Below are 71,244 nucleotides of genomic sequence, written 5' to 3' on the forward strand. Positions count from 1 at the left end.
TTCATTTAATTTCTAGTAATTAAGTTTGAAATTAGTGGGTCTTGACCCTCGATGATATAAATCTTTTGAAACAACCAGCTTGACGTTTTTTTTTAGTTATGTTCCCTTCACTGATTTCCTTCGTTCACTTAAACCCCTCAATTTTTTTTTTTTAATAATACATCTAACCAATTAAATTATATGGAGAAAATAAAAAGTATTCCCTTTGCTTTATCATCATATGATTCTTTTGTGCAACCTCCTCCGCAAGAACAACTTAAGAGAGAAAAGGAGGAAACCAAACTACTTTTTATCAAAATCTGTCAGAACAAACAATATGCTAACTTGGTGAAATTTCTTTTTATTATATTTATTGATGGTTTTAATTGGTGATGGGCTTAAGGCCCGTCCGCCCATGCTGGGCCCAAAAGGCCCGGCCCACGAGAATAGGGCCCGTGGATGGGGGAAGGTATAAAAGGGAGGAGAGAGAGAGAGAGAGATGACATTGGTTGGAAACAGAAAACGAACGTACGTCTTCTCCCAACGCTCTCTCTCCCTCCTAAAAGAACAGTAAGTATAAGGCACGTTCTTCTTCCGTTCAAGGCGTCATCGGATCGAACAGGGCCAGTTTCTCTTCCTCTATTGGCGTCGGTGTCTAATCTGTGGCTAACAAGGTACGCTCGAATCCGTGGTGCGCTTTAGGATCGGTGATACGTGTTATTCCCGGGCTTCGTCTTCCGCATTGATTTAGAGGTTCAATTTAGTGTCGAATCCGTTTTTCGGGGATCCGTTATTCCCAACATTGGTATCAGAGCCTAGTTCACGTTTTTCCCGATCTTTTTGAAGTTTTTTGATTGATTTTTCGCAAAAGCAATTCGGCCGTACGGATCGGGGCGAGAAATCCTGACACCCGAGCGCTGTTCGCCCTTTTTTCCGAGTTTTCGTAAGTCAAATCGAATTCTAATGGCATAGGAAGAAATGTGACGTCGAGACGAGTCTGGCGATATGTCGAGCGCTGCCGGGAGACGCCGCACGCGCCCACACGCGCGGCCGGAAGCTACTGCGCGTGGGCGGGACACGCCCGGAAGCGCTGGCTCGCCCAGTGCACACGCGCCGGTCGGCGAACTGGCACGTGCTCGCCGCCAGCCGGCGAACCGGCACCCGCCGGTCCGCGGACCGACGCGTGCTGACGTTATCGATGACATCAGCATGACGATGTTTTGCCGAGCGGTCACCGGCCGGCGACCCGACCCGACCCGAACTGCGGACGCCCGGCATGCGCGCGGCACGTGACGGCTGACATTTGTGTGACGTCAGCCCGCGCACGCGCGCGACACGTGCCATCGGTTCGCCTGAACCGGACCGACCGGCCCGTCCGGTCCGACCGGTCTGACGTCCGACGACTGGTGACCATTGACCCGTTGACCGTTGACCGAAGACCGTTGACCGTTGACCCGGAAAAAAAAAATTTGTTTATTTTTCAATTATGTCTGTGTGGGTTAGAGGTAATCCATTTTTTATTCTGCATTTGTTGTATGAATCATGGAAAATTATGTATTTTCCATTTTGTTTAATTGTGGATTATAAGTGATCCATTTGAGTTCTGCATTCATTGCAGGAACTATGATGCGTTATGCACGGATACCTGCAATCCCGAGAACGGACGAAGGAAGAGCTAGACTAAAAAGGCTAATGAAAGAGTTAGCTGATTATCGATGGCTTGATGGTGATTTAGTATCACACATGGTCAATGTCAATCAGATGATACAGGAAATCATCTGGAATGGTTATCTTATGCCGGATTTTGAGAAGGTGCCGACTTTGATGAACACTCTTCCACCTGAATGGCAAGCAGTGTTAGATCGGCTATGGGAGGTCAACGTGGTCCCGGATTATAGGAGACTAGTGGAAGCTTTTGTAAGAGAGTACTATAGGATTGAGTTGGCCAAACTTCAACCCTTAGATTGAGCACCACATGGCGCAGAGTGAATGCGCCTTGGTGGCGACATGAGAGCTCTCCAAAAGTTTTTCCATGGTTGGCAAATGTGCCTTCAGTTTTCTCAGATACTTTGACTGATAGATTAGAAGGGACTTTCCTATTTATTTCTTAGATTAGTTTGAGATGCTTTTGAGTGTTAAATATCTCTTTTTATGTTGATATTTTGCTTTGTATATATTACTTAGTGTAATGGATTGTTGTATTATGTGAAAGCATTGTTATTCTATTGGATATTAAATTATTTGTTGCTTTATGTTATTGCTGATTGTTGTGGGTAATTCATAGAAGTTTTTGTAACTTCACGGAATTTATTTTGCATAAGACAATTATATTAATAATAGTTTTAAGTTAGGATTTTTGGAGGATGATTGGAAACGTAGTGACCTTTTGATTCTGAAACCTTACTTGAAATTATTCATTGATATGATGGGTCTGTGGAAAGTGGATGCATAAATGATAGGCATTAATTATTCGTGCATATATGTCTAATGTGTTCAGATTGATGGATTCAACAACTAAGAACGTAATTGCTGATATGAACGGCAACAATTGTGAAATATTGAACATGAAGATTCAATATGTGCAGGAAAAGCAAGAAGCACTAGAAGCTCTTGACCATGTTATGGAAGATCTTGAAGATGTTGTGCGCCACCTTGAGCTGGTAGAGGACTGCTTGACAGCATGTGAGCCGAAAATAGATATTTGCAATGCTGGTTCTAGCTCAGAAAGGGCTTTGAGCTCTAAGCGCAAACGTATTGATTCGTTCAATATGTGAGAATGCAAAGGATCAAGTCCTTATTGCAAGAGATCAAGAGTTAACCAACACAAAAGAGGAAAACGTCCTCAAGTGAAGAAAATGTCAAGGGTGAGGTGTTACAATTGTGACAAGAAGGGTCACTATACTCGCGACTGTTGTGAGCCAAAGAAGGTAAACACCTCTTGTACATTTGAGAACTTTGCTTATGTGTCAAGTTCTGTATTAGTGGCTGAATCCAATCATTTGTGGACTGTAGATTTAGGAGCAACAGACGATGTAGCGAAGGATAGAGAATCCTTCGTGGAATTCCGACAAATACCAACTGGAACTAAGTGGATCTATGTGGGAAACAACTCCAGAGCTGAAGTGAAAGGAATTGGCACCTACCAACTAAACATGTGTGGTGGGCGCACCTTGTTCCTACATGATGTTCTAAATGCTCTGGAGATTCGTCGAAATTTAAGTGTCTGTTTTGATGTTGGAAAAGCTTGGTTTTATGTGTGAACTTCCATAATAGCGATGTAGATTTGTATTTGGATACAAACTACTATAGATGTGGTCACTTTCTTGATGGTTTTATTGTACTGAATGTTGACTGTGGTGATGTCAATATGTTATTCCATTGTTTCACGTCTTTACTTCATGTAATAATGATATGAATGTGTGGCATGCTAGACTTGGTCATATTGGCCAACAATGTATAAATAGACTAGCCAAAATGGGCTTGTTGGGCAACATTGAAAAAGTCGATTTACCCAGATGTTAGCATTGCCTAGTAGGGAAAACGACAAGGAAACCATTTGGAAAAGATAAAGAGCTGAATTTCCTCTGCATTTAATCCATTATGATGTCTGTGGTTCAATGAATGTGAGAAGAAGGCATGGGGCTATTTATTTCATCACTTTTATAGATGATTATACTCGATTCGGATATGTCTATTTGATTTCTCATAAATTTAAAGCATTATGTTGTTTCAAAAGGTTTATGAACTTGGTTGAAAATCAATTAGACAAGAAAATAAAAGTATTAAGATCCGATCGAGGTCGAGAATATTTATCTGATGAGTTCAGAAAATAATGTGATGAAAAGGAAAAGAAATTCAGTTGTCTATTCTATATACTCCTCAACAAAATGGTGTTGTAGAGAGAAGAAATAGAACCTTACTGGAAATGATTAGGTCCATGAAGGCACATGCTAACTTACATATCACTTTTTGGAGTGATGCGTTGTTAACTGCTACCTATATACTTAACCAGGTGCCTTCCAAATCAGTTAGTTCTACTCCATATGAGTTATGGACAGGTAGAAAACCGGACTTAAATTTTCTTAAGCCATGGGGTTGTGCTGCCTATACTCATGAGTCCTCTCACAAGTTTTGGAAATTGGGTCCTAAAGGCAAGAAGAGTATTTTAATGAGATACTCCAAACACTCGAAAGGGTATGTGTTCGTAGGTGAGCAGGAAAGTGAAAGTATAACTGATTTTGAATCACAGGATGTCACATTCTTAGTGAATGAATTTCCTAAGAAGGGCGAAATAGGGGAAGATTACTCCTTATTTAAAACCTTGGATCAAGATAATGATATTAGAGGAGTTCGTCCAAGTGGGAGTAATATGAGAAGTGATGAATTGAATTCAACTCATTCTCAATTACAACCACATAATGAGATGATATCGTCATTATCTAATCCGAGTGGGAGCATAATGGGGAATGATGTGCTAAGTGTACATTCTCCCATATAGCGAACAAGTTGCCAAAGCATTCCCCATCGACGTTTCGACATTGAAGGGGAAATTTTTATGGTTGCTCCACAAGATGAGGATGAACCAAGAAATATTAATGAGGCTCTAAATTGCCCTAATAAGGAAAAATGGATTTATGCAATGAAATGGGAGATGGAGTCAATGAAATCAAACCAGTCTGGGAACTGGTTGATCTTCCAAAAGGATGCAAAGCTATTGGGAACAAGTGGGTTCTCAAAATAAAGCAAAAGGCTGATGGCTCGATATAAAGGCATAAGGCTCGCCTTGTGGCGAATGGGTATGATCAACAGGAAGAAATTGATTATGAAGATACATTTCCTCATGTAATGAGATTTACCTTGATTCGCATAATTCTAACAATAGTGTTTAGTATGGATCTTGAGTTACATCAAATGGATGTAAAGACTGCTTTCCTCAATGGAGAATTAGAGAAAGGACTATATATGGAACAACATGCTGGTTTCATAGTGAAAGGCCAAGAAGAATAGGTATGTCGACTTTGGGGGTCGATATATGGCCTTAAGCAGTCGTCAAGACAATGGTATATCCATTTTCATAATGCCATAATGGCATATGATTTTACAATGATAGATGAGGATCATTGTATATATATCAAAAGATCCAAATGTTTATTTGTGATCATATCATTATATGTTGATGATATACTAATTGCCGGAAGCAATATGGAGCTTGTCAATACTGTCAAAAGTTGGTTATCTTCCAATTTTGAATTGAAGGATATGGGATTTTAAACCCATAGACACTCCTATTGCAAAAGGTGAAGGATTGAGCCATAGACTGTGTCCAAGGACTCCACAAGAGAAGGAACAAACGAAATATGTTCCTTATGCTAGTGCTATTGGGAGCTTGATGTACGCTATGATGTGTACAAGACCTGACATATGTTATGCAGTTGGAATGGTGAGTAGATACCAATCCAATCCAGGTCAAGCACATTGGAAGGCCGTTAAATGAATACTAAGGTATCTAAAGGGGACTGATGATTATACGTTGAGTTATTATGGAAAGGATCTGCAACTCAAAGGTTATTCTGATGCTGATTGGAGATGAGATTTAGATGAAAGAAAATCTACCTCTGGGTTTGTTTTCTTACCGAATAATGGCACAATATGTTGGAGCAGTAAGAAACAAAAGTGTATAGCCTTGTCCACGATGGAAACTAAGTTCGTGGCATTATCAGCAACAATAAAAGAAGATGTTTGGCTTAAGAGATTATTGGATCATTTAGGTGTTATTTGAAGTGCTGCAGATTCATTGTTGGTTAACTGTGATAGCCAAGCAGCAAAAGCGTACACCAAAGATCCAAAATATCATGGCAAGACCAAACATATAGATACCAATATAGATACCAAGTATACTTTTGTCAAGAATATGATTGCACGAAAAGATGTGAACTTACAGTACATGTTACACATAGAATGGTAGCAGATCCTATGAAAAAGCCAATACCTAGATATGTGTTTTGTGGCCATGTAAAATCTCTAGGATTGCGTAGAATTTGATGTACTGGATTGTAATTTCCTTGAAGCGTTCACATTTGATGAATTTGTGTTTTTCATCATTAATGCCTATGAATCTTTGTTTGATCTTTATGCATCTTAATGCTCAGTGCATTATTTTAAGTTGAGGAAGCATGTCGGACAGATATAAGATTAGCCCACTCACGCGGGTAATTGCCTCTATTTACTGTGTGATAAATAGAGATGAGACTGTTTTTAAGCTTATTATCTAGGTAATAATCGAGAGCTCAAGCTTAAAATACGTATGTCGCCTTAACTGGGTGTTAAGATGATCACATAATACTTACTATGTCCGAAAGTAAAATACCCCACATATTTTACTTTATCTGTCTATGATGCCAGATGTGAGTTCTGATGAATTTTGTGAATGAGTAGATACGTGAACTCAAGTTAGACATTGGGTATGTCTGAACTATCATCTGTACGGTATTGAAAGTATAGTCATACGCTTCATGGGAAAGGAGTTATTACCGTAATACGTATTTTAAACTACGTATGCATGAGACGACCAATAAGAGTGGCAAAAGTTTGATCTCAACTTTTATGTCATGTGAGACTCTTGAGGAAAAGAGTTTCTCAATTTTTAGTCCCCTCATGACTCTTACTTATTCTCAAGATTTCTATTTAGTGTTTGTTATCTTAGGATGTTGCCAATGATCATGAGTTTGATTCGATCTAATGGGGCATTTCTAGAAAAGCAAGCTGAACTAAAATTGAGAGTTTTAAGGGAAGAGGAAGATCGAATTTGGAGAATCACATTGTAGTTTTGTATTCACCGATTAACCAATTATGACTGTCTTTGTGATAATCATAATTGTGAATACAATATATATATATATATATATATATATATATATATATATCATTGTTTAAAAGAGATCAAGAGAGATATCAATGTGATCAATCGATCTAAGGTACTGCATACTAAATCTACTCGGAGTGTAATGCCCATTATGAACTGCTATATATTCCTAATAGATGTATGGCAACGAGCTCTCAAAGTATGCTGGTCGCACGGATTATTCACCGGTATGAATGTTGAAGAGAGGTAAAGAGAATCCTGTTCAGCCCACCATGTGCGAGTGGGAGATGATGGTTTTAATTGGTGATGGGCTTAAGGCCCGTCCACCCATGCTGGGCCCAAAAGGCCCAGCCCACGGGAATAGGGCCCGTGGATGGGGGAAGGTATAAAAGGGAGGAGAGAGAGAGAGATGACATTGGTTGGAAACAAAAAACGAACATACGTCTTCTCCCAACGCTCTATCTCCCTCCTAAAAGAACAGTAAGTATAAGGCACGTTCTTCTTCCCTTCAAGGCATCATCGGATCGAACATGGCTAGTTTCTCTTCCTCTATCGGCGTCGGTGTCTAATCTGTAGCTAACAAGGTACGCTCAAATCCGTGGTGTGCTTTAGGATCGGTGATACGTGTTATTCCCGGGCTTCGTCTTCCGCATTGATTTAGAGGTTCGATTTAGTGTCGAATCCGTTTTTCGGGGATCCGTTATTCCCAACATTTATTAAATATATTGCAAACAGATTGAAGATGATAATAATCTTTAAAGTACAAATAAACATAATAATATTATTGTAAATTACGAATAAACTCAATGACAATGATCTAATGAATCAAGAAGGCCCTGTGAATAGGGCTACACATCATTGCGTAATGGAAGAATGCCGGTGCGCTTCGGAAAATCAATGGATGTGACATTTTGATGGTTGTGACACCTCCAATGGCTTCCGGTTAGGCAGCGGAGCATCGCTATACTCGTACTTTACCTGCCCAGACATTGACTACCAGGGCCATCCTTAAATCCGGGTGTTTGTCCCGCACTGAGATTGTCGGGCATTCTTCCATTACGCAATGATGTGTAGCCTATCCGGCATTCCATCACGCTGTCAAGTGGCCAGGAAGCACCAGAAACACCACAATGCAGAGATGCCCCGACTGTGGATAGGCCTCTCCGTGCATCGTGGCGAAGCAAGGCAGTGCCGCTGTGGCCTGTTAGTGTTGCCGCCGTGTCCGCCGTGGCTGTGGTGTTGAGCAGGGAGCAGCTCTCTCTCTCTCTCTACACTTCATGCTCTCTCTCCCTCTCCCTTTCTACTTTTTCTCTCCGCTTGTGTATTATTCACCGCCTTCCCCCGTCCTTCATTTGTAGATAGAGCAAGGGAGGTTATGTCAGCGAAGATCCCCCCGAGAAAGCAGGAAATTCTTACTCAACCGACCAATATCGCCCTTAGGAATCGTTCAATCCGCCGGAGTGGCTTCACTTTCAATCTGAAAATCCGGTTCAACGGGATATTCATCCGCAGTTATCGAATTCAAACAAGACAAATACCTAAACCTCTGATCCTACTTTAGTGCAAAACCCCTTTCTAACCTTTGACTCTGTATCCCCCTTCCAAATGTTTCGACCAAATCTTTTTTCTGAATGCTATTTGCCATGATGGGTAGGTCGAGTATGGCTTTGAATCTCGAGATGATCAGACCATACTTATCATAGCTTGATCAAATATGCAGTTTAAAGAATGTGATGGGGTTGAAAGTATGTAAATACATTGAGAAAATCATAGGTATTAATAGAATTTTTCGAAAGTTTATGGAGAGCAAAAATAAGATGGCTGAATACATGACTTATCTCAACTAGCGAGACCTCTTGTATGGGTGCAATGAGACCGTGCTCAAATCAAACCCACCAATTTTCAAGCCAAAAGAACCCACTAAATATCGAATTTTTAAATTGCTATTTTTTTTACTAAGAACGAATTTAAACTGGATATTATTGTTACATGAATGCAATGTTATAAAATAAATAATGCCTAATGTAAATTGATATTTTTATGTGACCAATAAATAAATGGGATAGTCAAATTTTGTGTCAATAACTTATACTAAATATATGGAGATTTGGGTCAGAGTTGTGACTTGTGGGCCTTTTATAGTGGAAGAACACAAATATTTCCTTGCAAACTAAGTTATGATGATAGGATATTAATCTAACAATATGATATTAGGAAGAAGATGAAATTTCCAAATCATGGCTTAGGAAGAATATGAAACGGGTCCAACTGCCTTGCATTCTCTTAGTTCCCTCTATTTCCTCCCACGTCTAAGAGGTGTATTTCACTGGATGGGAATTTTTTATTTTTTTTCTACATTCTCTTCACTGAATCAATCAAATTGGACAGTTCATTCAATGCATAGCTTTCTCAAATGCTAGTTGAGCGTAGCATAATCCTTTCATAGGTAGATTGCTCAAGTATAGTCCACCATTTACTAAAACCATAGTTAAAAAAAATATGAGTAATTTCTTCTAAGGGAGAGTTTTTTTTTTTTTTTTTTTTTTTGTCAGTCTTACTCTATTCCTACATTACACTCACTCTCAGACTTTTGCCCTGCCTCTTGCAGGGCGTGGGAGTCGAAACCCACTCTTGAAACCTACGCGTCCCCATCCCATCCCCCTTGAGAATGTGGGGATTTGAACCCCTCACCTTCCCCTTCCATGTTGGAAGAGTGGCCACTGGGGCGAATCCCAGTGGTTTCTAAGGGAGAGTTGAAATAAGGTAAAAATCCACATAAATTTTTTTACATATTTTCTTTCAGAAGTAACAAAACAATTGTGGATAAATATCTTTGCATGCAACTGCAAAATGTACCGTGTAATTATCCCCTTACTAATTATAGTTGGGAGAATTACCAAAAAAATCCTAAACCCTTTGCAATTATGCCAATTTAGTCCTAAACTTTTTTTTTGGCCAACTTAGTCCTAAACCTTTTATAATTGTGTCAATTCAGTCCATCCGGCCAAAATTGGCCAACTGGCGCTGACGTGGATGCCGACCGGCCGACGAACGATTTTTTAATAATTTTTTTTTTATTTTTTTCGATTTTTTAATTTTTTTCTTTTTTTTTCTTCCTATCTTCTTCTTCCTCTGGCCGGCAAGGTCAGCCTCTTCTCGCCACCCTCTACGGAGAACTTGAGGTGGTTGAACAAGGGTGGCCAATGGCCACCACTATTGCTTTGCCCCTCGTGCTACTCTCACATTGTCAGAGGAGGCCGTGAATCCTCTTTTGCTTCCTCTTTTAGTTTAGCGAGTTTGGGTTAGCTCTTCAGTCTTGTAGAATTTGGGCTTAGTTGGGTCTAAACAGTTTGAGAGGGCCTGATGCAAGACCACCGATTGCGTCCACGAGCCCAGTTTCGTGAGACCAGTGGCAGCCCTGTCCGAAGACCCAACCCGAGTCCCTATTTCCAGAATATCAAATTATGTATGTATTTTTAAAATTAATTGGTCAAAAAATTCGAAATTTAAAAAAAAAATCAGAAAATGCTTAGAAATAGATCTTTGTTAGATTTCTTAAGCTTTAGCATTAGATGTACCCTAGTTTTATTTAGTTAACGTGACCTTCAGTTAAGGGATTTTGGAGTTTACCTCCAATACGAGTTTAGTTTTGGTAGATTACTCTTTTAGTTAGAAAATTATACTTGGTTTGAATTTAGCTCATGGAGGTTGCTGTCCCGGGTTTAGAATAAAGCCATCGGTTTTTTCCCCCACATTTATCTTTTATGTCATTTTAATTACTTGGGTGTTTAGTTATTGCACTGGTTTTCAATCAACTTAGTGTTATTTTCCTTTTCTAGAATAGGCTAGTTAGTTTAGAATTCTAATGAAAATCACAAAAAAAAAAAAAAAAAAAAAAAGCATTTCCAAGATTATTGAAGTGACTTTGATACCTTTAGGATTATAGTTAGTAATAAAGATTGCATGACTACTTAATAACACACATTCAAGCTATGTATCAAAAGGATGCTAATGGAAACATTAGCTTAATCAAGTCCATGTGCTAAAATTTGCATTAGGAATACAAGACGATATTCCCGTGTCTTGATTGATTTCTAACCGATCCCAATAAGTTAAGGATAACTTTTAGAAATGCATAGGATGTAAAGAATATAAAATAAAATAAAAATGTCCAATGTCACGTAAAGCGATTGAGGACCGGATTGACCCAATGGGTTCGGTCCAACCAATAATTTTTTATTTCAATTTTTGTACTTCTTGAAAGGGTAATCGAGGATCGTACCGACCCAATGGGTTCAATGATGAGCGAGGTTAGCTAAGGAAGGCAAGTGGTGAGGGTCAAGTGGAGTGAGCGTCAAATAGAATAAGCATTGAATGTCAAGTGAGTAGTAGCAAGCCAAGTGAGCATCAAGCGGCAAGCGTCACAAGTGACCCAAAGCGAGCGAGGCGAGTGTCAAGTGGCGATCTTTTGATTTTGGCAAATTGAAGACTAATAGGATAAATAAGACAGAAGAGAACCAATATTAGAGGAGTATGTCATAATGTGCCTTGTTGGACGCTGTGAGGACTCCTCGCAAAAATATTTCCTCCGTAAATTATGACTATTGACATCGTCAAAGATATTAAAAACCTAAGTTATTAAATAACAATATAAAATTACTTGAATTCCTCACAAAAGAGTTGTTTAATGTTGTTGACGCCGTTAATTTTAAGATTTTTTCTATATAACAAATATTATAAATAATATTATATTTATAGAGTTATGGTTGGTTCGAGTTAGACCGACCTGGAACTTTCAAGACCGAGGACCGACCCGCACAGTGCTGGTCCAGGAATTCTAGGACCAAGGCCTGACCCAATCTTCCTAGGAATCGGACCAGGATCGGCAGGGTTGGGTTGGTCTAGGGTCGGTCCAGGGTTGACCCTAGACCAATGCTCACCCCTAACCCATACTCTCAAAAAGAAAATTTTCAAAGGGAAAGCATTTACATCAGGACCTGCGCCCCTATACGTCAAGCTACTACATGACAAATGATGTCATCCTAATTTGTGTAATTTGGCAAAAACCTACTCCGTTACTTGAGGAGATGGGCCCGTCATTAAAACTTTCGAACCAAATATTCAGTCTGTATAAAATACACCAACCGACTTTAAAGAAAGAAAAGGGGAGGAACTAGAGGAGCTTTATCTTGATTGTCGCAAGGAGTTGGAAGGCGATATTCCTGATGAGATAGGACATCTTTCCTCTCTAAGAGTCCTAGATTTATGTTCTACCAAATTTTGTCGAGTTCGGAGAAACAATTAACATGCTTTCTTGCCTCTTAACACTTGACTTAACGAGGTGTGATGAGATTACAGAGTGGCCTGAGCTTCCAACGAGTTTAGTCTATTTACATCGGCACGCTGCATTTGTTCGATTTTCAAAAAAAGAAGAAGAAGATATATATATACATATATCATACCTATCAAAGCCCATTGCAAAGGGTTTTTATTCCGGGGAACTATTTCTTTTCAAAAATTATTTTTTTCTATTTCTACTTTGGATCAATTTCTGAGTAAAATAAGGTGTTTGGTAATTATGCAAAATTTATATTCTAGGAATAGAAAAAGAATAGAAATACGTTTGGTAAAAATTTATAATTTTTTTATTTATTTGTTTTTTCTTCTTGCTCACGGACCGCCACCTGTCACCGCACGATCGCCACACGACCATCACACAAATGCTGCACGATCGTCGCACGACCGTCGCACAATCATAGATTGTCAACGCAAGATTGCCACCCACAGCCCACTGGCCGCTGGTGGGGGCGGTGGCCGATGAGCTGTGGGCGGAATGGTTTTGTTCAATTTAAAAAAAAAAAAAACAGAAGGAGATATATATACATATATTATACCCATCAAAGCCCATTGCGAAAGTTTTTTTTTACCAAACGCACATTCAACTCAAAATTTATTTGCAAAAAAAATTTACCAAACATAATCGCATTTCCCCAAGTAGCTTTGGGCTTTCAGCATTTGCATTTGGCTGAAAACCCCTTGCAATTGCTGAACCAAATGCAACTGTAGTACCAAATCTCTCAAAGTTTACCAATGTAGTAGATTTGGCCCTATCTGATTTCTCTGCAAATCAAAATTCGTCAAATGTAAAGCACAAATGTGACCTGGGGTGGATTGGAAGGCTATCCAAACTAAAAGTTTGAGACGACTAGACCTAAAACCCCTCAAGCAGCTACCGCCTTCCTTACTTTCTTTAAATCTACACAATTTCAGCTCCACGGGATCACCACCATTTAACTCGAAAGTTCTGTTAGATTTGACGCTTAATTCCTCCGGATTGCAAGAAATTCAACTCGGGGTACTTTCACAATTGCAGCACTTATCTTTGCTCAGTTGTGAACTTCGGAGCTTATCCATACCATATAGCTTATGGACACTGTATGTATGCTATTGCCCTAATATGATTGAGATTCAGTCTATTGGGATGTCGGCATCATTGGAGATATTAAATATCTATGAGTGCCGGTCAATTGGAAGGATAGTATTATGCAGTGAGGTAGGATCTCGCGGGGACCTCGATCCGTTAGAGTCTTCTTCGATTGAGACTACTGATTGTTCACCGGGAGCACTTCATCTTCCCATGCCTTCAAGAAACTCAAATGCCTTAGATTGTCCACATGTGAAAACCTACTTGAGATTCAAATCGTTAGTACATTGTTATCCTTGCAAACGATTGAAATTTATAGTTGCAATGCTATGGAAAATTTCAGCGGTATGTTGAACTTGAAGAACCTTCATCGTTTGTTCATCAGTGGGTGCTCTAAGCTGCAGGTTGTCGAGGGCCTTGAGAAACTAAAGGTAAAGTTCTTTCAACAAGTCTATAGAATTCATTTTTTCACTTGCAAATGTCTAGGATTCTCAAATTTGCCCTACCTTAACAAACCAAAAGTCGCCATATGAGAGGAGTTATCTGATACAGGCATTGGCATTGCGCTTTACTTTCCATTTTCTTTGGTCCCCTCTCTTTGGTCATATTCCTCAATCCATTGAGGTCATCTACAATTTATGTTCATAGAGTCATAAAGTGGAACTTCCAACTAGATGTCTTGTTTCATATAGTGCGTATTTATTTAAGTTTCCTGATTATTTTCTTCATCCAAGAATCCCTCATACTCTTCAATTTCACAATCCCCGGCTTCAATTGAACGAAAACGGCCCTATTTATCCAGTCGAAATTAGAACCCGAAAATCTAGATGTCACAGCTTTGGGCTTTTAGCATTTGCATTGGGCTCAAAAACCCTTGCAAATGCTAAACCAAATGTAGCTGTAGTCCCAAATCTCTCAAAGTTTACCAATCTGGTAGATTTGGCCCTATCTGATTTCTCTACAAATCAAAATTCGTCAAATGTAAAGCACAAATGTGACCTGGGGTGGATTCGAAGGCTATCCAAACTAAAAAGAGTTGAGCTTGTATTTTCTCAAGTTCACTGCACCGGTTCCGGAGTTGGGTCTCCTTTCTCTTCTAGAACATCTTCGTTTGAGAGGACTAGACTTGCAACCCCTCAAGCAGCTACCGCCTTCCTTACTTTCTTTAAATCTTCACAATTTTAGCTCCACTGGATTGCCACTATTTAACTTGAAAGTTCCGTTACATTTGACGCTTAATTGCTCGGGATTGCAAGAAATTCAACTAGGGGGACTTTCACAATTGTAGCACTTATCTTTGCTCAGTTGTGAACTACGGAGTTTATCCATACCATATAGCTTATGGACACTGTATGTACGTTGTTGCCCTAATATGATTGAGATTCAGTCTGTTTGGATGCCGGCATCACTGAAGATATTGAATATCTATGAGTGCCGGTCAATTGGAAGGATAGTATCATGCAGTGAGGTAGGATCTCGCGGGGTCCTCGATCAATCAGAGTGTTCTTCGATTGAGACTATTGATTGTTCACAGGGAGTACTTTGTCTTCCTAATGCCTTCAAGAAACTAAAATGCCTTAGATTGTCGACGTGTGAAAACCTACTTGAGATTCAATTCGTCAGTTCTTTGTTATCCTTGCAAACATTGAAATTTATAGTTGCAATGTTATGGAAAATTTTAGCGGTATGTCGAACTTGAAGAACCTTCACCGTTCGTTCATCAGTGGGTGCTCTAAGCTGCGGATTGTCGAGGGCCTTGACGAACTAGAGGTATAGTTCTTTCAACAAGTCTATAGAATTCATTTTTTTCACTTGCAAATGTCTAGGATTCTCAAATTTAATCTACCTTAACAAACCAAAAGTCGCCATATGAGAGGAGTTATCTGATACAGGCATTGGCATTGCGCTTTACTTTTCATTTTCTTTGGTCCCCTCTCTTTGTTCATATTCATCAATCCATTGACTTCATCTACAATTTATGTTCATACAGACATAAAGTGGAACTTCCAACTAGATGTCTTGTTTCATATAGTGCGTATTTATTTAAGTTTCCTGTAGTGATACTATCTTTTCATTTTGCTTATTTCATTAATACATTGAATTTTGATCACCTGAATGTAAGAAATTCAAGGTTAGAGATTTGCACTTATGGACAGTCTGAGGGATATGGAAGGTCATAATGTGTTTCATCCAGGAACTTAATTAGGAAAGTAAAACCGACTTTGAAGAAAGAAAAGGGGAGAAACTAGAGGAGCTTTATCTTGGTTGTGGCAAGGAGTTGGAAGGTGATATTGCTAATGAGATAGGACATCTTTCCTCTCTAAGAGTCCTAGATTTATGTTCTACCAAAATCTGTCGAGTTCCAAGAACAATTAACATGCTTTCTTGCCTCTTAAATCTTGACTTAACGAGGTGTGATGAGTTTACAGAGTTGTCTGAGCTTTCAACAAGTTTAGTCCGTTTACATGTTCAATCTAGAGCGTTGCATTTATTCAATTTTCAAAAAAAGAAGAAGATATATATATATATATATATATACACACACATTTATTATACCCATCAAAGCCCATTGCAAAGGGTTTCTATTTCGGGGAACTATTTTTTTTCAAAAATTGTTTTTTTCTATTTCTACTTCGGGATCAATTTATGAGTAAAATAAGGTGTTTGGTAATTATACAAAATTTATATTCTAGGAATAGAAAAATAATAGAAATGCGTTTGGTAGAAATTTATAATTTTTTTTATTTATTTATTTTCTTTCTGCTCATGGATAGCCGCTCGTCGCCGCACAACCACCACACGACCATCGCACAACCATCGCACGAATGCTGCACGACCAACCCGCGACCGCCGCACGAATGCCGCACGACTGTTGCACGATCATTGCACGATCATAGATTGTCGCCGTAGGATTGTCACCCATAGCCCACCGGCCGTGGGTTGGGGTGATGGCCAGTGAGCTGTGGGCGGTGGTCCTGTGGTGCTAGATCTGGCTCGCCAGCAGCCGTAGCCCTTCGCCGGTCCGGCAAAGGGTTTTGTTCAATTTTCAAAAAAAAAAAAGAAGGATATATATATACATATATTATACCCATCAAAGCCCATTGCAAAAGGTTTTTATTACCAAACGCACATTCAACTCAAAGTCAATTTACAAAAAAATTTACCAAACATAATCGTATTTCCCCAAGTAGCTTTGGGCTTTCAACATTTGCATTTGGCTGAAAGCCCCTTGTAAATGCTGAACCAAATGCAAGTGTAGTCCCAAATCTCTCAAAGTTTACCAATGTAGTAGATTTGGCCGTATCCGATTTCTCTGCAAATCAAAATTCGTCAAATGTAAAGCACAAATGTGACCTGGGGTGGATTCGAAGGCTATCCAAACTACAAGAGTTGAGCTTGTATTTTCTCAAGTTCACTGCACCGGTTCCGAAGTTGGGTCTCCTTTTTCTTCTAGAACATCTTTGTTTGAGACAACTAGACCTACAACCCCTCAAGCAGCTACCGATTTCCTTACTTTCTATAAATCTTCACAATTTCAGCTCCACGGGATCACCACTATCTAACTCGAAAGTTCTGTTAGATTTGATGCTTAATTGCTCCGGATTGCAAGAAATTCAACTCGGGGGGACTTTCACAATTGTAGCACTTATCTTTGCTCAGTTGTGAACTTCGGAGCTTATCCATACCATATAGCTTATGGACACTATATGTACGTTGTTGCCCTAATATGATTGAGATTCAGTCTATTGGGATGTCGGCATCACTGGAGATATTAAATATCTATGAGTGCCGGTCAATTGGAAGGATAGTATTATGCAGTGAGGTAGGATCTCACGGGGTCCTCAATCAATCCAAGTCTTCTTTGATTGAGACTACTGATTGTTCACCGGGGGTACTTCGTCTTCCCATTGCCTTCAAGAAACTAAAATGCCTTAGATTGTCCACGTGTGAATACCTACATGAGATTCAAGTCGTCAGTACATTGTTATCCTTGCAAACGTTGAAATTTATAGTTGCAATGCTATGGAAAATTTCAGCGGTATGTGGAACTTGAAGAACCTTCACCGTTCGTTCATCAGTGGGTGCTCTAAGCTGCAGGTTGTCGAGGGCCTTGAGAAACTAAAGGTAAAGTTCTTTCAACAAGTCTATAGAATTCATTTTTTCACTTGCAAATGTTTAGGATTCTCAAATTTGCCCTACCTTAACAAACCAAAAGTCGCCATATGATAGGAGTTATTTGATACAGGCATTGGCATTGCACTTTACTTTCCATTTTCTTTGGTCCCCTCTCTTTGGTCATATTCCTCAATCCATTGAGTTCATTTACAATTTCTATTCATACAGACATAAAGTGGAACTTCCAACTAGATGTCTTGTTTCATATAATGCGTATTTATTTAAGTTTCCTATAGTAATACTATCTATTCATTTTGCTTATTTCATTAATAAATTGAAGTTTGATCACCAAAATGTAAGAAATTCAAGGTTAGAGATTTGCACTTCTAGACAGTCTGAGGGATATGGAAGGTCATAATGTGTTTCATCTAGGAACTTAATTTGGAAAGTAAAACCGACTTTGAAGAAAGAAAAGGGGAGAAACTAGAGGAGCTTTATCTTGGTTGTGGCAAGGAGTTGGAAGGCAATATTGCTTATGAGATAGGACATCTTTCCTCTCTAAGAGTCCTAGATTTATGTTCTACCAAAATCTATCAAGTTCCGAGAACAATCAACATGCTTTCTTGCCTCTTAACACTTTTCTTAACGAGGTGTGATGAGATTACAGAGTTGCTTGAGCCTCCAACAAGTTTAGTCTGTTTACATGTTCAATCTGCCGCGTTGCATTTGTTCAATTTTCAAAAAAAGAAGAAGGAGATAAATATACATATCTATTCCGGGGAACTATTTCTTTTCAAAAATTGTCTTTTTCTATTTCTACTTCAGATCAATTTCTAAGTAAAATAAGGTGTTTGGTAATTATACAAAATTTCTATTCTAGGAAAAGAAAAAAAATAAAAATGCGTTTGGTAAAAATTTATAATTTTTTTTTCTTCTTGCTCACAGACCGCCGCCCATTGCCGCATGACCGCCCCATGACCGTCGCACGAATGCCGCACGACCGTCGCACGAATGTCGCATGACCGTCGCACGACCGTTGCACAATTGTAGATCATCGCCGCAGGATTGCTGCCCATAGCCCACCGGCCGCAGGTGGGGGCAGTGGCTGGTGAGGTATGGGCGATGGTCCTGTGGTGCTAAATCTGGCTCGCCAGCGGCCGTAGCCCTTCGCCGGTCCAGCGAAGGGTTTTGTTCAATTTTCAAATATATATACACATATATTATACCCATCAAAGCTCATTGCGAAATTTTTTTTTTACCAAACGCACATTCCACTCAAAGTCCATTTGCAAAAAAAAATTACCAAACATAATCGCTTTTCCCCAAGTAGGTTTGGGCTTTTAGCATTTGCATTGGGCTCAAAGCCTCTTGCAAATGCTGAACCAAACGCAGCCATAGTCCCAAATGTCTCAAAGTTTACCAATCTGGTAGATTTGGCCCTATCCTATTTCTCTGCAAATCAAAATTCGTCAAATGTAAAACACAAATGTGACCTGGGGTGGATTGGAAGGCTATCCAAACTAAAAAGAGTTGAGCTTGTATTTTCTCAAGTTCACTGCACCGATTCCGAAGTTGGGTCTCATTTCTCTTTTAGAACATCTTCGTTTGAGAGGACTAGACTTGCAACCCCTCAAGCAGCTACCGCCTTCCTTACTTTCTTTAAATCTTTACAATTTCAGCTCCAAAGGATCGCCACTGTTTAACTCGAAAGTTTTGTCAGATTTGACGCTTAATTGCTCGGGATTGCAAGAAATTCAACTCGGGGGACTTTCACAATTGCAGCACTTATCTTTGCTCAGTTGTGAACTTCGGAGCTTATCCATACCATATAACTTATGGACACTGTATGTACGCTATTGCCCTAATATGATTGAGATTCAGTCTATTGGGATGTCGGCATCACTGGAGATATTAAATATCTATGAGTGCCGGTCAATTGGAAGTATAGTATTTTGCAATGAGGTAGGATCTCACGGGGTCCTTGATCAATCAGAGTCTTCTTCGATTGAGACTACTGATTGTTCACCGGGAGTACTTCGTCTTCCCATTTCCTTCAAGAAACTAAATGCCTTAGATTGTCGACGTGTGAAAACCTACTTGAGATTCAAGTCGTCAGTATATTGTTATCCTTGCAAATGATTGAAATTTATAGTTGCAATGCTATGGAAAATTTCAGCGGTATGTGGAACTTGAAGAACCTTCACCATTTGTTCATCAATGGGTGCTCTAAGCTGCAGGTTGTCGAGGGCCTTGAGAAACTAAAGGTAAATTTCTTTCAACAAGTCTATAGAATTCATTTTTTCACTTGCAAATGTCTAGGATTCTCAAATTTGCCCTACCTTAACAAACCAAAAGTCGCCATATGAGAGGAGTTATTTGATACAAGCATTGGCATTGCGCTTTACTTCCAGTTTCTTTGATCCCCTCTCTTTGGTCATATTCCTCAATCCATTGAGTTCTTCTACAATTTCTGTTCATACAAACATAAAGTGGAACTTCCAACTAGATGTCTTGTTTCATATAGTGCGTATTTATTTAAGTTTCCTGTAGTGATACATTGAAGTTTGATCACCTGAACGTAAGAAATTCAAGGTTAGAGATTTGCACTTCTGGACAGTTTGAGGGATATGGAAGGTCATAATGTGTTTCATCCAGGAACTTAATTTGGAAAATAAAACCGACTTTGAAGAAGGAAAAGGGAAGACTTTACACTGCATGGACTGCTGAATCATCATCTTTCAGCAGCATATAGACTTCTGATGTCTTGCAGATAGGAGCCATGAGTCTGCTGTACCTGTTTGTGAAAAAGGCAAAGCCGGAAAATATTTATTTGATGACAGCTGCATTTTCTCGTCCTAGTATGCTGGCTAAAGAAAATCTTATTATGCCATAGAGCCCGATACCGAGCTAGAGCTCGATACCAAGCTTCAGTCTCCGTTCTATTCATCCGCAAGTTCTTGGGATCATGAAATTAGTGAGGAGCCTCCCTTTGACAATGTCAGAGAAGGGTCTCTGCCCGAAAGGCAAAATCAGACGGAGGAAGACTCGAACCGTATTTCCACCACTATTGTCTATGTTTCAATCTAATATTATCATGTTACATATACTGAAGAAGTATATGATGAACTTAACCACAACATGTTTTTGCAGGTCTTGATGAACTTGCTCCACCAAGAACTTTTTGTGATAGGTTCAGGATATGCTTAGCGAGCATATTGGAATGTGTCTGCAACCGCGACTTTCCTAGCATTAAAGTTGAAGGGGGTTAAATGATGAATAGTCTTTCTGCAGTGCATGTTGATGATACCATGGATCCGCGAGGTGAGGAACGCCAATTCTTCAATTCTAGCGTGTAGGATTGCAGTTAGAGACCAAAATTTAATTGGCATAATGCTCAAATGGGCATGAAATTGGAAATGGAGGCTCCCATTTCTTAATCACGACTTGAATTTCATGCATCCCAGTCAGGCTGTATGCATTTTTTTATTTGTTTCATTACTGAATGTATTGGTCTCTTGTTTGTACACAATATTGCCCTGGCGGTAGATTGGGCATCATTTTTAGGACTAGATATTGAAGTCATTAATAAAATTGGAGAAGAAAGACTAATGCAATTATCGTTTTCTTTTGGCCAGACCTGAAACTAATAGTACTTACCTCATTGGAAATATCATGGCTTATCCTATGTAGCTATCTGCATTATGATTAAAATTTTCATCAATCCCGTAGGTGCAACCAGAATGAGCTTTGCAACAACAGAAGCAATACCAAGTGATGTTGATAAGAAAGATGAGGGTCTTGTATTTGTTGCTGGTGCCACTGGAAAAGTTGGATCACGGACTGTGAGGTTGCTTTCCAGAACTTACACTTCCAATGCAAACTGTTTCATACCTTACTTTCGTTTGATCAAGAGGATGGATTCTTCTTTAGGGAGCTTTTGAAATTAGGATATCGAGTAAGAGCCGGTGTGTGTTGGAAATGGTGATCCATTTTCTAGAATTTCCTAGAGTTGGTAAACTTCTAGAATTCTCTAGAATTCCCTAGATGAATTTTCTAAAAGAACGAAGAAAACATTTTCTAGAAGAAAGAGGAAAATGTCCAACATGTAAGAGAAGTCTCTAGAATTGTCTACAACCTCATGTGTCTAGAAGTTTCATCTTATGTTAGAGAAGTCTAGAGACTTCCTTCACCAACTTTGGCAGCTATATAAAGGAGCAAGTGTCCATGTTTTGGGTAAGGGAGCTAACCATAAAAACCACACATCATGCTCCCTCACCAACACCTCAACTATTGTAAAATTATTTTCAATAAACTAATGAAACTATCTTTGTCCCATAAACTTTCTCAAAATATCCTATCATTGTCCCTTGTCCTTCCTCTATCAAATATAAACTATACCATGCTTCCACGCATATTTAAATTCTAACAGCGAAGTGCTAAAAGAGCAGTAACTCTTGTGCAGGTAGAAGGTTTGGTTGATCTGAACTTGCTCTCCATAGCTTGCCAGTTTCCTGCTATAATGACTCAGTTAATGACAAACTTCTTGCAGAGTGTCAAACAGATGAAGTTTGAGGGGGATGACACGAAGGAGGGGTTTAAACGTAAGAAAATAAAATATGGAAAGCTGGGATTTATGTTCTGTTTCTTTCTTTCTAAATAATTCAAAAAGGAAATTTTCAGACGAAAGAAGAGTAGTACAAATCCATTATTGTTTATAAGATACTCTGTGATAACAAATAACGGCTATTTTCTGGTTTTTAGCCCAGCTGTAGAGAAGCTTGAAGTTGTGGAATGTGACTTGGAGAAGCCAGATCAGATAAGGCCAGCCTTAGCCAATGCTTCTGTGGTTATATGCTGCATTGGGGCAAGCGAAAAGGAAGTTTTTGATGTGACGGACCCATACAGAATTGACTATATGGCTACGAAGAACCTCATTGATGCAGGTAGATAAAGTCCATACACCATATAATTGCTCATTAGTTTCAAAATCAAGGGGGGTCACTTGAGTCCTGGCCACCGAAGATCATTTTCTTTAGTGCCTCAGAATTCTTATGCAACAATTAGATCGTTAGGTTTCTGCGTAAAGTAAGATCATTCAACTACAAGAGTAAAAAATGAAGACTTGGCCAGGAGAATTGAGGAAGCAATTTGCAAAATCTTTATTGGATCTTTTACATTCATTAAAATAACCTGGTGAAACTGATTTTAACTAAAATTTATGAAAGAAACTGTAGTTTTTATATGTGCCTTCTCTTGAAGTTGGCTCCATCAAATTGTGTTATCTCTGCTTGGACAGCAACTTCGGCCAAAGTTAACCACTTCATCACGGTTTCATCTTTGGGAACAAACAAGGTCGGATTTCCTGCAGCTATACTGAAGTAAGTGGGCTTTTTTTTTTTCTTTTGTGAGACTATTCTCTATTCATAAAGATATTTAAACATGATCTATTTACAGCTTTCTTGCCCCTTAAGTTTGTTCTGGGGAGTGTTAATCTGGAAAAGAAAAGCTGAAGAAGCACTTAAGTGGTACTCCTTACACTGAGTATTTCTTGAATCAACTTTTCAGTTGAACACAGTTTTTGAATAATCTTACTAATCCACAAGTGTTAATTCAGATAGTGAGGCCAGGGGGAATGGAGCGGCCTACTGATGCTTATAAAGAAACTCATAATATTATTCTGTCAGAGGAAGATACTTTATTTGGAGGCCAAGTTTCAAACCTTCAGGTAAAGTGGTCAAGTTTATTTGCATATACATAAGTCAGCAAGCAATTTTAGATTTTCTAGCTATCAAGAAACTGAAGACATTTCTTTTTTACTGAACGGAAAAAACCAAACGGTATATAACTTTAAAGAAAGTAAAGATGTTATTTTCTGAATATACAGAAAACTTTGCTGGAAGATCTATTTTGTTTGCTTTTGGTATGGGTGAGTGAAGCAGATGGGCCAAGCAACATTCTGAATAAAATTTTTGCATCTTTGCATGAGATCTAAGATTCATATAGTTGATCCCATTTAGTGGGATGAGGCTTCATTTATTGTTATTGTTTTTGCACGAGATTTAGGCTTATTGGCAGTGGCAGGACAAAGTTCCACACATTGTATGTTCTGTTTTTAATCTATTTCATATCACCTTTTAGGTGTATCAGGTTTGTTCTGTCATTTCAACTCATGCTCCTTACTGCTTTGCAGATCTGTCTGAATTAATAGTATATGTATGAGGTCTTGCACTTGTTAAAATTTCACCTCAAAAATGATGAATTGAGGAGTCACTTTTACTGTTTTTGCTAGCGTTTCAGTTTGCATTCTGAATAAATACTGCAAATATTTATTCTCTGTTTTGAATGAAAAGATTTCCACCCTTGCAGCACTTGTGGGGAAAATGTTCTCAGGGATAGTGTCACACATTTTCAACATTGCCAATGGTAGGAAAGGCATTTCTGATTTACTATTTCAGGTGGCAGAACTCATGGCAGTCATGGCCAAAAACTGTGGCCTTTCATACTGTAAAGTGGTGGAAGTGATTGCTGAAACAACTGCTCCACTGACTCCCATGGAAGAGCTTCTTGCTAAGATACCATCACAACGCCAAGGACCACAGGTATGACTCTTTCCATGTATAACCTGCTAAACTTGAAGTTTCTATCAATATTATTCTAATGCCTTTTACAATTATTCACAAGAGGAAATCCAGAATTTCATTACTTCTTTTAGAGTGTTTTTGCTTGTCTTAGCATGTTATGGCACTGAAAGGTAGTTAAAAGTCAAATCTAACATGCTCGTAGTAATGAGAGTGAGGTATTTTTTTGCAATTCAGGTTTTTCCTATGAAAAAAGGGTATTAATGATTCTAGTTACAAAGCATAGGCTTAAATTTGTCATGGTTAAGCAACTTCGGTCTATAAATTGTCGTTTCCATGCTAATGGTGATTTCTTAATCTTCACACTTTGTAAAACTCTGACGCTGATTTTTTTTTTTTTTTTTGGGTCTGTAACTCTGATGCTGATGTTATAAGCAATAATTTTTGCAAAAACTGTTCTTGGCTAAGCATGCTTTTTGACACGGTCAAATCCTCCTAGTTAGAAATTAGTCATTGTTGATCAACTGTTGCTCCCAAAAGTTTGAGGTATGGGGAAACATATTAGCATTGTATATCAGGGTTGTATATGTCTTAGTACTCCCTTTGGTGTTTAAGCTATCTTATATAATGACATAGAATGTAGCAACAACCACATCAAATAATTGCCAGAGGGCAAACAATTGTGACAGACTTAATGACAACAGGAGGGAGTACAAAGATTCAAACCTTTCACCCGAAGCTACAATACCATGTTGAACAACTATTTTCTGAAAAGTATAAGCTAACAAAATGTGCTCAAAATTTCTATCAAGCATATATCTAGATAGTCATGTAGTGACTTGTCCTTCTCGTCTTCATGCTTAGTGGATTAGATTTGGTTTTTCTCCATACGGAAGATTTCACTAATTTAAATCTTCTATGAAGACACATTTTTGTATTGTAATTTTTAATTAATGTCCTTGTGCAGTAACAATGTAGCTGAAATAGAAATTTGGAAAAGAAGGATGAGTAATTCATATCTTTTGAAAATGTAGCGAACTCTTCAGGAACTAAAGTTCACATTTTAACATCTAGTTCTGCATATAAAGTTCAAATGATTTAACTCACTGCACTTTTAAAAGTGTGAAATGAGGTTTCCAACCCTCAAATAAAATCATGAATCAAGATTCCATTTGTTTTGCTAAAAATAAATAAATTTTTTTTTAAAGATCATTTATATTACTTGAAATAATTAATGAATGAAAAAAATTTCATTATCAATTAAAATATATATTTAAATTTTTCTTTAGACAATGAATATATTTTTTCGTCCATTCTTTTTTATAAGCAATACGAACTATCATTTTTAAATGATTCATTTTTCGCGAAACAAATGCATCCTAATAATCCATCAACATTAGCAGTCTAGAAAGCTCCATGTTTCACATATGCTACAGTATATTCAACAAATGTACTGAAAATCTACGAATTGGAAGCTTTCATAAAGGGAATAAGATACCAAAAGTCTCAAACTATAGCCACTATAACGCATTTGCTTTAAACTTTTTCTTGTAACATAAAATATTCAAAATTTGTAGCTATGTGACACATGTACCATCCATTTAAGTTCCATCCCATAATTTTTTAGTTAAAATAACACCATTTTTATTTCACTTACTATGTCAATACCGTTTGCTTTTAGGTGTCCATATAAGTAGATTTTTAATGATGTTCATTTATGGAAACTTGATGGAGGTAAGTATATCCTACATATACAAGTTTATAGTTTGTTAACATAAAATTTGGGGTAAATAAGTTATAGGGGATAAAATTTGAGATTTTTTTGTGGCTTTTGCTATTTATAAAATCAGGGCGAGTCTGATCTTGCCGGGTGTCCAAAGGATAACTTACGGTTACCGAGCATCTCGGTTTTTCATGTCTCTCTCCACTGTCCACGTAACGTCCCACGATGCTCTGATTTCCAAACGACCGAGAAGGTCGGAGATTGCGGTTGTGCTTTTGACCAGGTTTCGGTCTGCTACTAGAGCAGAGCATTCTCTTCTTCTCCTCTCATTTGTCCGCGCTTGAAATCTCATAGGTCATCGTCATTACTGGATTGGATCAGGGGCATAAGGCCATTCTAAGCAACTGGACAGCCATGGCGTTCTTTCAAAGCATGATATGGAATATTGATCTGCAGTTAGTTTTCTGATTAAAGGTCTGCTAGTTTCTTTGCTTCTGCGTGCCGTGCACCATCCGCATGTACTTCGATCTCAAACTTTCGGGACATTTTAGAAAGGAACTTGCGATCACTGAATTATTTTGATTTTCGAGACCTTCATGCTCACGTGAGATTTTTCTGCAAAGGAGTGATCCGTTTCCGGGAATTTTTTTTTTTTTTTTTTTTTAATAGGAGAATCACGATCCATGGAGAGAGCCCACCAAGCGAATTGAAGTTGTTTGTGATTCGTGTAATGCTATTAGTTTTCTCGCAACTCCATTAGTCTCTGCGGTTCCTTTTATGCTGTAGTTGTTCTTTCCAGGAAGTCCTGCTATTCTTGGTGACCAAGAAGAAGATGCCGATTGATGTTTTTGGGAGAGATTTTGATTACTGAGAAAATCAAAATCCAAACCGGAAGACCGAAGAACACATCTCGGGTCGGCACACGTGGTATGGAGAGAAGGAGGATGCAAGTGCCCCAAATTTGATATGGAGGTTTCTGACGACCGTATTCCTCGACTTACAAGTGGCCAAAAGGTACATTATTTGACCTTAGGGGGTGCTGGTTTTCACGTTGCCGTTGTTGAGAGTTGAACATGTCTTTGCATCGTTTACAATGCTTCAGGTTTCTGGGGAGTTATCTGCTGCTTCACCTGAACGCCTCTCTGTGGCATCTCCTGATGTTGGTGCTGGGAAGCGCATCCATGCTCTACCTTCTGCAGCTGATGCTAATCAATTGCGTACTTCGCTCTTGTTATTCACAGACATCCTTGTCTCTACATGGTTGTAAACCCTAGGTATGGCGCATATTGGTTATGTGGTACTGGCAATGCAGCTAACAATAGGGTGACCCATTGAGGGAATTTGATTCATCAGGACTGAACAATGTTGCCTGGAAGGAAAGGGTTGATGGCTGGAAAATGAAGCAAGAGAAGAATATAGCTCCAATGAGCACTGCCCAGGCTACTTCTGAAAGAGGAGGTGGTGATGTCAATGCCAAGCACCGATGCGCTTGTGGATGACTCTTTACTGTGAGTCTCTACGATATTAAGCTTAGTCTTTTTTTTCTTTTTTTTTTGCTTAGTATTTCCTACAGTCAAATTTGGCACGTGTCGGGCTAAAAGTGACGCTGACCATTTTCACTAACTTTTCCTTTGTTGATGTTTCTTAATTATGTGGTTGTCTCTGTTTTCAACCAAAAAAGCTGTCAACATATATCGAATTGCTAGAAATTCTCAAAAATTTTCCTGACGCATGCTTTCCATTAGTATCTATAAGTACCGGTGTAATAATGTAACCGTCACTACCTTTTAATAAATCGTTCAATCTGTTAGTCGTGTTCAGTCCTTGGCTGCATTTCGCATAAATATTTTTCTTATTCTGTGGGAATGACAAAGCCAGGCTACCGAACAACAAATCCTGTGACCAATGCCTATGCTCTGTGGTTAATATCTGTGATATGTGAGGTTTGGTTTGCAATTTCTTTGATATTGGATCAGTTCCCAAAGTGGTTTCTGGTAAACCATTAAACGTATCTCGACAGACTAGCAATTAGTAGTATCACTACTTCATGAATCTGGTAACTTAGGTTTTTCTTATCACCAACTTGTTTTGTCAGATCAGAATTTTTTGTGAAACTTTACATGGATATAGGCACGACGGAGAAGGAGAACCATCACAGTTAGCTGCTGTTGTCGGTACTGTCGACCCACTAAAGAACATCCTCTAGTGACAGCAAATACAGCATTCTTCGTTCTTGCAGTTGACTACCCAGTTGACAAGGTCTCATGCTATGTATCCAACGATGGAGCTGCTATGTTAACTTTCGAGGTCCCTTCTGGAACATCAGAGTTCGCAAGGAAATGGGTTCCTTTTGTAAGAAGCATAGCGTAAAGCCTTAAGCCTTGAGCCCCCGAATGGTGCTTCGCTCCGAAAATCGACTACTTGAAGGACAAAGGTCATCCGTCATTTGTCAAAGATCACAAAGCTATGAAGGCATGACTTTAGATCAGAATCTTGGTAGTGTTTTGCAATCCCTTTGTACATTGCATCGCTGTGGCATGTTTGCATTTTCATGTATAGCAGAGAGAGTATGAGAATTTAAAAAGTCCTCATAAGTGGACTTGTTGCCAAGGCACAGAAGGTTCCCGAGGAAGGATGGATAATGCAAGATGGGACTCCATGGCCTGGAAAAAATACGAGGGACTGCCCCAGAATGATTCAGGTCAATTTATAATTTTTGGAATGTATCTATATTGTGATTGAGCTCATAAAATCGTACCCACCCTGGATTGATTCAGGTTAATTTGTAGTTAAACTATGAGGTAGCACACAGCAATCTCTCTCTCTCTCTCTCTCTCTCTCTCTCTCTCTCTCTCTCTCTCTCTCTCAGAGTTCAATGGTGCTGCCACTGAGCCTCATATGCCACCAACCATAACATAAATCTTCGTCGGAAATCTTCTCCTCCACCCAAATTACTTCAGCAACAAAAAGTGAAAGCTTTAAAACTTTTATTGTATGGGAAGTTATTTCTTGATAGGCCCTGATTCTTTTTTCCTTTTCTGTTTCAAGTTGTTGCATTCTCTTCACAATCAATTTGAAATATATTATCTGATTTACTGATACTTATCAGAAAGTTACAATAATGATGATTACATATCGACTGACTTAAAGTTTGTGATTATATCCAGTCCATGAATTTGCCTTCCTAATGTAACACAATGGATTAGTTTCTTCACTTTTTTCTCTTCGATAATGCAAGTATACATCAGGAAATCACAAGAGCCCAAATGCTACTTGGAATACTTTATGTTTTTTGGATAATGCTTTTTTTTTTTTTTTTTTTGGGTACAATGCGACATTGGTGATGTTGTCAATTGGATAATAGTATCATTTAACTTCTATTACTAAATTTGATGGAGTGGAGCTCTCGTGATAAATAAGTATGAAACTTATAAAAAATTCCAGGTTATTATATAAAGTTTGCATATCTTAAGATCTTATGGTCCGATTTTATAAAGTTCTCTTCTCATGAATATCATTGTCTGTGGCAGATTTCTCTTGTTTCCTATCGTGCTGCGTTTTAAAGGCCATGACTCCACATCCAAGTTCTCGACTCAGTTATGATACGGGTAAAACTGTGGTTCCTGGATCCTGGAAGCAGCAATTTTTTTTCTTACTAAAACATTTGCATTACTCGCCTGCTGTCATGTTTTCTTAGGGCAAAGTGGAGGTCTTGATGCTAAGGGTAATGAGTTGCCACGTTTGATCTATGTTTCTTGTGAAAAACGTCTGGGCTTCCAACATCACAAGAAAGCTGGTGCCATGAATGCTCTTGTGAGTAGATATGTCTGTTAATTATGGATGTCGATGCTTTCATGCTTTCCTTACCTTTTGTCTTATTTTATATTCAGGTGAGAGTCTCTGCTGTCCTCACTAATGGACCTTTCTTGTTGAATCTTGATTGTGATCCCTACATAAACAACAGTAAGGCATTGAGAGAAGCCATGTATCTCTTGATGGATCGTAACCTTGGGAAACATGTGAGTCATGTTCAATTTCCAAAGAGATATGACGGTGTTGACAGAAATGACAGATACACCAATTGCGATATTGTGTTCTTTGGTTTAGGCTCTTTGTCTCTTCATTAAAATACATTTTCTTATGTTATGTCCAATTGCTACTTGCACTGACATCAGAATGACGTCCTCTGCCGAAGCGAGTTCTTTTGTTGTGGACTAAGATTAAAACACTCTTCAGCTTCCTTGCATAACTCATTAGGCGGACATTCTGTCTTATGATCTGGACAAGCTTAAGAGGTTTGGATGGCATCCAAGGTCTTGTTTATGTTGGAACTGGCCGTATGTTCAATGGAACAGCCTTATATGGTTATGAAGCTCCTCACAAGCCAAAGCATAGAAAGTGAGGATTCCTGTCTTCTCTCTGTGGTGGATCACGAAAGAAGGCAAGATGAAGTAAAAAGGTTTTTGACAATAAGTGGCAAACATGTAGTTCCAACTGTGCCTATCTTCAGCCTGCAAGATATATAAGAGGTTGTGGAAGGTACAGATCTAGCTATTTCTTGGATCATTCAAATTTGGCTGGAAACTTCCTTGCAACCTCCATAACAATTGACTGGTCAACAGCAGAGAGTGGTACACAAGTTAGTGAGGCCTTGAGATCTGGAATGTAACCTCATTTAATAGTGGCCCTTGAGGTTTTGACACTTTTGCCTGAGGACGACTTTTGTCCCTGATGACTTGGCATTCTTACGACGAAGCAATTTCTACATTCTTTCAGTAATGTAGTTTCTTAGGTTTTTCTTAATGTTTTCTTTTCTTGGATTTTACCTAGCTTCATCAATCACTTATTTCATTGAGACCTTGCCAATGTGCTTTAATAGTTCATGTTGGCAATCCTGCCCACTATCCATTTTAATGCTGCTCCTGTGTGTAAGAGCTATTAAATATCGAACAGTTCATTTTAGGTGATAGTGTTGATCTTCTGCTCGAGACTTATAATGCTGTAAGGAGCTTTAACATTTATATTAGAACCTCTCTGGCTTACATTTTATTTTCATATTCATAGGTGCTGGATTTGATGATGAAAAGTCATTGCTTGTGTCGCAAATGAGCCTGGAGAAGAGGTTTGGTCAGTCTACTGTCTTTGTGGCCTGTACATTTATGGAGAATGGTGGCGTTCCTCAATCTACAACTCCAGAAACCCTTCTTAAAGAGGCTATTCAAGTCATCAGTTGGGGTTATGAGGATAAAACGGACTGGGAAGTGAGGTATGTGAGCTTATTATAATATTTATTCCATTAGAGTGTTTGTTGTTTAAGAGAAACAAAGATACATAAGTCATGGGCTAGCAGATCCTTGACCACATGATAAACCATGCGGTGTCTAGCAAGTCAAGAAGACATCGAGCTAGCCTTCATTCTATAGTTGTTCTTAAGAATAGTATGATGAATAGCATCCTTGTATTATGCCACACTACGAACAGCTTAGCTTGAGCATTCAAACCCTTGAGCAAGATGCACGAAACATTTTAGGCATGACAACTGGTTTTGGCCTGCAATGGCCTCATAAGGAGAGTAGCATAAGCTTTTGACCAATTTGTGCATGGGAGGCTAACCCCGCCTTCGGAGTTTCTAGAGTTATAATTGTTCAATCTTAGTACTCTTAGCACAAACGTCCCAATGCCACTTCCATGAACCAATTGTATCATCCCTTCTACATCATTTGCTCTTCACCTTGACGCCACAAAAGTTCCACTCTCAAGGGTATATGAGTATGGGAGAATTCGGTCCGTGACATTCTCCCCTATTTAGTTCCACAACACCTTTGTTGCAGGTTGTTTAGTCGCTTCAGTACCATAAATGTTGCTCGATCGGGTCTTACATGAATGGTGGACGCTCACCCAACAAACAAGCCACTACACTCCATTAGTGTCTTCCGCTGATCAAACCTACTCGGGTATCTTTGGTCACTTGTGCTCTCCCTGATAAGTGTGGCATTTTGAGCCAACTGCACTTTTCGTAGCACCATCTTTCTCCTACTAAGCTTCTCTTGATCTTAGTAGACCAATGAAGGTTTCTCCCCCTGTTCAAAATGTGGTAGCAAACCCATCTTGAGATTTGCCAATTGATCCGAGAACCTTTTTTTTCTATTCAATGAGCAATTCGGTTTCTTCCTGTACTCCCATTGTCTTTCAAGAAGTAAGCCAAGACTTGTACCTTGTCTGAGCCCCTTTTTCTTTGGCAATTCACTCTCCGCCATCATAGGATCAGGTTGACCACAAGAATTCCTTGAATTACCATATCTATTCGAGGGATTATGCCCCGATACCATTTTTCATGGGTTGATAAAATCCTTGATTGTGAAAAAGACAACTCGGCACTTGGCGAGTCGAGAAGACATCATTTTATAGTTGTTCATAAGATCAGTATGACGAATAGTATCCTCATTTTTGGTCAAAGCAAGTAATTTTCCAACTTGGTAGGTCACTTTGTAAGATGAAATTTGACTTGTATTCTAGTATTTCTACTGATGCCTTTTTTTTTCCTCCAGTATTTTGTTTGATTGCTTGAACACGATCTATCTTTTGCTTGTAGTGTAATCATAAACCCCATGGAAGATGTCCTTCCCTGAGAAAGTGCCAAGGTCTATTCCTAGTTCCCATTATGCAAAATCACATCAAATAAAGCAAAATGATACTTTCAAATGCTCATGAACATTATCCAAGCAAGGGATTCACGACTCAAAAATACTTACGAATACTATAAATTAACATTCTATTTTCAATTGGTAAATTGATTCCAAATTGTAAGGTGCTTAACTTGCTTCTTCAAAGTTCTCCATAACAAAAATTAGGCAAGATGGTTAATTGAGGTTGAAATTCTTATCATAAGATGAAAATGGAAGGATTCTTTGGGAAAAAATTTAAAAAGCGAGCAATCATACCTTGAAATAGCATCTATAGTTCAAAAATTTATATATTTAGAATGACCCATATTCCAATAAAATCGTCACTCTTAGAAAGAAGGAGTAATGAAGTAATGCTAATAATGAAGACCAAAACCTGGATACATAAACTTGTTAGCGAAGAGTCAACATATTTGGAAGTCACAAGAACTAGATTAAAATAAGTATTGGTAGTAGAGATTTATGAGTTTGCCATGCATGGAAAATGCTAAGTAGGCGAACATGCCAAATAGGCAAAAATCCGATGCTCTAACATCGATGCCACCAAAGACAAGCCAATGAATTGAGGGGTTGTGTAGTTGCAACAAACTGTTATGCACATAAAGAGCATCTCCTCTCTAAATTGCCCCATTGTTTTCAACAAATTGTTTCCAAACAAACTCTCTCCGCTGGGAGGCCAGTTCAGGATGCGCTTAAATAGTCATCTTGAATGCGCTAGGAATTAAGAGTTTGTTCAAAAACAGTTTGTCGGAAACAATGGGGCAATTCAGAGAGCATATACTCTTTATGTGCATGATAGTTTGCTGCAACTACACAACCTATCAATTACTTGGCTTGTCTTTGATGGCGTCAATATTGGAACATCAACTTGCCTATTTTGCAAGCCCGTAAATCTCTACTATCAAGACCTTTTTTATTCAATTCTTATGACTTTCAAATATGCTGACTCTTCTCTAATAGGCTTTTGTATCCAGGTTTTGGTCTCCATTATTAACATAACTTCGTTATTTCTTTTCTCTAAGAGTGACGGTTTTATTGGAATATAGGTTACTCTAACTATATATAAGTATTCGAATTATAGTTGGTATTTTAAGGTATGATTGCTTGCTTTTTGAAATTTTACGAACCCTTACATTTTCATCTCATGATAAGAATTTCCATCTCAATTGACCATTTTGCCTTATATTTGTTATGGAAACTTTGGTGAAGCACTAAGTTAAGCACTTTATGCTATTTGAAATCAAATTATCAATTGAAAATAGAATGTTAATTTCCAGAGTATTCATGAGTATTTTGGAGTAGTGAATCCCCCGCTTGGATAATGTTCATGTGCACGTGAAAGTACCCTTTTGCTTTATTTGATGTGGTTTTGCATAATGGGAAGTAGGACTAGACCTTAGCGCTTTCTTAGAGAATGACATTTTCCATGGGGTTTATGATTATACTGCAAGCAAAACGGTAGCTGCAACTAGCAAGTAGTAGCTGTGGCCCTACATGGGTGAAAAGCACCTGCTAGTGATATGGACATATGTGTCCACTATCCACAGTCCACTATGCTTGAAGAGGAGCAAATTTTCAAGAAAAAAATTGGATGAGATTTTTGACGTTGGCTTATAGTTGGAACCATTAAATAGGGTGACATTCACACTACAATTCACATGTGTACATTTTTGGATCCAAGTGTGTGTATATGTGTGTATGGCCACATGCAAAAGAAGGCGGGGTGACATTCACATGACAATTCACGTGTACATTTTTGGATCCAAGTGTGTGTATATGTGTGTATGGCTAAATGCAAAAGAAGGTGTGCATCACATGTGAGTTCTTGTCCTTGCATGTGATGTCTTTTGCGTGAGTCTAGTTAAATGAATAGTAAAACATGTTTTCCCCAAATTATAGTGCTGGTTTATCTCAAAAAAATCTTGGAGTACTGCACTGCTATGTCTCATGTCTCATTTGGTATATTTAGAGACATGCAACAAAAGAAGATTAAATGGGTATGATGCTTATTTTTACTATGTTGAATATTTGTGCTTGTTTTTTGTATTCATGCTTGAATACTACCTATCATTTAGTTTAAGTAATTCTAGATTTTCCTTTTTTCTTTTCTCTTTGCTCTCAGAAACCTCCAATTAACAAGATTTGATGGTTCAAAAAGTCATTATCATTCCTCAAAATAATTATTTTTAATACCCTTAGATGTAGCTGCAGTTGGTTTGCACCTACTAGGATTGCCTATTTGTAGAGAAGGCATATCTTGGTCAATGATCACTATTGACATTGCGGGACATTACACATTGTAAGATTAAGAAGAACTTCTATAATGATTGATACATAGCTTATGACAAATGTTATAAGATAAAGGATGATGGTATAATTAGAGGCTATAGCAGAGTTTTTAAAGTGAAAGAAAACCTTTTAAATGAATACTTCATTTAGTTATTTACAATCAAACATTAGGAAAATCATGGTTAAAAAGTTCTTATTTGAGTGTCCTATTATTTATGATTGAAATAGTTTCTTTTATATTATGACATTTATCAAAGATATCAAGAATTTTAAATGACAACTTGCTAATGCAATGGATTGTACTTTTCTTTTGCATTTTGCTGATTGCCAGGTGATTTAAAGTAGCCAATGCCAAATCCTTCGAATATGTAATATAGCACTGAAAATAACTCCAATTCACAAGTTCAATCTAGGATTGGTACCTCTGAAAATATACATCATCAAATAGCTAGATTCCTAGCTGCATTATGTCTTTTGTTTGAGATCTTTCTAATAAGCTTAAGTGGATAATAACCATTTTAAAGCAAGTTTGGAACTAGATGTCAAACCAGAAAGTATAGAAGGAGAAAACCAAAAGAATTCTAGTATGTGTAACTACATATTTTTAAGAAAGTGAACCACACTTAGAGAAATCTCATTATAGTTGTTCAATAAGCTAATTGTCTCATGTCCATTGCTTTGCTTTACTTAAAGATTCAGTGAAGGTGTCACACATTGAGGAAATGCTCCTTGTTTCTAAAAAGTATTCAAGGAAGTAGTTTTACCCGTTTAGTAACAACCAAACCATCAGCAATAAGTGATGATGTCATTCAAACCTGTAAGCATATCAAAAATGCAGCCAAAGGTTTTGAACCTAGTCGTGTAGCTAGCAAGACAGCAAGGGTAGAATAGGATGTCAGACTTATCACTCTTGCCAACATAAAAAGTCTCATGAACAAATGCAAGTATTCATTTAGAATTAATAATATTCTTAAATTTTAGAAAAGAGTTTTTTGCAATACAAAGAGGAAAGAGTTTTTTGTAACACAGAGGAACACATGGCCATAAAACTATGAGCAAAAAAATGAATACTAATAATTTATCTGCTCATTGTTTAATACAAAAAAGCTGCCACAAGAACAAATTTGATTATCTTTCGTGTTTTGCAAATTATTCTTTTTTGAAATTTGAGAATATGAATGCTTATATTTATTCACAAGACTTCTTATGTTAGCAATGGTGATGACTTTCACATCCTATTCTACCCTTGTTGCCTTATTGGCTATATGATTAGGTTTAACACCTTTGGCTGCGTTTCAGATATGTTTACAGGTTTGGACAACGTCATCACCTATTGTTGGTGGTTTGGTTGAAACAATGAGCACTTCCTTCGTAGGTGACACATTCACTAGATTTTTAAGTGAAGCAAAGCAATGTAAATGAGATAATTAGCTTCCTGAACAAACAAACAAAAAATGAGATTTCTCATAAGTGTTGTTCACTTTTTTGAAAAATGTTGTTTCACATGTAAGAGTTCTTTTTTGTTTTCCCTCTTCAGTATTTTTTAGTTTAATATCTAGTTCCGAACTTACTTTGCTATGGTCATTATCCACTTGAGCATATTCAAAAGATCTCAAATAGATGACAAAGTGTAGCATGATATCTAAGACTAAAGGAGACAGGGAATATTTTAGAGGTACCAATCCTAGGTTGAACATCTGTGTTGAAGTTATTTTTAGTGCTAGTATAGCATATATAACAAATTTGTCGTCGACTTCTTTTAACCACTAAACTATTAGCAAAACACAATAGAAAAAGTATGATCCATTGCATTAGCAAGTAGTTGCCATTTGAGATTCTTTTATTTTTTTTAGGAAAAGGTCTTAACACAGAGGAAATTACTTCCATCATAAATATTAAAACACTTGACTGGGAACTTCTTGGCCATGATTTTCATAATGTTTGATTTTAGTAATTTAAGGAAGTATGATCCTTTGAAAGTTTTCTTATTCGCTGCAAAGATTGTGCTATAGCATCCTTGTATGTGCCAGTGAATCATCATTTATCTTATAATATCCGTCGTTAGCTATGTTGATCATTATAGTTGTTATAATGTGCAATGTCCTGCAATGTCAATAGTGATTTTTGACTAAGATATCACTTCTCTACATATAAGCAATCCTAGCAGATGCAAGTGCATTTGGGAGTAAGATTATGACAAAGCAACTATAGTTGGGTCTAGTGTGTTAGAGGTAGTTATTATGACGAATAATAATAACTTTTTGAATCATCTTGATCTTTTGAATTAGAGATTCTTGAAAGAAAGAGAGAGAAGGAAACATCTAAAATTGCTTAGACTGAATGATAAGTAGTATTCGAGATGAAAAAAAAAAAAAACATGCGCAAAAATTCAACATAGTAGAAAGAAGCCTCATACCTAATTAATCTTCTTTTGTTACATTATCTCAAAGTATACCACATGAGACAAAGCAGTGCAGTACTCCAAAATTCTTTCTGAGATAAGACTAGCACCATATTTTGAGAGAAATATGTTTCATCAAGATATTCATGACTCACGTGAAGGGTATCACCACATGCAAGGACACATACTCACATGTGGTATACACTGGCTTTTTCATATGGCCATGCACAAACTTGGATCCGAAAATGTACAAGTGTGAACTATAGTATGCCTGCCACCCCTATTAATATGGTTCTAGATATTAGCCAATGTCAAATATCTCATCCTATTTTTCTCTTAAAAATTTGCTCCCCTTCAAGCATAATGGAGAATGGACACATGTCCAGATCACTAGCAAGGCGATGTGTTTTTCCACACATGAAGTGACGTAGCTAACACTAACTGGTTGCTAGCTAGCATTCTAATTTCAAAAACATTAAATCATGTAGACAGGATTTGTTCTAAGCTCAAGCCTCATTGTGATTGTTGGTGTTGGCCCAAGATTTGAATTCTCAAATGATGTTGATGTTTAACATCTCATTTTGTGGACATTCTAGTATGTTCTCTCAAGTAGTTAATATCTTACAATATAAGTTTTTTTTTTTTTTACCTAGATTGAGTAAATCATATTTATGTGTGTAGTAGTTTGTTATAGCTACATAGCCTATCGGTTTCATATGACGTCAACTTTGGAGTATCGAATTTTACCTACTTCACATTTTCTATGGCAAGCCCTTAAAACCCTACTATCAAAATCTACTTTTATCCGGTTATTGTGACTTTCTAATATGTTGACTTCTCTAATAAGTTTGTGTATGTAATTTTTAGTCTCTTTTATTAGCATTACTTCGTTATTCCTTTTCTTTAAGAGTGACAATTTTATAGGAATATAGGTCATTTTGACCATGGGTCTTTGAACTATATTCATTAGGAGTATTTTGGAGTTGTGAATCCCGCACTTGAATAATGTTCATGAGCATGTGAAAATACAATTTTACTTTGTTAGATGTGGTTTTGTAGAATGGAAACTAAGACTAAATCTTAGTGCTTCTTCCACAGCGTTTATGATTATGCTACAAGCAAAAAATAGATCTTGTTCAAGCAATCAAACCAATTACTTAAGGAAAAAGATGTTTACACTTATTTTAGCCGGTGCTTTGACCAAAAAGTCAACTTCGAGTTAGGGGCGAGTCTCCACGATTGCCCTGCGGAGCTCCGAACCTCAGAGTAAGGGGACCGATTTATCGTCCCTGTACTAAAAACGAACACCCACAAAGCAAGGGCCACACAAAGAAACTAACAAAACAGCGTGAAAATTCATAAAGCCATGTCTAATGACCAAAATACGCTAAGGACAGAACGAGAATCAAAGAGGACAATGTGAATATAGTTCAGGCATTTCATCAAACAGGTGGGGTGCATCGACTAAAGCATGAATGCCAACAAATTCGGGACTCGGATTTGCATTCGAGTTCACAACAATCATCAAGCCAAGACTAAAAAGGACCGGGCACAATCCGGCGGGACCAGAACTCACGTGCGCCGAACCACGATGAATCCCAGTCTTGCGAGTCCGAAACGGGCCAAAACAGGTCAGAGAAAAAAGGGGTCGGCGGTGCTCCCTACCCGGCTCGGGTTGGCGAATGAGGGCGAGCTCAATAGAATGGACTACGTCCAGTCACCTCGCACACCTCTGAGCCAGGATCCTCGGGAAATCGACATGGCCCAAAAGAAATAAAAGAAAATAAAGCTGAGACCTACCGTGGGGAAGCGGGAGTCGGGGTCAAAGGGGAAGGCGAAGCCGTTCACCCTGCCTTCGAGCTCGCACTGGACCTTCAACTTCTGCTGAACTGATCCGGCACCGTCGTCGTCGCCGTCCGTGTCACAGTCGCCGTCGTTGTCGCCGTTGAGAAGAGGGAGAGGAGACGGCCAGACGAAGAGAATTAGAAATAGGGCCGGTTTGGTTAATGGTTTTATTTTTGGTTCAATTGGACTCGATTTTCCATTCAGTCATGGACCAAATCCTTTGACGGCTACGTGTATATATAAATAGGATATTAAGCTTGACAGACAAGTTGAGAAAAGTCAATACGGAACCAGATCAAGCTCGACCACAAAAATTAAGGTCTTCTTTTCAATCCACGATGCCAATTACATCAAGCTTGGCAGAAGAACAGTTTAAGGCCCTGTTTGGTAACCATCCAAAGAGGGCCAAATTATGATTCTTTGTTCCCGGAATCGCCTTCGGCCTAGAATCGCGTTTAGTAAAATTTTTGTTCTCGGGAATAGATTGGGAATAGAATCGAGATTCAAAAAAGTTGATTCTTGTTCTAACGAATTTGAGAATCAAAATCAATAAATTTTCTTCTTCCCTTCGGCCATCTCGCGACCGCCGTCCACCCCCGCCCGCCACCATCCGCCGTCCGCCACCGCCATCCACCGCCGCGCCCGGCCGCCGCCGTCCCGCCGCCGGTCCGGCGAGCTCGCCGAAGGCTCGCTGCACCCGTGGCGAGGTCCGGCGAGCTCGCCGGTGGCCGGCGCACCTCGCCGGGCCGGGCGAGGCCTCGGCGGGCCGGGCGAGGCCCGCCTCGCCGGATTGGGCAAGGGCCGGGCGAGCCTCGCGACGCCCGCCCCCCCACCGGTGGCCGGCGAGGCTCGCCCGGCCACCGGCAAGCTTGCCCGGCCCGCCGGTGGCCTGCGGCCTCGCCCAACCTCGACAAGGTCGGCCTCACCCGGCCGCCGGCGAGGCTCACCTGGCGACGCTCCTAAGTGAGGTCGCCAAATTAAGAAGAAGAAGAAGATGAGAAAAGAAAAGAAAAAAAAAAAGAAAAAGAAAAGAAAAAAAGAAAAGAAAACAAAGGAAAAAGTAAAAAATTATTTAAAAATTAAAAGAAATTGATTTGGAACAGAATTAATGAACACGGTATCAAACGCAATTCTATTCCGTAATTAGAAATTTTGGACGCACCAAACGGCTTAAAATGCTTAGAATCGCCCGACTGAATCGCTCCCCGGAACAGAATCGTTACCAAACGCGCCCTAAGTGTCAAAACTTGGCACGGAGAAAGGTACATTTAAGTGCCAGTTTCGGAGTAAAGTGAAACACTTAAGTGCCACTCCAGTCAAAATCCTGCCAAATTGCTCACATGGCAATTTTCCAGCAAGTTGGATGCAAAACGGCGTTGTTTTGCTCGTTGACATGGCGAGAAAATATAAAAACGATGTCGTTTTGTATCGATGTGTAAATAATTAATATAAAAATTAATTAAATTAAATTTAAACTTTATTTTATTTAAAATATTCTAAAAAATAAAAACTTAAAATTAAAAAACCTAAAAAATTTAAAACTTAAAATTAAACAACCTAAAAATAAAAAACCTAAGAAAAAAAAAAAGTGGGGGGCCGAAGGGGGCAACGAGGACCGAGCCCTCGCGCCGCCACCTCCCGCCGCCACCGGAAGCGCCGCTATGGAGGGAGGAGGGTCGGCCGGTGTCACCGGCCCCTAGCCAAGGCCCGCGACCCCGGCCGATGCTCCCCACTATCACCCGCCCTTCCCGGTGACGGCGGGAGGCGACGAGGCCCACGAGCCCTCGCCCAAATTTGGGGCGAGGGCTCATGGCCCTCGCCACCCACCACCGGCCGGAGGCCGGCAACCCCAACCCTCCCCCTCCGTCATTGGCCCTTCTCGGCGGCGGCGGCGAGGGCTCAACCCTCGGCCCCCTTTTTTATTTTTTTTTTTTAGGTTTTTTATTTTTTTTTATTTTTTAGATTATTTTAAATAAAATTAAGTTTTAATTTTATATTAATTATTTACACATCGACACCAAACGACATCGTTTTTACATTTTCTCACCACGTCAGCGAGCAAAACGACGCCGTTTTGCACCCAACTCGCCGGCAAATTGCCATGTCAACAATTTGGCCAGATTTAGACCGGAGTGGCACTTTATTAGTTCCACTTTACTCCAAAACTGGCACTTAAGTGTATATTTCCAAAATTTTGGCACTTAGTATCCCTATGTGTCAAGTTTTTTCACTCTAGTGTCCCAAACTCCATTAAGCTGCTTGAAGGTCGTTGTGGTCCCATGGAAAAAGAATAAAAGCTTATAAGTACAGGACATCCTGCATGCACAAGACTCCAAAATTTTACGTATGTAAACATTCATGTAGATCATGATTTGAAACTGTCTCAAGCGTTTCCTCAGTGAAGAAGATTATAGAATCCCAAGTGACATGCACTCTTTGAGCAAAGTGAAAGAGATAACAAGATTCTTGTTAGTATGATTCAAAGCATGATCGACACTCGTTGTATATTTTATGCATCTTTACCTTCCGGAGTGTAGACTTTTGGGGGAATTTTTTTTTTTTTTTGGTCGGTTGGGGAAAAAGTTCACAGGGCCAGACTCATCGCTGGGCGAGGCTCGCCTTCGCCAGTGGCCGGCGAGGGCGAGCCTCACCCAACGACGGCAAGGCTGCCGTCGCCCAGCCAAGGCGAGGCTTTGCCTCGCCCAACCATGGCGAGGTCAAGCCTCGCCAGATCTAGCGACGACAGCCTTGCCAGCCACTGGCAAGGTCGACCCTCGCCTTGGCTAGGCAAGGGTTGACCTCGCTAGTGGCCGGCGAGGCCGCCGTCACTGGGCGAGGCTCGCCCTCGCCGGCCACTAGCGAAGGCGAGCCTCGCCCAGCGATGGGGAGGCCACCGTCGCCGAGATCCGGCGAGGCTCAACCTCACCATGGCTAGGCAAGGCCGAGCCTCGCCTTGGCTCGGCGACGGCGGCCTCGCCGTCACCGGGCGAGGCTTGCCTTCGCCGGTGGCTGGCGGGGGCGAGCCTCGCCAATGGTCGGCAAGGTTGACCTCGCCGGCCCTCGCCTCTAGCCGACAAGAGGAAGAAGAAGATAAGGAAAAAAAATTTAAAAAAAATTCAAAAAAAAAATTAAAAAATTAAAAAATCATTTGCCGACCAGCCGATGTCCACGTCAGCGCCGGCCGGCCAATTTTGACCGGATGGACTAAATTGGCACAATTGTAAAACGTTTATGACTAAATTGGCCAAAAAAAAAGTTTATGATTGAATTGGCACAATTGCAACAGGTTTAAGACTTTTTGGTAATTCTCCCAATTATAGTTAGACCTGACAGAGAAATCAAGTACAACGACGGTCCTAAATCAATAAGCATCTCCTCATTAGTGGTTTGCAATTTTGCATCCTTCCCTTAAAAGAAGGGAAAAGCTCAGCTCCTCTCCACCCTAGGCTTGGGAATTAGCATGTTCATGTTGAGATTACTTACAGTATCACTGAGAAGATGCCCTTGGATTTCTGGTCGGTACATTGTGATCCTCGAACAAGGTACAATCACTAGATCCTTCATCAATATTGTACTGAAAAGATTATAGGTGAAATCAAATTCGGCCCCAGCTCGAAACTCCGGCCCGTAACCAAAAGTGCACGAACCAAAGCCTGAAATGAGAGATGTCATTGTGAATATAGGGCACAATGATTTAGATTTCTATGGAGCTTTAAGCGGGAAGACATTGGAATGAGTCGAGTCATTGGCTATAAACCATCAAAATATGCAAAGCAACCATTTACACATTCTCTGAAATGAAATAATACCATGTCCATCTCACTTTTAACCTTAAGGCCACTTTTCGATCCTTACCTCTAGGCCGGAGGGATTCCAGAAGCAATTTTCTAGATTACCAATCATTGCCTCTTTTTAAATCAGATTAAAGGGCACGTATTTATTATCTTTTTAATGTCAAATAATATATGCAAATATAAATTTATGATATAATCGGGATCCTTCGTAATTTTATATGTTAGAGGACGAATACAAGCTAACCTTTTACTTGTGGCCATAATTGGAACGAGAAAAGACGAAAAATGGCAAGTGCTTTCCATCAATTTCAATTGATGTGCACAATTCACAAGCCCTAATAAATAAATGAGCAAAATTGCAGCTCACGTAACGACCATCACAAAGTGGTTTGCCCCTCTCGAGGAAAGAACAGTATATTAGAGCAACAAGTAGCTCCCAAAATCACAACTAAGCACTTCAACGATGAATCGTGGCAGATTCTTATCTACTAGTTTTTCGTGCTAAATTCGTAGGAAGATTTTGAGCTTTTAAGGCCGCAAATGGGGCAAACCACAACATTTAAACAAAACATCAAATAGAAGATTGGACATTAAGGGCAATGGTTCCATAAAATTGAAACCATCGGACAATGGTCTAGTTTCCAATTCTAGTTGTGGCTCGCCCACCTAGATCTTCTGGACCAAACCGATTTTTTATTTTTTAATTTATCATCAAAGTGCTTAAAAATCAAATTTCTCCAAGGAAAATCTGAACGAATTTGTACATCAAAACTCGAAGTGAAATTCGCTAATTAATTTGCACAAGAATTTGTTTTCTTCAAGGACAGGAGAAAGCCTCTTGTCAAACACTTGGGTATTTCTTAAGCACAAAAAATCATGGAATACATTAAATTTTTGAAAAAAAAAAAACACAACAAAATGTGTGCAAAACATTGAAGCCATTCAAAATTTCTTCATAATTCTTAAATCCCTAATTATTTTTTAATCATTTGGAAAATATTTAGATAAAATCATTTATTTAGAGTAAAATTATTTATTATTAATTAATTAATTTAAGTATATTAATAATTAATAAAATAATTTAAAACATTTATTTTCCAGCAAGACAAAATTCTATCATCCCCATTAGATGAGGTGGAGCTATTTTCACTCCCTAAATAATTATATCAACTCCCATTTATACTGAAAGGACAAAACTGCCATCAATCTTTTTTTTTATTTTATATTTTTCCATATATTTTTATATCAACTACCATTTTCACCCCTAAATAATTATATCGACTCCCATTAAGAGTAAAAATTTTCCTTAAAATGATGGTCCCACTCCTTTTTTTTCATATTTTTCCTTTTCTATTTGGAATAGTTACCATAATTAGGTATTTCACATATTTTTTGCATATTAAAAAAAGCACATTGTCAAATATTCCTATAATGTTTTACATGCTCCATGTAAAATTATCTCGATAATAGTAATGAAAAAAATATTTATGATATGGTATAAAGTTGAGAAGTCTGTTCTTCGCCATTGATCTCGTAGCCACTTATTTATTTTTCTTGTTCCTCTTATCTTAATGCTCACTTTCTTGGCGAAACATTTATTAACTTCACCAGTCTAAAATATATACATACATTTATATCAAGTCTCTTTATTTACTAAATCAAAGAATTTATTTTTTTCCTTATTATGTTGACAATATACTTTTAAACATGTAAGATGTCACGGGAATATTTAGGAATATAGTAAAAACATTGTGCACAATAACGTATCTAAATAATAGTAATTTCCGTCAATCCAAAATAATGATATTTCACTCAAACTTTCAAAAAAGAAACCTTACTTTATGCAATTTTTTGATTTATTTAAAGTATACATGCTTAAAATTCTATCTATATAATTAATTGACAACATAGGAAAGAACTAGATTTCTTGAAAATTTATCTTTTTGAAAAAACAAATTCTTATGGAAATAAGTTTTTTTTTTTTTTAAAAAGCATAGTGTCTTTAATATACATGGAAAATTTACAATAAACAAAAACTAAACATATGAAGTTATTAATTATGGTAAGTAAATCATATATTGATATAGAAATAAAAAAAAAAGTATATAAATTTGGGACCATCAATATAAATTGCAATTAAATAAGAGAGGGTAATTTTGTATTTTTGGTGAAAATTGTGCGTGGATTTAATCATATAGGGGTGGGAACAACACCACCCAATATTTATTATTGCATCAAAATAGTGCCACCCAATATTTAAATAACTTATCGGTGAAGGCCGAATATATCTCTCTTGGACCGTTCTCACCATCCAGATGTCATGAGAAAATATTCAGTAGTATGTGCGCGCCACATCATCCGCTGACGTTGTGCGCACATACCACTCAGCTTTTGACACCTGTCGTGTGGGATCCGCTGAAAAATTAAAAGACTCGCTCGGCTCGGCTCAACTCAGCTTGTTGGCAGATGAAAAGACACACTCCTGCTCGGCAGAAGAAAAGACACTCGCTGGCAGAAGAAAAGACACGCTCCCGCCCAAAACACCATTCTCTCTCCTCAATCGATTTTGTTTGCAATTTTTTCTCTCTCTCACTTTCTCTCTCCTTCCCTCGCGGGAGAACAAACGTAGAACGAGACCTGTGTTTCCTTCTCCGCTTCCACAAAGACCTGCGTTTCCTTCTCCGCTTCCACTTCCGCCTCAAAAGCCTCCTCAAAAGCCTCACCAGTCTTCTAGCACATCGGAGCCTCATCAGTTGCAGTCAGGTCCCGACTCCCTCCAGTTCCGACTGTTCCCTCAGAGATCGAGCTGAAGGTTTGTGTCCAGCTCCGACTCCCTCCCCCAAAAGCCTCATCTGCCTCTGGCATCCTCCGTCTCCAGCATCTGCTCGTCCTCCCCGTCCCGCCGGCCTCCGCCGCGAAGCCATTGGCCTTCGGTAAGAGGGAGGCGGCCTCGGTCTTGTTCTCGAGCGGCAGTAAGCTCTCCACCGTTGAACGGGTGCTGTCCCTAACATTGGCCCGCTCGGTCGCGAGAAGGAGAGGCGCGGGCTGGAGAAGGATTCCTGCCGGCCTCCACCAGGAGGGAGTGTGGCATCCCAAAATTCATAATGACCTATAGTTACATTAAAGTCTATGAATAGGTGATGGAAGTACCATCAAGTTATTTTATGGCCATTTAATCCATAATTTGTAATAAGATTTATGGCCAAGCTTTTAAGGGATAATTATGTGATAGGAAAGAAAATCCTATCATTGGCCATGTGTTTTATAAATTGGGATTTATGGAATTATGATTTCAAGATTTTGGCCATGTGGAATTTAGTAATTAAATTCTTAAAAGAAAGAATTAAAGATGAATAATTGAAAGGTGAAATTAGGATTTAAATTAGGTTTGGGCCTTAAGCCCAAAAGGTGGATCTTAATGGGCCAAGTTGGCCGGCCCATTGAAGCCCACAAGTGGGCTGCCGTCGACCAAGAAAGGGGAGGAGTGGCCGGCCCAAGCCCATCTTGCATGTGTTGTGACAAGTGGCAAGAAGTCTTCATGCATTGGCTTAGAGAGGGATGTCATGCATTGGTCAATTGGGGTGGCAAACAATGATGAGAAAATGGGGGGATAAAAGGGAAGAAGAGGAGAGAGAATGGCTGGTTAGCCATTCGGCCAAGTGAGGGAGAGAGAGAGAGAATCGTGCGAGAGAGAGAGGAAGCCGAGAGGGAGAGAAAGGAGCCCGTTCGCCGCCGTGTGCCGTCCGCTCGTGCTGTTCGTGAGGTCTAGAGGCAAGTTGGGAATCCACTTTCTACTCTTGCACCAATGTTTTCGCATGAACTGTTGGGAGTCAGAAACTTGTTTGAGCTTGCATGTGTGTTTAGAGTCAGATTTTGGCTTCGATTTCTTCATGAAAGTTGTAGCTAACATCTTGAAATATAACATACTGAAATTTCGTGGAAAATGATGGAGATTTGAGGGGTAAAACCCTCATCCTACGGAGATGCTAGATCTGGAATATTTTCGTATGAACTGTTTGAGTCAGAATGTTGTGAGAGCTTGCATGCATGTTTAGAGTTCGATTTTGGCTGTGATATCTCATGAAAGTTGTAGATAACATCTTTTAATATAACATACTGAAATTTCGTGGAAAATGATGGATATTTGAGGGGTTTAAGTCTTGTTATACGGAGACCTCAGATCTGTGAAGTTTTCACTGACCTCTTGTTGGATTCTTGATTGCATGTTGATTTTTGTTGAAGATCTGACTTCGATGTCTTCATGAAAGTTGTAGGTAACACCTTAAACTACAATATACTCAAATTTTAAGAGAAATTAACAAGTATAGCCTAGTAAATCGGCTAGATCTTGGGGACGATGATTCTGGTGATGTGTTCCGAGACACCCGAGACTTCATGGACTTAAATGGTGACCATACTTTGGTTATTTGACCTAGATCTCTTCATGAAACTTGTAAAGGACACCTTGATACATAACATATCCAAATTATAGATAAAAATAAAGAGGATAGGTAGGTTAAATCTCAGTATTTCGGAGATGTTTATTCTGGACGATGCGGTAAGGGTTCCAGAAGCTTCGTGAGGTTGAATAAAAAAATATATAAGGAATATGACTTGGAGTTCTTCATGAAAGTTGTACAAAAATGTCTTGGCTATAACTCAGTAAAATTTCATAATTTTTGGAGGCCATATGGATATTTTAATTTAATTTATTCGGAAACCGTGCATTCTGGTTTAATCCGAGAATCATAGGATGTTTTGGGAAAATTGTGAGATTTAGTAAAAATTCAATTTGGCCATGAATTTTGCAAGTAATTATCATCCTATGGGTTTTTTAATAATTTCTTGGATTTTGATAATTTTGGGAATTTATTGATATTAAATAATTAATAAATAAATAAAATAATAAAATAAAATAAAATAAAATAGATTTTTATTTGGCCATGGATTCAATTTTATTTGTGTGGCATATATGTGATAAAGTCTTTGTACATGTATTGAATTGAGATGCATGTGTGATAAAGTTTTGGTATGTGTATGACATTTGAATTGAGATGCAAGTGTGAATTCCATGTCAAGTGTGATTTGTTTGATGCCATGCCAATTGCTATGTTAAATTGAGATAAAGAAATGGTAAATGTGAATGATGGTAAATGAGGAAATGGTTGTGGTGGAGGATGATGGCCGGAATGTATAGAGATACATTGCCGGATTTCCCCGGGAGTGTCGGGATGCCCGGTGGTATACGGTACGTAATTCCAGGGGAGGCCCGGTGGTATGTCGGTACATAATTCCTGAAGCCCTGTCGGAGGTTTTTGCCCGAAGGGAATGCCTTACGATGCCAGGATTTGGGTGCGAGATGCCTGGCTAGAAGGGTAAAGGCCAGATGTTCGGTTGTATCTTGGATACATGCCTGGAGGTTCCTCGTGATGCTAGTTGGGATGCGATATGCCCGGAATGTGGGGGGCCGGATGCCCGGTTGTATCTTGGATACATGCCCGGAGGTTTTTCTCGCATGGGATGCGAGTGTAAAATATGGGATGAAATTGATGAATCGAGGAAGGATGATGTGGTGATCAAATTTAAAGATAATGATGAAAATTAACTCATGGCATGATATGGTATGATATGCATGATGATATGCATGATGATGGTGATGATATGTGATATGATATGATGATCATCCATGGTATGATATGCATGATGATATGCATGATGATGGTGATGATATGTGATGTGATATGATGATCACCCATGGTATGATATGCATGATGATGGTGATGATATGTGATGTGATATGATGATCACCCATGGTATGATATGCATGATGATATGCATGATGATATGTGATGTGATATGATGATCACCCATGGCATGATATGCATGATGATATGTGATGTGATATGATGATCACCCATGGTATGATATGCATGATGATGATGATAATATGTGATGTGATGATGTCATGATAAGGATGACATGTATGATATAATGATGCCATGATGATGATTATGATGATGACATATGATGATATGATATGCATGATGATAAGGCATGATGATGCATGATAGTATTACGCATGGCTGCAAGGTAAGTTACGGCTGCAATGCATGTATGATTTGTATGATGCATCGAGTTGTTATTGGATTCCTTTACCTGCTGAGTGGTTGTACTCACCCATTTTGGGAAATAACATTTCAGATTAGTAGATGGTTTAAGCGGTTGGATATGACCGCGAGGAGAAGGATAGCAAAAGGAGGGAACCTTTGGACGCCGACACTGGTTGATGGACCTTAAGCATACGATTGTGGGAGGAGATGTCGGTCATCTTTTGAAGTGTAGCCTAGTATAGAAAACTATGGCATTTTGATGTACGGACTAAAGATGTCCATTAGCTCTATGTAAATAAACGTGTTCGGCTTTTTACTTATAAATGTTTAGTAGGTGTGCATCGTTTTCTGAATGTAGGGAAGGGAGTTTGTTAGATGTGCTTCCGTATGTGAATTGCGCAAGGGACCTATAAAAAAAAAAGTGTAAACCCCCTATGTTGTATGGACCCGCTACAATTAAAATGGTATCAGAGTGACATGTTATTAGGAAAGTAAATGGTAAGCAAATTGTGACGACGCAAATCGGATCGGGGGCCGTCGAGGGGTGTCACAGGGAGGCAGCCTTAGTCTCATTCCCGAGCAGCACCAGGCTCCCTGCCACTGACCGGGCGTTGTCCCTGACGCTGGGCTGCTTGGTCACGAGGGAGATCTTGGCGGACCTGGGTGGGGTCGACGGTGCGGAGAAGAAGGAGAGGCGTGAGGTGGAGAAGGATTCCCGCTTGCTGTGGACCTAGGTGGGGTCCGTGCGTTTCTCTCTCGACCGGTGAGTTTCCTTCTTCCTCCCCTCTCGTGGGCTGGTTTCGAATGCACGGTCGAAATCCCGAATGGGTTGTTTCGCATCTTCTTGGGTTGTTCTGCCGGTGAATGCGCGAGTAGCTAGGGAGAACGAAGATGGGTTGCTCTGGGGTTGTTCTGTTGCCAGTGAATGCGCAAGTAGCTAGGGAGAACGAAGATGGGTTGTTCTGGGGTTGTTCTGTTGTCGGCAAATGTGCGAGTAGCTAGGGAGAACGAAGATGGGTTGTTATGGGGTTGTTCTGTTTCTGTTTCCAGTGAATGCGCGAGTAGCTAGGGAGAACGAAGATGGGTTGTTATGGGGTTGTTCTGTTGCCAGTGAATGCGTGAGTAGCTAGGGAGAACGAAGATGGGTTGTTATGGGGTTGTTCTGTTTCGGTTTCCAGTGAATTCGCGAGTAGCTAGGGAGAACGAAGATGGGTTGTTCTGGGGTTGTTTTGTTGCCAGTGAATGCGCTGTTCTGTTGCCAGTGAATGCGCGAGTAGCTAGGGAGAACGAAGATGGGTTGTTCTGGGGTTGTTCTGTTTCTGTTTCCAGTGAATACGTGAGTAGCTAGGGAGAACGAAGATGGGTTGTTATGGGGTTGTTTTGTTTCTGTTTCCAGTGATTGCGCGAGTAGCTAGGGAGAACGAAGATGGGTTGTTATGGGGTTGTTCTGTTTTTGTTTCCAGTGAATGCGAGAGTAGCTAGGGAGAACGAAAGTGGATTCATTTGATCATCATTGCCGCCACGCCTCGTGTTTCTTTTCATTTATTTTTTTTGGTTTAATGGAACCTTGCAACGAGAGTTGTTTAATGCCACAGGAGATGTTGAGGTTCTCGAGTTTTCTCATTCCTCATTAATAGTTGAGTTGAGAACTACCACTCTTTTTTATTGGTACTAATTCGACAATAGTTATGGATTGCATATTGATTTTATTATATTCTAATATATTTTCTTTTCTTTGCTTCTATTTGCACTAAACAAATCATAACCTTGTTTGCCGCGAATGTTTCTTAGGTTGTCCCTCACATGGTGGTGCACTTACGGATGGACATCGCAAGTGAAGAAGACTAAGCTTCACAGTCTCAATTACTCAAAGAGTTTACTGACATTTGCAATATCGACAAGGCATGGATATTTAAGTCTGAAAATGGTATCGTTGCTTATCTCATCTATTATCCTTATGCTTCTCTTCCATAGATATACACTATGATAAAAGTGGTTATTGTTCGGTTATAGGTAAAGGCTCAAAGTTTGTTGAAACAAGAAAGGGAAGAGATTCTAAGATGTTTTGCTATTGCTTTTTCTTGAATCTCTTGGGCCTACCAAAAACCTGCAATGAAAGGCTGCATTTCCATTCCGCCAAAAACATACTAATGGGACTGGATTTGTATCCGAGGACATAGCTTTGAAGTGTCCTGAAAATTTTTTCAAGGGACGAGGTGTGATTGCTTCTGCTTTTAAGGTTTGTGACCTGTGGATATGAGTATCATCTTAGTGGTATCTTCCTCTTGGTATGCAAAAAAACCTGATCTCCAAAAACTAGTTATGACAAAAAAAAAAAAAAAAAAAAGGAAAACTGATAGTATGTAATAATGTCATTTATGGTTAATTGTGCATTATGTCTTTAGATAGTATAGTGATGACACTGTAATGGCAATACTATATTTGGCAATAGGATGATGCTGCCTGGGCTAGTAAAGATTTTGCAGTGTTATACTGTTTTATGTATCTGAATATTAGAGTGTTGTCATGTCTTTTCATGTACTTCTGCTTTTAATTTATTAAATATTTTAAAGATTAGAACTTTCTCTTACAAAGTGCTGTTTGATAAAAAAAAAAAACAATGCGGTATAATTGCTGGAAGTGAAATTGATATTTTTATTCTTTGTTTATGATTTTATACATTTGTTAGTTGGTCCTCCAATTTAATTAGCAAAATAAGAGTAATATGTTTGTATAAGATTTACTAGGTTTTCATGCTATTTAATTATACTCCAGACTGGTTTCACTAGCCCAAATGAAAGTTAGTTTGATGGTTGACATTAAAGAAATTCTCTAACTTCATTTATGTTGCCTTTAGTGATAATGTATCAGTATGAGAGTGCAATAGAAGTCCCTCACATGGTTTCAGTATGCTATTTATTCTAATGTATTTTCTTTTCTTTTCTTTGCTTCCATTTGCAGTAAGAAATTCATAACATTGTTTGCTGTGGATGTTTCTCAGGATGTCCCTCACATGGTGGTGCACTTAGGGATGGACATCGCAACTGAAGAAGACTAAGCTTCCCAACCTCAATTACTTAAGGAGTTCTCTGACATTTGCAACATCGACAAGGCATGGATACTTAAGTCCAAAAATGGTATCAGTGCTTATCTCATCTGCTATCCTTATGCTTACTCTTCCATAGATATACATTATGATAAAAGTGGTTATTGTTCGGTTTTAGGTAAAAGATTCAAGTCTGTTGAAACAAGAAAGGGAAGAGATTCTTGTAAAGGTTGCATCTCCTCTTGATCGTGAAGATTAATGTGCACTTGACTTTGCACATGTCATAGAAGAGGCCAATGCCTTGTTTTACTCAATTATGTTGTTTATAAGTGCTTGTGCTTTAGTTTAGGCAACGATTACCTTACAAGATGTTCTTCGAACAATTATTGAATGATGTTCAGCACTTTTGGAATATGAATATGATAGTTTGCCCCTCTTGGTTTGTCATGGTTGATTTGCAATTGATGTTATTTTGTCCATGTAATACATTCCCTACTTATTATTGGTCTTCCAAGCATTGTAAGGTACAATTTTGAATCAAACATGCCAAATACCTTATATTTTTTTCTAGTTGATATTGGCTATTATAATGCATTTTGAATCAATGGATCTCATTTTATTTTGGTTGCCTTTACATGAGCTTTCATGTAATCAAACAACTTTTATCTACAAATGGCTCTATGCAATTTCTTGTAGTTACTTTGGAGAGACAAGATTGAGAATACTGTATTGGTATCGGGAATTTTCGTCATGCTCATTGCTTTAGTATTCTGTTTTAGGGTAAAGGCAAAAGCCTCGATTATTTATGATTGCAGTTGTTATTGTTGTTGATGCATAAGTTTCAAACAAGAAAACCTCGGGCTTTTGCGTTTACCTTTGTTCTTAGAGTGCACCCAACCTTTTCGACAATCTAGTTCCTATGTTGCCCTATTCTTGGTAAGGTTGAATAATGTTCTTGCTATTAGTAATCTGGACTAATAATTGTTGCTTTTATTTTTATTTCACTTTCAATTTTAGTTATTATTTGCTAATGGATAATTTTTGTTTATGTTACCAGAATATGTTGACTAAAAGGTTTTTGCAAGTGATTATGAGGTTGCAATTATGAAGAACCCAATGTCGGTGGGCACCAAAACTCATGTTTGACATTCACTTCCAGTAAAAGTCAAACTATTCTCGAGCGAAATGGGTATGACTTCATCTTTTTAGAATTAATTTGTATTTACTTCATTTTTCTTCTTTAAATAATTAGATATTTTCCTCAAATTGTAGAGGCTTCAAGCGATAATATCATTGCACACAATGTTAATGAAGAATTTGAATTCAGAATTGGTATGGTGTTTGCTAATGAGAATGAAACCTATAATACATACAATGCATATGCAATTTGCAAAGGATTTGGAGTGCGAAAAAGGACAAAAAGCGAACAATAGTAAAGGAGTATTGCAAAGATGCACATTTGTAAGCAATTGTGAAGGACACTCTCCACCAATCCCACCTCATGAACAAATAAATATTTATAGGACAGTGAAGAGAACAGGATGTCAGGCTTGCATTAAATTTAAAATTGAAAATGGAGTCTGGGAAGTTACCAAATTTGAAGATGTTCATAATCATCATTTCATTGAAGATAAGCAAAAACACCTTATACGCTCGTATCGACACATTACAGACACTAGCAAAGGTATTTTGACTTCTATGACTAGGGCCGGTATAAGGGTTACAAAAGCATATTCTTATCTTTGTGATGAAGCGGGTGGGGCAAATAACATCGGCTTTACATTGCGTGATTGTCAAAATTTCTTACAATCGAAAAGAAGAAATCAGATTGATGCAGGTGATTGTCAAAAGCTTATCAATCATTTTCATTGCTTACAATCAAAATGGAAGCAATTTTTCTTACACATTTCAATTGGATGAGGATCAGAGCCTGACCAATGTTTTTTGGTCTGATGGTTTATCCAAGTTGGACTATGATAGCTTTGGAGATGTAGTAGTGTTTGATACTACTTATCGTATAAATAAGTATAATATGATATGTGCGCCTTTTGTTGGTGTGAATCATCATTGGAAAAATGTTTTGTTTGGTTATGCATTTCTGATGGATGAGACTATTGCTTCTTTTGTTTGGGCATTTCAATCCTTTTTGGAGGCAATGGGTAATAAAGCACCCAAAACCATTTTCACTGATCAAGATCATGCTATGGCAAATGCTATTAGAACTGTTTTCCCGAATTTTGATCATCGTTTATGTATATGGCATATTGGGAAAAATGCTACGCATCATATTGCACATCTTCTTGGAAAGCCAGGTTTTTGTGATAAATATTGGCACAAGCTTCTATATCGTTGTGAATCTGAAATTGAAATGGAGACCACTTGGAAAGCTATGTGTCAGGAGTGGAATTTAAGTGAGAACAAGTGGTTGGATAATCTATATCGCCTGTGTCATAAATGGTGTCCTGCATTTGGTCGTGATTTTTTTTCTGCAGGAATTAGATCTACGCAAAGAAGTGAGAGCACAAATAACGTATTTCAAGATATGGCGTGTAAGACGATGACTTTATCTGAATTTGTTGGTTATTATGAGAAGCAAGCTGAAAAAATGCGCAACACTGAAATTGTTGATGATTTTGAGTGTGTTCGAGGAAAGCCACATATTATGGTTGAAAATAGTGGAATTTTGCAACATGCTGCACAAGTATATACTCATGTTATTTACAAAAATTTTCAGGCTGAGTTCTTGCATGTTTTATCTGAACATGTTCTTCGATCAGAAACTGATGCGCCTTTACATACTTATATCGTGGGAACCGGAAGTAGTGAACGAAAGCATATTGTGCATTTTAGTCCAAGTGATTCTACCATTTTTTGTAGCTGCAAATTATTTGAAATGCAAGGATAGTTATGTAAGCATGCTCTTTACATCTTGACAAATGTTGCAAATATTACAAGCATTCCATCGCAATATATTTTGAAGAGGTGGACAAAAGTTGCAAAACAGGAGATTTATTGTGAAAATGTTGCACAAAGCTCTCATAGTGCGGTTAATTCAAAGACACTGCGTTTGAAGAGGTTGATGCAGTTAGCTTTCAGTGTCATGAATGATAGTGCCAATCATGATGTAACAGAGGAGCTTGCAACTACAGCCTTGTTGCGTATTCGTTCTCAAATTACAACTAAAATGCAATCTATAATAGGTAAAGATCATGTTGATTTCTTGGGGGAAGGTGATGAATCTGAATATGTAGAAAATCATGGAATTCGAGTATTTGATCCCCTTGAGAGAAGGCCAAAAGGTGTACCAAATACTCGGATTAAGGGCGTTGCGGAAAAGAGAAAAAGATAAGCATCTTCATGCGTAGGCGGCACCTTGCATGAGGTATGACACTTGTTTAATGTGATCAAATGATTTTATCAATTATCTTATCTTGTTTTTGCATGAAGTAATTCTAATACTTTTATTATGTTTGTTTGCAGAATTAACTTTAATGATGAAACATGGGCAAAATGAAGCATCGCTTTTTGACTTCGAAATGATGAAACAAATTCTCTTGAAAGTGTAGATAGTTAACTAATGTCAAGCAATGCAGCTTTTGGATTTCTTTTTGGCTATGAGCATGCACTTCTACATAGGATATGATCAATGTGCAGCTCCTGTCTTTTTGCTATGAGCATGCACTTATAGATAGGATAGGATCAACGTGCAGCTCTTGGATTTTTTTGTATGAGCATGCACTTTTACATAGAGTTGGATCAATTTGTAAACATTTTTTGGGACTTGTATAGTTTACTGCTCCTGCTACAATAAAAGATGCCATATTGTGATGTTGAATTATTAATCAACGCAACAATCTGCTTTTGGCTGTAAGCATCTGAAAAAATCTTCTCAATGATCAAGAATCCCTTGCCTCCTCCAATGCCTGCTCAGGTTTGGTTTGTACATTCTTCATGGAGTTTCGTTCCTAGTAATTTGGCTATTTGCAAATGCAATAGTGTGAAGAGCCTGTTTCAAGTACATTGTTCATTTAATATACTTGGCTTTTATTATAGGAGTTTGTGGTAATTGTTGGGGTCATAATCTTTTATCCTTTGTTTTTTGCAATAATAAAGGGAAAAGATTGGATGGAAGCCTACTGTATTTGAGAGAGTTCGTGATGCTGAAGTGGGCCTCAAGATAAGTTAATTGGCTCTAAAGAAGCAAGAAGAGGAGGGGGCTTCTGGTCCTAAAGCGATAGCTCTTCGTGCCAATAGTATTCCCAGCACACACAATGCAGAAAATCAGAGTGTCGCGATTGGAGAATCACAAGAAGGCAGGATTGTCATGACATATACTGAAAGATTGTTTCAGGCCTTGAGGTTGATGAAGGTAGCGTGATTACTAGGGTGTTTGTATGCTAATCATTGTCACGTTAATGTAGATGCTTCGCTTCTTTCAACATTTCAAATTTGCTCTTAATTTCCAATCGCTGCACTTTTGGTTGGTAAGCAGTTCTTTTATTGATAATTTGATGTAGTGGTCATATCTCGAATTCTTTGTATTTAATTGAAGTGTACTTGACAGTTCTTTGCAATTATAGGAACTGATGAGAGATTTAATGTCTAAGGCTAAGGTGCCTCCAAATGTTTGTGGTGAAACCCCAGCCACTGGTAGTCTAGATTCTACCTCTGGACAGGTTGATAAGGAGAAGAAAAGGCTCTTGGATTATGTAAATGATGATACATGCAGTGCCATTCTAGAGACATCTTTCCTAAGGTGCTCAAGAAAGAAATAATGGCGTCATCTTCTTCATTTGAGAGGACTTTGGCAAGGCAGCTTAGATTGGTTGGCAATGGCCTCCTTAATGCCCCTTCTTCTGTTGACAAGCTTCTCATTCTTCTCAATGAATGGTGCCCAATATGCCCATTCATGCATTTGCAAATGATGATCTGGTGTGCTGTGTTTCTTTGCCTTACTTACAGTATGCTGTGCTGCTTGGGATAAAAAAAAAAGCTTGATGGTGTTTGATAGTTGTTTGGTGCTATGCAGTATTTGTGCAGAATTACTCATCAGCATTCTTTTCCTTTGGAACTGATTTTCATTTCTGTCTTGAATTTTTTTCCATCATACCTCTTTATCAGATGTACCGTTTCTTCGTATGGTTTTATAGATTGTCCTTTTCCTCCAAGATTTCTGCTTTAAGCTCATTTAATCACCTTTCTGGCTACATACGATATCTCTTGTCAGCTAACATTGTTGCTTTCCTTAAATAAATAAAAACCAACAGTTTGCTTTCATGTACATGTTCCACTGCATTTCAGGAGGTGGAGGATTTGTTGGCTAACATGGAGCAAGGAGCATCAGAACCTCTACTAGATTCCTTTCTTCCAGTCATGAAGGCACTAATTTCTTATTCTCTTTTGAAACATTCTGTTGAGGGTATAAGAGTTTCTGTAACATGTTACCTCATTGAGCTTTTGAGGCTAAGTGCACCTAAAGTAATGTTCAATGATGACCAATGAAGGTGCAACATATGTTATCCTAATTTATAATTGCTATTTTGATGTGGCCAACACTATTCATTCCAGTAAAGATCAGGCTGTTGGTATTGAATGGTTTTCTCATCAATTCATTTCGTTGACGTTCAGGTGATTTTGGAGTTTATTGCGGAGGCATTTTTGAAGTTATCTCAGGCATCCAGGCAATATTACTTTTAGGCCCTGTCCATACTTGAGATTGTTGCACGGGTCAAAGCATGCCTTCTAATGCTTGACCTTAAATGTGATGCACTAGTTCTCCAGATGTTTCAAACTTTCTGGGAAATCATTACGTAAAAGGCTTACCAGTTGCATTTATTTTCTAACTTACATTCTTCTTTCAAAATAATATGTGGAATTGTTTTGAAAGACTGAAAGCTCTTCTATTGATGAGACTCTTATTTGATAGGACTTGTGCATTAAGTAGTGATCCTATTCATCTCGGAGAAAGACGTTACTTTCTAGTGTCAATATCAACATTATTTGATAGGAGACTCTATTGTTGCTCCCATTTGATGGTTTCTTTGATAAAATTGTAGCTCTTGACGTTGTTCTATCTTTTCTCCTATTTCTTGTTTTTTGATGATCTCCTCTTGGTCAAGGTTGAATCCCTCAGATGACATTGTGGGCTGTGGAGCAAATCATCACAGACATCCTCGGTGAAAGTGAGGATATCTCCTTGAGGCTTCTCAGTCCTCTCCTTGCTAGTGTTTTAAAAGAAAATAAGGTAATTGTGTTGTTCCTTTTGCCATTTCAGAGTGGTTTCTGTTTGCTTTAGTTTCTAATAAGGTGTATAATGTGATTTAGAAAGTTGTACCTTTGTGTTGGAAGCTTGGAGACAGGGTCATTACCAGCTGTGTAGCTAAGCTTGGACCTCTTCTTTGGGGAGCAGTACAATCCAATGCCTCTACTGTGGATGATTACTCTCCAGTTGTGGCTTCTGTATGTGAAAATGAGCCAACTATGGAGAATAATCATGCTAATGGTTCTTCACATCCAGTGGTGCATCTTTTGATTTTTATAGGACCCTATGCTTTCTTTTTGTTTGCTGAAGACAATGGTATTGCTTCTGATTTGCCATCTTCCATGGAATAATCTTCTAGATGAAATGGACTTCGATGCCATCCTTTTATTGTCATTTCTAATAAAGATTCTTCCATTGCCCATGATAAGCTGCTGAAATCTTCAAATTTTTTACTCTGGCTACTTCATCCCATTGTTGTTCTCTTACATGGTGGATATACAATGCTTCCATACATAAGCTGATTTTCAGGGCTTGATTTGTTGGAGTTGTCATACTTCATGTCTAGCTTTGCTCATCTTTCTGTCGTTCATGTATCACTTACTAAACTAATGGGGATAACAGTGAGTAGTGAGGTGAATCTTGCTTCAGTTCTTTGGCATGGTTCATGACGATTATATATGTTAAATTAATTGCACTATTTGGATTTTGAGGTTCTGCTATGACATATTAAGTGGCTGTATGAGCCAGAAAAGACTTTGGACCCACCCAAAAAAAAAAAAAAATGAAGGTAAAAGACTTTAGACAAAATAAAATAGAAGGTCAATAGAGAAGTATTCCATAACGTCTCTTTCTCTAGCACATGTCCACCATTTATCTGATGCGCCCTCCAGGGTTTGGCTGTTAACAAACAAATCCCTCATTTAATACAGTTTTCCTTCTAGTTTTCCATTCCAGTAGACTTTCTCTCTATCTGTTAGTCCTTCTCTTTGTTTTCTTTTCCCCTTGGCTGGACTGAACCTATTAAATAGCTGAACAGAACCATTATTCTCACATTCAAAAGCTTTCCCACAGGTGGCTTATGGGGTCGTTTGTTCCCCTGGAGAAGTTGTTCCTGAACTGGATAGTGCTCCTAGATCGAACACCAGTGATGCTGCTGTCCTTCTTTTCCCCGAGGATATTGTTCCTGTTGCTAAAACAAGTACAAAAAAGGCTCATTCTGCAGATTTTAAGGGTTCACTGAAGCTGCGAATTGACTTAGAGGCACTTCCAAAGAAAAGGGAACATAAAGCTAACAAGTTGATGAACCCTGATGAAGGCTATGACCTCTCTTGGCTATATGCAGAGAGGCAAAAATATGGTCGTATAAGGGTCCTTGGGAATGGACACAATCTTTCAGCTGCCTCTAAAGTTCCCTCAAAAATGAGAAGAATGCAGCAAATGTTAAATATTGAGCCAGGTGCAGGTGAGAGCACTGTTGCTCGGGATGAGGAAGCTCCAGTCCTTGTTGATATTGCTGGGAAAAAATCAAAGTTCCTGGTAGTGGGGGGAAAGATGAGCAATTATAACAATGCTGTATTAGAGGTATAATCGTAATTTTTGCAGTATAATCTGATTATGTTAATTGGTACAGTGCTATATTTTTATTATCTTTTCTTAGTTAGAAAGCCTTTTTTTCCCTTCAATTAAAATACTGAAGTATATCAGAAAGTTTCTATTGAACATTTCTGATACAATAGTCAAACAGTACTGGAACTGCTTCTGCTGCTATTATTATTATTATTATTATTATTATTATTATTAGGTAGTAGTAGTAGTAAAACTGAAGTAGTTTAAAAAGCTCCGCTGAATTTTGTGGTTACAGTAATTAGATAATGTTGACACGTTTTTTCTTACTTTTTCGTAATTACTACATGGTTTAATCTTTGTGCCCTTTTTTTAAACTTTTTATGTACTCATGTATTTTCTTAATAATTTTCAGGATGCTGGAGTGCTCGCTGAAGGATTAGTTGGGCTTAGAATAAAGGCCTGGTGGCCATTTGATGAGATGTGAGCACTCTAGACATTCACTAGCAATACCTTATTTCTGTCTGGGTTGAGCATGTTATTTGTCAATCCTCATCTCCTTCTTTCACTTGCGACTGCTGTTCCTTCGGTGATGGCTGGCTGCTGCTGTTGTTCCAATGATGGTCTACAGCAGTAATGGTTGTTTATGTCATTTTATTGCTATTCCTGATCGTTTGTTTTACAGGTTCTATGATGGCCTAATTCAATCTTACGACCCTCTAACGAAAAAGCGCAAGGTTAGGTGACTATCAGTCTTTGAAAGTTTTTCCCTTTCAGTTTGCAGTCATTGACAATTGTTTCACTTTTTAAATTGCTGCTGTCAGGACGTGGTAATTCTTCCTTACAAAGACAGCCTTCTGTTATTCAGTTGATATCTGCAACAATTTGATTTGGATGGCAATCGGGTATGTGTTTAATTTTTTGGTGAAAATGGGGAGTTCCGTCTCCATCTCTAGTATCCAAAATGTTAAATCTCAAATTGTTCATTTCACAGGTCAATGAAGGGCTTACTGTTTATGGGAATAAAGGAAGCACAGATCAGCATGCGTAAGTTATTTTTTGATAAAGTAATGCCACTATTACTTTTACATGTTGGTGACATGATTATTCCTGATGCATGTTATTGTCTAATTTCGATATAGCTACAAACAACAGCTGAGAGAGGGTGTGCACAACTTCTTCGTAACATTCATTGAAGTGCTTTGTGAGAGACCACCTGGTCATGATTGGGAGCTTGAACCTAGTGTTACCTGTGGTGACTATCTGTTTGGAATGCTTCAAGTTAATTTACAATAAGAGCTACTAATATTTACCTTTAAGAAGATTCTAGCAATAGTTGAAGTTCTTATGTCTATTGTTTCTGAAGTTTAAGATCTCACACTTCTCTTGGAAAGGAGACATGAGTACAGTGGATGATTTACTTATAGTCACTCAGTTGTTTTCTGCAATTGATCTCTTTTAGATATGGTGAACTTCTGTAGGGAACGGGCTATGCTCTATATGCCAATGATCGTGAGTCTATAACAGTCACTGTTGAAGAAGTGACCCCTATATCAGTGGGGGCTCTTATAGCATTGTATGAGCGAGCAGTTGAGGTATTCGCCTCATTAGTTAATATTAATGCCTATCATCAACCTGGTAAATAGTTTACCTTATAATGCTTATTTAAATTAGATGATTGCTATATGTTTTGGGCTTATTGCTGTTGAGAATATGTGTGGCCTCTCTGAGTCAAGAAATTAAATCAATTCATCCAACTGGCTTTTTTTTTTCTTGGCCCCGATGTGCGACTGAAATTCTTAGGTGTCGAAGCTGGGAAAAAGGCAGCAGCAGAAGTATTTGCTCGTCAGAGAAGGGTTCTGGCTGTACTCAGTGAGGCTAGGTATCTTACTATAACAAGAGTCTAAGATGGAAACTATCAGCTCTTAAGGAACGGGGAACACTTAAAGAAACTGTTGAGTGGGGGGTGGCATAAACGTGGATAAGAAGAAAAGCAAGCTCGTAGGCATTGCAGATGATGGACAGAAAGAGATCCGCATTGAAAGGGCAGATGAATTTGGCCGAATAGTAAGTTTTCAATGAAAAAAAGATATTAATCATAAAGCCTTGTAATACTAAATTGTCCATTATAATTTCTTTTGCCTCTGACAAAGAAACGCCAATTCATTACTTTGATGTTTTTATGCCAATCTTCTTGTTTTGAATGTTTGCAACAGTTAACCCCAAAGGAAGCTTTCCGATTGCTTTCCCATAAATTTCATGGAAAAGGGCCTGGCAAAATGAAGCAAGAGAAGCGCATGAAGCAATACCAGGAAGAGTTGAAGTTGAAGCAGATGAAGAATTCAGACACGCCTTCTTTGTCTGCATAGAGGATGAGGGAAGCTCAAGCTCAAATGAAGACACCTTATCTTGCGCTTAGTGGTCATGTTAAGCCTGGGTATGTTTTCCTCTGTTAAAAAATCAAGTTACTAGTTCTTTATTCATTGGCATTTAAGTACATAGCATTTTAGATTAATCTGACTTTATAAGATGTCAATGTGGAGTGTCTTGTTCCGTGACCAAAGTGGTTGACTGTCTTTTCGCTTTGCTGCTTCAAATTTTCTATTTATCCCAAATCCCTCAGAGCCTGGGCTCTGCTGAGGAGATGTTTCTGTTTGCTAATGTACAGCTCCATGGATCACTGCCTGGATGACTCTTTCCAGATTATATTTCCCCAGACGTTTGAGGGGAATCTCCAGTTTCAAGACTCACGAATTTGTTAACTTAAAAATCATAGCCTATGACCATGCATTATAGATCAACCTATAGATGTCTCCATCTTTATGCTTAAAAAGGCGGCATCTTAATAGAAATTTGAGTGGTCTGACTTGATTGATGATAAACAATCTATATGTGACAAGACAATCAGACACCATCTAATAAGTGTAAGCTGGACTTCATGCAATGTCTATTTACCATGGTAATTGAATGATAAAATAATGATTAGATTTTTGTTACTTTGTGCCTGTTTATTTAATTGTTTTTTTTTCTTTTTTCTTCTGGGGTGTTTCCAGTCAAAACAGTGATCCAAGAAAGAAGTCAGAGCCACCATTGAGAAGGATCCTGGGAGCTTAACGCCCATTGCTTGGAGATAGGAAGGTCAGTGTCGACCCAAGTTTGTTGCTTTTTCATCTCTAAATATAGACCGCAAAGAACAAATAGAGAAAGCAGGGGAGAAAGAACGAATGAGAAAAGAAAAACAAGAGAGGGAAAAAGAGAAGCTGAGGGGAAAGCTGGCAAAGAGAAACCCAAAACAGCTAAGGAAATTGATCAAGAGAGAATTGAAAAGGGTGGAGGAGGTGAAAGTGATACGTCAACTACAGAGAGTATGCTTGATGAAAGGATTGGACTTGTGGATGCTTATCCATCTGACCAGGTTCAATAGAATTTCTCTATCCTATTAACTTTTTAACGAGTTGTAGGTCAATAGTTGTAGAAAATTGTTGTTTCTTAATTTTTGAAAGTTTTGGTGTGGGATCTATATTGCTTGCCGCATGTTCTGTAGCATGTAGAATACGATATGCATGGACAATTTCTTAAATGGACTAGCATTTTTTTATTTTATTTTTTTGGTTGAAATAAAATTACCTATTGACTGACTGAATAATGTTACGTTGGCATCATAGCTATTGTGCCTCTGCACATGGAAGTTGATTCAATGCTTTTCTTTTTCTTTTTCTTTTTTTCTTTTTTTCCCTAATAGTAAGCCATGCTTACAAAGTTCTGGATGCATATTAGTATGTTAACTTCCTATGCAATAAACTTCCTCCCAGTTCTTTACATGTGTCCACTTTCGATAGGATTCGGAAGAAGATTTGGCAGCAGAACATGATCATCTATCGACTGGAGTCCAAGATAAGGGAATTACGGCAAGTCATCAAAAGTTTAATCATGCAGTACACACAATTGATTCTCTGTAGTCAACATGATTCCAACAATCTGGACATTTGTTGTTCTGTATAGCATGCTGTGGAAGAGAAAGATGAGTTTTTAACACCGGCAAATGAGGAAGAGTCAATTGTATCATCTGAACCTATTGTTGATGCTGAAAGCAAGGTGGCTAATGGTTATATAGATGCAGAAGTACTTTTTCTCAACTCTTTTGATTTTATTGCTTTAATGTGACTGCAAACCCTTAGATTTCTCTGGTTAAATCTGGTGCAATCATAAGCAAGTATTATGTCGTAGATGCTTTTTGCTTACCACAAGTACTGCCTTTGCAATGAAGCGATATGCATGAAATTTTATGTTCTCATACCAAACTTTGATTTCAGTCAATCATAGCAGAAAATGTTATGGCTTGGCGGAAGTGAATGTCTGATAGAAATCGTGTTGGCCATAGAAATTATAGTCGTCCTCATCACCTTCATTAATGGACTCCTCTTGTCTCGTGTTTTTATGTAATATGATCCCATTCGATGCTTGGGGTATCTCTGCTTTCTCTGACATCATTCCTTGCAGATGAATTGGTTAAGCATACTCCTTTTCTGCCATTGGCAGTGTATGAAACATAATTCACATGTCATGGAAAATTCTGTTAGATTTAACTCAACATGAAAAAATATATTCTGATTACACTTTTGACTTCTAATAGAAAATGCAGCTTTTTTCTCAAAATTTGGCAAGAACAATCTGATTTCTCAGTGTAATTTCCATCAAGTAGATATCATAGGTTTGAGAATGAATATCTTTACTCGAGGTGTCTACATGACTGCATGTTACTTTTCTTCCTCTTGACCAATGCAGAGCATTTTATTTTTATGGAGTTTCTGAAGTTCTTGTGGTTTTGAATTTGAAATGATCTCAGATATCTCACTTTAGCTGGCTTTTCCAGAACTCGTGAATGATTGTTTTATTACTTGTAGGGAGATGACGCATCTGAGAATGCTGACGAACTGTCAAAGGAAGAGTTGGGTCAACTTGTTGCTTCTCGTTGGACAGGGGAAAAGACAGAGAAGGAAAGCGGGGAAGACTTTGCAAGAGATAATAATAATGAGGAACAAAGTAGGGAGATCCCAAAAGACACGCGTGATGGTATTGATGATATATATGCGTTAGAAACTGCTGACAGCAAAAAGAATGAGTATGATAACGTGGAAGATGCGTTTGATGAAGATTCTGCAGTGAACGATCATTATGATTTCAGTTCTCATTACAAAGATGGATCAGTTAGTGACTCAGACGATGAATTAGACTTTGAAGGTTCACTTTTACAACTTCCTGTGAATTTGAAAATCCTATTTTAAATAGAGAAATTATTCAGTAGTATGAGCGTGCCACGTCATCTGCTGACGTGGTGCGCATCTACCACTCAGATATCGACACGTGTCTGTAGGTGGTCAAGACTTCTGTTTTCATATTGACTTTTTAAGAATCTTTCTTTTATTCTTGAGTTTTTTATGCTCATAATTCTTTGAAATTCATGATGGACAGACTATAATTTGCTCGAGGAAGTGAAGAGGGTGACTGAAGCAGCTCACAGAACAAGAACTAAATTAAGTGTGCATCCTTATTTTAAGTTGCCGTTTCCCCTCCAAAACCTCCGGCGTGCAGCTGCTAGTAGGAGAACGAAACTCTTGTTCCTTCCAAGTGGACTGTCAAAAAGGGGCCGAAATCAGTCTCGATATGAGCAAAGGTGTGATGTCAGAATCTTGACCTTAGAGTGGACTATATATACTATGCTATCGATTTTGTAAGATGGCTACAAGTTCTGCGCAATAGGTGTAGATGATTTTTGTGGAAGGCTTTATGCATTCTTCTTCTTCTGTTTATCAGTTACTTCTTTTTTTTTGAGTGGGGTCATTCTCTTGGCTGGGGTATACAACATTATATCAGCTGGGTCCTTCTGAAGGCATTAAATATTTATCTTTAAAACCTGATCTTGCTCTAGGGATTTAGTGATAACAATGTCAGTATTTACTCTACCTGTGATGATGTGATCTCCTTCTCATCTTTTTTCTCCTTAAGTCAATAATCAAGCCATCTGATGATAAAAGATGTATTATCGAAGGTTAAGATCAGCTCTTCTATCTCTATGTCTCTAAATCTTCATTATATGGGTTTATATCTGGATCACAGTTGCAATGCCTAAGAATATTTGGAATCGATCATTCAACTGAGAAAATGCTATCAAGAAGTGATTCCTTCTATGCAATTACATTCATCGATCAGGAACATTTCTTAAACAAGCATGGTTGAACTTATCTAACTTGCTTATTTAGGTTTTAATCTCATTTGCAAGTTATTTTCTTCCCATGAGATTAGGAAGTGCAAGACTTGTCAGGTGTTGACTCTTTGGTCATGCTTTGGATATACAGATTAAAAGTGTCCGTAAATGTCAGTTTTTTTCTAGAAATGATTCTCATTGAATTTTGTAAGTAGTTTTTCGGTCTACTTGAGCTTGACATTCCCATGCTTTTGGCTAATACTTTCCGCCTTTATCAACCCTCTTCTTTAAATATGTATTTGCTTAAGAAGATTTATAGCGAGGATGTGATTTTGGAATAGTTTTGTAGTTTCTCATCTATGAACTGTGCTTTTTTAAATGTTTCAGGAAGAAATTTATTTCATGGACGATTTCACTTGACAGATGTGTTATCATGTGACCATGGGTGAGTCGTAGTTAAGCTTGATGAAAGCTGATTTGCAGTACCTATGTTCACCTCTAGAGATGAGAATTAATTTGTGCTACTGTCCATTCCAAAAAGCAATGATACCATGTTCAGTGGTTGAGGATGGTTTTTATTGCAGAATACATGCGGACGTGACCCTACATATTGATGCAGAGGAAGTCTCGTGAGGAGACTGTTTCTGGTCATCCCGAGAGTGACACTGAGCCGTAAATTCAAGGCAGGGGAGTGATAATCTATGGAAATCACAATTCTTTCATGGGACTGGAAGCGTTAGGTGCTTTGCAGATGGTGGCTTAAATTCTTTTCTTGTAGACTTTGAGCATTGATAGTGAGTAATGAAACTGCAAAGATAGGGACGATTCGATTAAGACACCTAAAGATAGAAAATGAGATTATAGTGTTAGTTGATGTACATTCGTCTTACTCAAATGTTGCAGGTGCTAGATTAGCATAAAAATGAGTTAGTGCTTTAACCAATGAGGTTGTTGATGGCTCTGATCAATACATCACCCTGGATCAAGTCATTGCATTTTTTCTTTTCTTCGATTGCTTTGTTGTATCTCTCCAAGCTTTTAGAAGATTTTAGAAGGTTCTTTTGTATGAGACTACAAGCTTGTATCATATATATTGTATCATCAAAATATCACAATTTTTCTATGTCAATAAGGGTTCATTTGCTAGTTGTAGTGTGATGAATTTTTTGCATAACGACTAATGAGCAACACCAACACTCATGAAAAGCCATTGTTAAAACTTTGCAAGCTTTCAAAAGGACAAAGGGGAAATGCGCATAGAGTTTGCCTGATTTGTGCACAATTTCTTATAGATTAATATTAATCGAAATTGGTACCATGAGATTGCAGAGTGTAGAGTTTTATCTCTTCAGGCACAGAAACATACTTGGTGAAATTGAGTTTTACTATGATGACCAATCAAAGGAAAAAACAGGTATGGAGACTACTAATGAGATTTAACCAGCTGAATTGAAAGCGTAAAGGACCAAAGTGAACGGACTTATAACTTATTAAACCAACATCTCGTCAGAGTTGAATAATGTTGCGTCTTCTTGCCCACATTATCATGCGAAATTGAAGCAGTGTATTTTCTATGACACTGGTATTCTGTAATCGAGGGCCAAAAAGAACTTGAACACAGCATTTCGATGTTTGAATAACAAACTTTTCAAGATATCTTCCAACAAATACAAAGAGTGAGAATTAAAAACCACCATATTCTTTATAACAATAATTAAAAATTCAAGATTGTTTTGATTTCCAAAACTAACTGAAAGTTAACTAATGTCGATTTTGTTTGTATATCTACACACTACACACCTCTTTCTTGGCATACCAGCTTGGTATTTATCTTCAAAAGCTGTAGAAATTCTTTTTAGATCCTCTTTTACTTGGCATACCAGCTTGGTATAAATGTAAATAATAGCTACTGCACTAGATATGGGGCTCCTCCTGCAAAATTAGAGGATAAAAACAGAGGAGAATACGTTCAGCACTTGAAAAGGAACAACAGTAAAGCATTTGAACTAAACCTGGTAAGTAAACTTTATACACAGCAGGTCTACATTGATGAACCTGCTCAAAACACGTCTTTCAACCTCAATAGAAGAAAGATAAAATGTCGTCAACCAAGTTATACAGTTTTTGACTCTTCCTCCAGCTTTACCATTAAAATTCCAGCCGATAAGAGAATAACCACTGAAAAACATTCAGATTGTGCAGTTTGATGTCACTGTCAATGCTTATATCAACTTGTCTATCATCAGCTAGTCCACCCATCTCCTGCATCTAAGTTGATTTTGCTGGAAGTACTATGTTGATGTCTGTCCTGCTTCTCTAGAACAAGTAAACTAACATAATTAAGGATGTCTACAATACATACAGAAACATAAAACAATGAACTTGCATCATTACCTCTAACACGATAGCCCAAAACCCGATCAACATGAAAAGCAGAAAAGTGTCAAATGAATTAAGATGGATTCTAAGATCGATCACCAGAATCAAACAACAAAGTTGGTCATAAGTAGATTTACCTGCTGAAATTCACTCTGGCGGTGCCGCTTATGCACATTGGTGTATCATTCACATGACGGTCTCTTTTCTTTGGCTTTACGGGTGGGGTTTTCAACTCTCCAGAAACCTTCTGCACCACAAAATCAATTTTTAATATATCATCAAGCCTCAATTAAAAGGACTTTCCCTGTGCCTTTGCACGTGGAAACCATCAACTTAGAACTACCAACCAAAATATATCCAGGGCTTCTAGGTATCTTTAGAAAACAAACACGCCATGCAAGAGGACCAAACACCAAACTGCGTCCACTCAATATATTGTAGAGGTTCATATCTTAGGAAGCAAAGGAAAAAAAAAATTGTAAGTCCCATACATTTGCTAAATGTAACTGAATGTGAGGAAGTATCTTATATATGTCTATACGTAATATGTCAGTAATGAAAAGGCCAATGTAAAAGTATCTACCTTTTGTTTATTTGGACCATTTGAACCTTCTTTTGCTCCATTTCTTCCATGGTAGACCGTGAACCCTTTTTACAATTGTTCTCTTTCTTAATTGTGAATTACCTATTTCAGGTAATGCAGCTTTCTTCTTCGACCCATGTCTCTTAAAAGTAGCAATAATTTGCTTGCCATCATCATTCCTGCTCTTAGAAGTAGCAATAATTTGCTTTCCATTGTCAGTCATGCGTTTCTTCTGAATGTCATTTTTCTGCACAAGCTTTCTCTTCTTAGCTCTCTCTTTACTAGCACTAGTTCCGAGAGCAGCTTGACCATCTGGACTATTGAATCCATCAGAACATTGAGAATTTTTCTCTGATGCTTCATCATATTGTTCTGAACTCACCAGTTGAGAATGAGATGAAGCGGGCACAGAAGGAGAAGCTAACCTTCTGGTTGATGGTGCTTTTGCTGGAGGTACATCTACCTTCTGTTCATCATCATTTTTCTGAGAGGAAGAGGTTCCATCCGTAGAACCACCCAGGGATGGGCAACCAGGCTTGATGGTGCATGGCTCCTCTCCTGGGGACAGATCTGGCTTACCTTCCAATGGCTGAACTTCAGGTGTTACAACAGAATTCCCTCCACTCAAAGACCTCTTGCTTGGAAAATGGGAGCCACCAAGCATTCGAGATACTTTTTCCGTGCTAGACAATGTCTTGGATCTTGACCCAAAAATTTTCGTCCGAGCTCACTTCAAACTGGAATCGAGATGGCTTATTGGCTCAACTGAATCACTTTTCAAGCGGCACTTAGGACATTGCCATTTCCCTAGTGGAATCCGCTGGAAATGGAAAACCATAAAATGAGACAACTAAATTATCTCAATCAAGTACGATAAGACAAATGACAGCAATTAACACATCTAACTCAAGGCAAGACCCCTCAAATAGCTATGAACTACCTTGAGAGGAGGATCAAGGCATATACGTTCCATCCCCAAAACTCAGCAGAACCTCAACACAGCATCTAATTCTCTTTATCCCAAGACATAAGCTCGTGCTGCGAGACACAAGCATGAAGTGTGAGGCACGTGTCAATCATAGCTAACGAAAAAAGAGAAAGGAAACGGTTAACTAGTTACCAAATCGACCAGGTCCCATGAATGGTTCAGCTTCATCTGTCACACCACCTTGCTGCTGCTCCTGAAATTTTTCATGTGAAAAAGCGAAAAAATCAGTTGCCTCAAAGATTTTACTCTACGAGAACGACAAATGCTAGCTGTTAATTTTGTGATCCTGGCTAGATAGATAAAAGAACGACTCTGTTTTAAGAAATTGGAGTGTTGAAAGAAGACGTTCTACTCACGGCATCAGTCTCCATTTCAGCAGCTGACAGCAACCTATTTAAACAGTGTCCAGATATTTTGCAAACCAAGAGCTCATTGGCAGGATCCATAACAGTTTCTCTGCACGTCTCATCACAGACTGAAAGAAAAGACGATGATGAAGGAAACCTCATTAGGAAAGACATTCCTGCACAACACATATAAATTGGATATACTAAAGAGACTTGTCATTGTTAGCAATTAAAGTATTTTACCATGAACATTTCCAGTCTTCTCACAAACAAAGACATCGCCAATTTGATGATAAGAACACATTTCTCCTGAACAAACATGGTCCAGAACCAATGCATCAGTGAACCCTTTGCTGCTTTTCCACAAAGACACTTGATCAGCAACTGTCTTGTCAAGAATTATCCAATCATCATTCACCTTCAGAAGCAAACATGCATGTGAAATTAAAAGGATGAACCCACGAGTCCTTGAGCAAACCAGAAACATATGCGGTACCACTTGGAATATTTCAAGGAAAGTAACTCTAGTAAAGCATGTTGATCATAATTGCTAGGTCAAGAATAATAGTGTAGTAATGCTAGTCAGGATTAAATCTCAAGCAAAAAAACCTTTACAAATAAGAGCCACTAAAGCAGCAACCATCAAGTCTTTTTCCTTTGACCAGTTTCCATAACTTCATTACGGTTGTAACGCAAAAATGAAGAGGATCAACCAGGATATTATTAGTATAAAGCTAAAGAACTAAATGTGAAAGTCACATCAGAAGACACCAAGTGCACTTCTACCCAACAATCTGCTTTCTGGAAGAAATCCAGTCAAGGTTTGAACAAGCTATAGCACTGGCACCAATTTATACAAAATTCCAACAAATCTAACCTTTGACCTGTAATATCATCACAATGAAGAATCCTTACAAAAGCAAGCTCCATCTACCTGTGAAGGAAGAGGTGCCTGGCTTCTCTTTGCAGCTTGCATTTGGATACTACATTGTTCCTGGCGTAGTCTCCGAGACCTCCAAGGCTACTGAATTCTGTTCTTTATCATATTTCTGAGTGTCAGGACTGTT

General features: G+C 38.5%; 4 protein-coding genes and 2 long non-coding RNA genes across 22 annotated transcripts in view; 5 read left to right on the forward strand and 1 right to left on the reverse strand.

The window, feature by feature from the left end:
- The first annotated feature begins 21,815 nt into the window (after positions 1-21,815).
- On the forward strand, positions 21,816-22,763 carry LOC108960844 (protein TIC 62, chloroplastic-like). Its single transcript, XM_018877055.2, has 4 exons — positions 21,816-21,843; positions 21,931-21,982; positions 22,148-22,324; positions 22,678-22,763. Exons 2-4 carry the CDS (start codon positions 21,943-21,945, stop codon positions 22,761-22,763), a joined length of 303 nt encoding a protein of 100 aa, XP_018732600.2. The 5' UTR covers positions 21,816-21,843; positions 21,931-21,942.
- A 3,170-nt stretch (positions 22,764-25,933) lies between these two features.
- Positions 25,934-31,287, forward strand: LOC104454850 (cellulose synthase A catalytic subunit 3 [UDP-forming]-like). 5 transcript variants are annotated; one of them, XM_039316610.1, is made up of 10 exons: positions 25,934-26,156; positions 26,482-26,696; positions 26,785-27,190; positions 27,813-28,178; positions 28,300-28,383; positions 29,213-29,290; positions 29,380-29,495; positions 29,573-29,701; positions 29,858-30,321; positions 30,747-31,287. In XM_039316610.1, the coding sequence occupies exons 4-9, from the start codon at positions 28,076-28,078 to the stop codon at positions 29,957-29,959; spliced, it is 612 nt and encodes a 203-aa protein (XP_039172544.1). In that variant the 5' UTR covers positions 25,934-26,156; positions 26,482-26,696; positions 26,785-27,190; positions 27,813-28,075; the 3' UTR covers positions 29,960-30,321; positions 30,747-31,287. The 5 variants fall into 5 exon arrangements, with proteins under 5 accessions (XP_039172544.1, XP_039172541.1, XP_039172539.1 ...); XM_039316607.1 differs by having other exon boundaries at positions 26,352-26,696; positions 29,573-30,321; XM_039316605.1 differs by having other exon boundaries at positions 29,573-30,321.
- Positions 31,288-59,631: 28,344 nt separating this feature from the next.
- On the forward strand, positions 59,632-61,273 carry LOC104452543. The gene is made up of 6 exons (XR_005553303.1): positions 59,632-59,693; positions 60,091-60,158; positions 60,361-60,412; positions 60,500-60,580; positions 60,680-60,722; positions 60,818-61,273. It is a non-coding gene; the product is annotated as an uncharacterized LOC104452543 (long non-coding RNA).
- A 310-nt stretch (positions 61,274-61,583) lies between these two features.
- On the forward strand, positions 61,584-62,113 carry LOC104437533. Its single transcript, XR_005552923.1, has 2 exons — positions 61,584-61,742; positions 61,892-62,113. It is a non-coding gene; the product is annotated as an uncharacterized LOC104437533 (long non-coding RNA).
- Positions 62,114-62,899: 786 nt separating this feature from the next.
- LOC104452541 (glucosidase 2 subunit beta-like) lies at positions 62,900-66,319 on the forward strand. Its single transcript, XM_039317353.1, has 6 exons — positions 62,900-63,040; positions 63,515-63,583; positions 63,678-63,797; positions 64,580-64,916; positions 65,148-65,349; positions 66,268-66,319. Exons 1-6 carry the CDS (start codon positions 62,900-62,902, stop codon positions 66,317-66,319), a joined length of 921 nt encoding a protein of 306 aa, XP_039173287.1.
- A 1,453-nt stretch (positions 66,320-67,772) lies between these two features.
- The window catches only part of LOC104454852 (F-box protein SKIP31-like), a 7,745-nt gene continuing 4,273 nt past the window's right edge, over positions 67,773-71,244 (reverse strand). For 3 of the 13 annotated variants that reach the window (XR_005552692.1, XR_005552690.1, XM_039316379.1), the window contains 6 exons: positions 71,112-71,244; positions 70,421-70,595; positions 70,187-70,305; positions 69,963-70,023; positions 68,843-69,662; positions 67,819-68,506 (listed from right to left, as the gene is read on the reverse strand). The exon at positions 71,112-71,244 is cut by the window's right edge. Coding sequence is in view for 3 of the 13 variants with exons in the window: in XM_039316379.1 (XP_039172313.1) it covers positions 69,631-69,662; positions 69,963-70,023; positions 70,187-70,305; positions 70,421-70,595; positions 71,112-71,153 (429 nt within the window). In the remaining 10 variants the exon portion in view is untranslated. The other 10 variants (XR_005552697.1, XR_005552688.1, XR_005552689.1 and 7 more) reach the window with 10 other exon arrangements.

This window comes from Eucalyptus grandis, chromosome 7, assembly GCF_016545825.1.
Source record: "Eucalyptus grandis isolate ANBG69807.140 chromosome 7, ASM1654582v1, whole genome shotgun sequence".
Classification (NCBI taxonomy): Eukaryota; Viridiplantae; Streptophyta; class Magnoliopsida; order Myrtales; family Myrtaceae; genus Eucalyptus; species Eucalyptus grandis.

What these genes read in the sequence shown, in the direction of transcription:
- LOC104452541 (XM_039317353.1), top strand. Translation starts at nt 62,900, where the DNA reads ATGAGAAAAGAAAAACAAGAGAGGGAAAAAGAGAAGCTGAGGGGAAAG. An exon ending in ATGGTTATATAGATGCAGAA is followed by an intron (nt 63,798 to 64,579) that starts GTACTTTTTCTC and finishes TATTACTTGTAG; the next exon opens with GGAGATGACGCATCTGAGAA. An exon ending in CGATGAATTAGACTTTGAAG is followed by an intron (nt 64,917 to 65,147) that starts GTTCACTTTTAC and finishes CATGATGGACAG; the next exon opens with ACTATAATTTGCTCGAGGAA.
- LOC108960844 (XM_018877055.2), top strand. Translation starts at nt 21,943, where the DNA reads ATGAAGTTTGAGGGGGATGACACGAAGGAGGGGTTTAAAC. An exon ending in CACGAAGGAGGGGTTTAAAC is followed by an intron (nt 21,983 to 22,147) that starts GTAAGAAAATAA and finishes TTTTTAGCCCAG; the next exon opens with CTGTAGAGAAGCTTGAAGTT. An exon ending in GAAGAACCTCATTGATGCAG is followed by an intron (nt 22,325 to 22,677) that starts GTAGATAAAGTC and finishes CTGCTTGGACAG; the next exon opens with CAACTTCGGCCAAAGTTAAC.
- LOC104454850 (XM_039316607.1), top strand. Translation starts at nt 28,076, where the DNA reads ATGGTGCTTCGCTCCGAAAATCGACTACTTGAAGGACAAAGGTCATCC. An exon ending in ACTGCCCCAGAATGATTCAG is followed by an intron (nt 28,384 to 29,212) that starts GTCAATTTATAA and finishes TGTCTGTGGCAG; the next exon opens with ATTTCTCTTGTTTCCTATCG. An exon ending in CTGGTGCCATGAATGCTCTT is followed by an intron (nt 29,496 to 29,572) that starts GTGAGTAGATAT and finishes TTTTATATTCAG; the next exon opens with GTGAGAGTCTCTGCTGTCCT.